The sequence below is a fragment of the Lipophrys pholis genome (assembly GCF_963383615.2).
Source record: "Lipophrys pholis genome assembly, chromosome: 7".
NCBI classification, from domain to species: domain Eukaryota; kingdom Metazoa; phylum Chordata; class Actinopteri; order Blenniiformes; family Blenniidae; genus Lipophrys; species Lipophrys pholis.
Window position 1 is genome coordinate 8,805,311 of NC_137638.1, and position 71,608 is coordinate 8,876,918.

Sequence of the window (71,608 nt, forward strand, 5' to 3'; positions counted from 1 at the left end):
CCTGCTGTCTCATCCCAATCTCTACAAATGTTATTGTACTCTGCAGAATGTATATTTTCATCAAGTTATGTGTTCTTAACTTATGACAGTAACTTTTAAAAAGACAAGAAAAGGCTTTGAATGACCACACGTGGTAATGTTCCTCATAAAGGCCTAAAGCAGAGCTGGAATAGATATCTGTGAAGTCTCACACCTGGGACTGTGGTTTCTTCGAATGCTGTTTTCAACAAATCGGTATGACACTACAACAGTCAATTACATTTGTGCCACCTCCAATAAATTTCTTCTAGCAGCACAATCTTTTGTCATTTGTCACTTTTCTGACCAGACTGTGAAAGCATGTTTTTTTTTTTAAATGTAATTTACATGCTTTCACCCTCTATCTATACAGGAGGTTTTGTTCTGATTCCCATTTTTTTTAATATATATATTTAACCACCCCGGCTGCAGGAATCCCACCCACCCCTCCACCCCCGCTGCTTTAATCAGAAATCACAGCCTTCTTATTTTTATTTTTTTTACTTTCCCCAGCCCTCCCAGTCACAAACGCTGAGAACACTGAGATCTGCCAACGCTCTGCCATGCAAATCCACTCCAGAGCCTGTGCAGATGATTTCTGCGATTTCTGTCTGATAGTGCCCTGATGACACCGACGCAGGACGTGATGCTTTGGTGTGTGAAATAAAAGCACTTTCTGTTGTGCAAACTTGACAGGACAGAAAAGATTCCCTCTCTCTCCCTCTCTCGCTCGCTCTCTTCCTCCTGCTCTTGTGATCATACGTGCTACGCGCTGCCGCTCTATACGGCCCGGTGAGATTAGTCATCGCGGGTCCCATCTGTTGCCTTCACGACTCATTTGTTTACTCTCTGGTTCACATCAGAGCTCGCGGCGACCAGGGGGGATTCCTTCGGCGTCGGGTTGGGTCTGGACTCCGAGGTCAACTGAGCTCAACGATTCGTCGCACTTCTTACTAATCACGCAGGTTCCTTTCATTTCTGAATGGAACAAATGGCGGCGGCGGCGACGGAGGAGGAACGTCACGCGAGAGCCAAACGGATGAAAAGACAGCGTTGAGACAATCAAGATTCAACAGTTTGGTCACGTCAACAAGCTAACGCCGCTGCGTCTGTGTTTTTTTTTTGGGGGGGGGGGGGGCGACGTTAACAAGTGCTTGTTTACAAGAGTTTGACACGCCGGACTGTTTGCTGTCTGCAGGGAAATAGCTGCTAACACGAGCACGGCTTGACAGGACAGGTGGCGATGTGAAGCAAGCCGGCGATAGTTTCACATTATGCAGATGACACAGCTGGAGACATTCACAGACAAATAAAAACTCCTCGGAAACCAAATGCTGTCCACCGTGATGCTTAAATGTACGCCAGATTGGAAATTAGCGATTTGGATGAGCAGATTTTTACAGTCTAATGATATCCACATCCATCCCCCACTAACTTTTATACTTAGTCCTGCTAATTCTGGATCACAGGGGAATTGTGATGTTCATATATTTTATTATACGACTGAGACATGAACTTATTTTACTGCAGTTGATAAAGAAGAGCTGAACTCCAAATTCGCATTCTTCAAACGTGTAAGAGTCAAACTCGCCCCGCTTCGGGCAGCAGTTGCTAATTTAGTCCTTGGCTTCTTCCACATGACTGAGAGTACCCAACACATGAATATATTATGTTATGGAAATGTACAAACAGCCTGGTGAGATGTACAGCAAGTGAGTAATTGTGGCTCCGTGCACTTTCGGGTTAGGCCACGGTGATCACACTCAGGGATGACCCGTTCCAGCGTGAGCTGGAGGCTCCACGTGACGGTGCGGTTCTAAAAGCAAGAAGCTGACATGTCCCGCATGAAGTCGTCCTCACCAGCGCGACCCCACCATCAAACGTCATCCATCACTTTTCATTTAGTTTTTTAGTTTTTATTTTATAAGGCCTTTTTATTTATGTCTGTAAATATTTGGTCAGTTTCTTATGTTATCTGTTTCTATAAAATTAAAAATTAAAAAAAAAAAACTCTCAAAGCAAAAGACTATATGAAGATGGATTCTGACAATAAGTTGTTAGTTTAGCTTTTTATGAAGAATTAGAGGCTGAAAATAGTTCGTCTTCGGTATTGATTCCTCGGCTCGGTCAACGAGGAGTTACTTTCCAATGCCTCTTCATATTTATTGTGGAGCATGTTTTCCAAATCACCTCTGAAACTCTCTCTAACTGCCTGCACACTGTAGAATCTAGATTTTTAGTAGTTCCAATTATCCAGCGACTGTTTTGTGGGATCTTCATTAATTAGCCGCGGCCAGGCAAAGTTTCTGGTTTGCTACTTAGCCGCTCTTCTGTAATTACCCCGGCTTCTCTGTGCACCTTCTTGTTAAGCGTTGCCAATTATTTTACAGGGAAATGTCAGGGTCTTGCGGAAAGCTAACAACCCTTACTCCTTGTTAGACTTTTGAGCCAAGTTCGCCTCAGATGCCGCTATAAAATATTGACAAGATGTCATGCAGCATTTTCGCTTCTTGCTGACTTGTACCGCGCTTGTCATTCTGACCGGCCATGTAGAAATGATCTTGTGATTATGGTGCAATGTCAAGAAACACAGTACTGTCTATTCTTGGAGGTCTCCTTTCTGTATCCCCCCCCCCCCCCCCCCCCCCCCCCCCCTTGCATCCCCTCTGTATTAAGCTATCGTTGCACCGAGGTCACAAAGAGTCTGAAACATCTCGGGCAACTTGTTGAATAATCCTCGGAGCTGCGAAAGCAGAAAACTAGTTTTTCTGCGTTGCTGTTAAAGTGAAATGGCAGCCAAAGGTCAGTCGGCAGGCAGGTAATGAGGGAGTACTGCGGCCATTACCGCCGTCGTACACAGGTGACCACTGATGGCCCCTCTGATTATCTGTGCTTCTGCCTGAAATGTTGGTGCGCGGAGAGGATCAATGGTTCGATCTACTTATCTTGGAAGTCAAAGTGGGGTCACTTTTCTTCAGAAAAGCCAGGTTGTATCGTTCCGTTGCTCTCAACAGTGAACGTCAGAAAACAACATAAGCAAGCCGATCTTATTGGCGCTTTCTGTCAATGAATTCAAATACGATTTCATTCGCAGCAATCTCTGTAAGGTAAACAAACAACCCTATAGTAAAGTCAAAATGTCATTAAACACTCTTAATACTTGCGTCTGAAAATGCACGATATCATTACCGTATTCTCTGGACTATCGCACCTGGGTAATAGTCTCATCTTTCAATAAAATGAAGAGCAAAAAAATTTCAATAAAAACACCAGTGGTGTATGAGTTTTTTAATTTTCCACAATTTATCACGGACGATACTAACTTGAAAATAACTGATTTCTTAAAATAATCTGTTAAGACTATTCACCTGGATAACAAACGATTTTGCAAGTGCTACATTGTTCACTTACCCCAAACTTGGATGATTACACAATAGCCTAATAGTTAAAACTATTTCTGCCTAAATATTTACTTGTTAATTTTTTTTGGGAGATAGGTGCTTAAACAAAAAAAAGCTCTCTGCCTTATACAGTCTTTAATAAATGTATGTTTTCTCTTAATGGAGTTAATTTATGATTTGTCTCATACACATTAAAAGTGAATTCAATTTTTTTTTTTAACATTTTCTTTGCTCAGAGGTACTGACTGCCTCTCTTCCTACTTTTTCCACTGTGAATTTATATCAGATCATCAAGACAAGTAAATAAAATATACACGCATTAAGAAAAAGAGTTTAGAAAGATTGGGTGGCGTGGCTTGGTTGGTAGAGCAGTCGTCTCCCAATCGGAAGGTTGCAGGTTTGCTTTCTATCTCTGCCTGTCAGCATGCTGAAGTGTCCTTAGGCAAGACACTGAACCCCAAACCGCTCCCATTGGAGTGACGGCGCCTTGCATGGCTGCGGCCTCCAGTGATGTGTGAATGGGCGAATGTGATGAGCTATGTAACACGCTTTGGGGCTGCTCACGCGGCCGAAAGGCGCCATACAAAGTATAGTCCATTTTTCCATTTGCATTCCATTTGTGACAAACTGTGAGAAAACTAAATATAAATGTGTGTGATTTCCCACTCTGAAATAAAGCCTCAGCTTCAGCTGCCTCAACATGTGATTAAAAAGGATTGGATTTATAACCCATACGAGGATACATGTATCCTTTGACCTATATTTTAACAGGCGGTTGTTTGAGATCAAATGATCTCTATAGCAAGCAAGGCATGGCAAAATATTATAGTAGTGTATTCATGTATTCAAATATGACTGTTCATTTGCTCATTATTCACAAAATCGATCACCATTACTGTTTGTGACAAAATGGTACATTTCTGCTGTGAGCAGGAAAGGGCCTCTTTGTTTACTCCGCCTCGGGCCTGGCCGCCACTGGTTCCACCAGTTCTTCCACTCCCGACGCGGCTTGTGGTCCGAAGTTCCCAGAACATCTGAAGCGCACAGTTAGCTTCACACAAATCCAACATTGTGCCGACTAGTGAGACTTCGCTCGGCCGTGATGAGTCATCCTCGTCCTGCATTTGCTAAAATTCACTCACCTTTCCTCAATTCTTCTGGATTGAACAACATTACCGATCATGCCACCACTGAGGGTGTAATTACAGCCTTTCCGCTGCAAGTGCTCAGACCCAGTTTCCTATTCTGTGCGCCGCGTGCCAGTAATCCCTCAGTTTGCCGTCAAAAGATAAAAAAATACATAATACTCCTGGGCGGCTCAAAGCCACCGAACGCCTCCCTGTCAGTTCATCTATTGGCACACAAACCCTGATTAGAGCTTAAGTGGCGGCTGGAATGCAGCGGCAAGCATATCCATCCATTGTGCTGCAGAAAATACCGAAATCCTTTCAAAAGTTTTATTCCTGAAAAATAGGGCTGTGCATTTATTCAGGTCCAGGCCTGTCACAGAGTGACGTGTAACCGCGCCGCACGGTTGTGCCGTTGCTTTTTGAAAATGGCTCGGCCACGGGCAGGGGAGGCCAACCAGAGGATGTGAAATCATGACGAGAGGCTCAGAGCAACTGGTTCCATATGCTCCCCCTTCTCATCTGGCATTACGCATTGTCAACATTCATTATGGGAAGCACATTACCTTGCGGTGGCTTTATTACGGTCCTGTGTGCTTTAAAGAGGGAGGAGCGTTAATGAGATAATGTGCCGGGTTCGTGCTGCTTTTGAAAGAACTCGTGGAGAAAATTTCGTCTCGGAAATCGACTGAATCTCACCAGGAAAAGAAGCTCCACCACCCCGTCAGAAGGGCTTTGTTAGCAAATGGATACCCAAAGGCTTCAGAAGTGGGCTTGATTCTTAATTAAACCGATAGAATACAGCGGCGGTGACGGCTCTGTGGCGCTTTGCCTCAGTGAAGAAAGCTCAACAGCCACTAAAGTTTCTTCTGAGTAATGATTTATGCATCCAATTTTCTGTGATCTATATTGAGCGTAGCATCATGGGTAATTAAATGATGGTTCTGCGGCGCTCCTGCTCTCGTAAAATGACAGGGCCATAACTATCATGAAGCTTGGTTACCCTCTGACTCAAATACTAATTGTCTATCAATAACCAAACAGAACGTGTTGCCAAATTAAACTCCCCCTGAAGCAAAGCGCTCGGAGCCACACAGCAACTCTGCCGCCGGTGTCGGCCCTGCGATTTGCACAGTTTGTGTTGATTTATTAAGCAACTCACAGATTTGACATATTTACACCACCAGATATCAGAATTGCACAATAACACACACACACATACACAAAATTAATAATCTCTAGCTTATTTATTATTCCCAATAAAGAAATAAAATAAACCCGACCAAGGTTTCAAGTGACATTCGCTCACTGAGCAGCAAATACACATTTTGTTTTTTTCCCCTTGTAACACCCCAATGACCAAGAATATGGCCTCTTCTGGTAAATACAATAACAAAGGCACTCTGAGAACAAGAGGGGTTTGCTGTGTGAACTCCCATCAGTCGCCCATTACACACACACAGATTTAAATCCGGCAGTACACAACTACACAGCCCCAAAAAAACATATAGCAGAACTAAATATGGAGTGTTGTTTTTCCCCACAATTTGAATCCGTCCTGTTATTTTTTTTTTTTGTATTATTTCTGCCTCTTATTCATGACAAATCGGGACAGTAAGGAAAAGGATGCCAACAAAAGTCTTGTTGACATTTCAGGGAGTCCTTTTGGGGCAGTAAAGATGTCCAATTGATGGATACCAGGCGCTCTATAGAAAACGGGAAGACAGAAATGAGGAATGCTTATGGATCCAGAGGCGGATAAGAGAAGATATAGAGAGAACACGAGGTTGAACACACAAACAGACGAAGCGGGGGGGGGGGGGGGAGGGAGGAGGAAAGTCGGCGAGAATGGAGAATAACAACAGCGGTGAGAGAGAAAAAAAGAATAGCATGAAGGAGCAGTCCATCAGCAAGAAAAATCCAGGACGAGTTTGGAAAAAAAAAAAAAAAAAAAAAGAACAGGACACATTCGAAAATGGGGAAAGATGGAACGGACAGCCACACAGCAGCCAAAAGAAAAAAGACAAACTACTTTGTTCTCTGTCTTCCCTGTCTTCTCCGCCGCTGTGTGTTCAGTATATTCAGTACACAGGTCTGTAGAGGAAGTCCCCGGTGGCAAGTCGGCGTTTCAGCTCCTTCCACAGCAGCTCCCTCTCTTTCTGGACACCCTTCATGAAGCCGCGGTTCTCCTGCGCCCGCCGAGACAGGTACGGCATGACCTCGTTCACCGGCCCGTACGGGACGTACTTGTAGACGGGGAAGCCCGCCTGGCCTGCCGGTCGAGACAACAGAAGAGCACGATGATGAGCGCTGCACCCACAGAAAACTCGAAATTGAATGGATCTCTTAGGCCCTGTTTACAGAACAGCGTATTCTAGTGAAGGATTGAAAAGTTTTGTTGTGTTATAGGTGTCCGTTTCCATGACAACGGCGCTCGGAGTCACTAAAAAATGCAACTTTTTTGAAAACGCTCCGACTGTCTCCACGTAGATGTGAGTCAATGCAATGTTATCTTTTTAAACACTGCGGCGGCATATGCGCATCAGGGAGTAAATAGCTCTCCTGCAGACGCACGGGGAGATGGACAATAACAACAATGGCGGCCTCCAGAGTGGCATGACTCTCAGTCCATGTGGTCGCCATTGTTAAATGTTTATAGCGTAACATAAAAACTCCTGGCCCAGCATTCTAACGCCATAGTTTCCAGAATTTCTGCCATTTCGGTGTGAATTAACATCGTTTTCTAAACATTGCTGTGTAAACATGAAACATTTCTGAAAAAAAGACGACGAAAAAAAATTCTAAACTATGGCCCCCATTCCAACGGAGCTATAATAGTTTAATGCATCTTAAAGGGGTCATATTATACTGTACAGCTTTTCAACACTTTCCCATGGATCTCATTGGTCCAAAAATGTCGTATTCAAAGTTTATTGCCCCAAATCCATCTTAGGCCCTGTTTACACAACAACGTTAAACGTGACAACGATGTAGTTAGTATGCCGGGCCACGGGAGGGCGCTGTTGCTTGTTCTAGTGATGAAACCGCAGAGAACAATACACTATAAACGTGAAAAAAATGCAGAGAATCCGACATTCATATGGACTGATGACGAATCAGATGCTGTCAGGCGTGAGTCGCAACTATTAAACTACTGATCTGGATGATAAAACTGGAATACGGATCGCAAGTCATACCACTACTGATTCGCTTGTTGGAGCACACTTTTGTTCTTTTTTTTTTTCTTTTCTTTTTTTTTTTTTAAATGAAACAAGCCAGGGAGAGAGATGACAGATTTTCTTCACTTCTCGGGTGTCATTCCCAGGTTTGGGAACCAATATTACCAATGAAAAACCATTCGAAAGTTAATTTAGCATAATATGACCCCTTTAATTGGTTCTTTAAACGGTAAAAGTAAATTCTGAAGTGCTGTCAGCACCATGTGCGTCAGTCTAATGTCTAAATCCCTCGATAAGTTAAACTGCAGTTAGTGGGAGGAAGATGCTCTATCATATCTAAAGAAACATTATTATGAACTAATGGCAATGAGAAGAAGCCATTTCTATTTTATTGGAGGAGGGATTAAATGCATCTCTGATTTGGAAAGTTGGAAGCTATAACACCAGCAGACTGAACAAAACCTTCACGTGTCTTTCAAAATGTCCTGTAAGGTGAAATATATCGTTATACAGCTGCAAAGATTCCTCGCAAGAAGTGTTGGAAGTTTATTCTAAACCTTAAATGGGCGAAAACCAGATCTTTATATAAAGCCTCCCTTGGTTGAGTTTCTGTCCTTCTCTGTGAACAGATTCGATTAGTAGTTATGATTGTTGTGTCCCTTTTTAATTGTGAATAAATCATTCCATCTTTTATTGAGAAAATAGAAATGTAGGCGAAACGGCGTACATTTACTGGATATATATGTTTTGCACCTCCCTTTCTACACCCTTCCAAACGTTTATGGGATTCTGGGTTTTAATTCACAATTGTGTTTTACCGATGACACATTAGAGGAAGACACGAGGGCTGTGTTTGTCCACAGAGTGACAGCTTCACTCGCTCTCATCCCCACAACATGTGCGCACACTTCCCCAGCAGCTGCGTCTCGATTTGAAGAGCTGCTGCAGTCAGCTGGTCGTGCTCACACAACCGTCTTACGCTGTTTTGCCGAGGCTTACTCCTCAGATTTGAAGGGAATAAACGTTGTTTCAACTCGTCGGCAACACCCAAACACGAAACAATAAAAACAAAGTCCCGAGGTGCAGACAATATCGAGGACAAAATCACAAAACAACTATATATACAGCGCATTCGGTGCAGTAAGTGAAAGACAAATAACCCAAATCTCTGCTCCGGGCTGACTTATTTCATAAAGCAACCTTTTTCTTTTTTTTTTTCTTTTTTTATTACTATTTTGGGGGATTCAAGCGCCCAGTTTCCCTCGAGAGCGCAACAAAAAAAACACACGTGTCTGTCTATTTACATCGATGCAGGTCAAGGCCATTTCAGCTTGAGCCTCACACTGACAGACAGCTGCCCGACACCGTGTCTCTCTCTGAATGACAGAGAAAGTGGTGGAAAGCGGCAGCGGGTCAATACCGGGACGTCTCGGGTTCATATGTCAGCGTCCCGGCGACACGTGTGGAGAAAAGTGAGCGTGAGGGACGCGTGTGTGAGGACGCGGCGGAGGCTCAACAGTCAACTGTCAAATGGTCTTTCTACGCGAGATGCGGCGAGAGACGCGGTTTGTTTTTCTCCTCACCCAGGGGGAAGCTGATTTGATCACACATGCCCAGGAGTTGACCGAAGAACACCTTGTTCTCTGTTGGTAAGAGGCCAAGCCGCTTCATCCTGAGTCGGAGGGACAGAAGGACGTCGCCACGTTAATTCGTCCACTTTAAACAAAAAGAAAACAACTCGGAACAAGTTTAATCAACTTCACCTGGTCAGTGTGTGTTTGACTGTGTCCTGGTTATGGGAAGCCACCATCACGTTGGCATTTCGGTTGAGGGCAATCTCCTCCAGGACGTAGTCCAGGCACCTTACACACACACACACACACACATGTTGTCATTCACTTTACGGCGTGATCTAAGCACGCCGGCCTCACGGTGCTCCAAAACGCTTACAGACGCGTCTCTCTCTCTCAGCAACATGTGAGATTTATCGCCCGTTGCTAGTAAACAGTACAAACACCCCCTAAGCACAGTGCATATATATACATCAAATCTACAGGAGATTATTTGTTTTAGAAGGAGAGTATTTGAAACGGCCGCTGCATGCCGTCCACCTTGTTACGGCGTTGTGCAGGCGTCTCACGCTGTGCTGACGCCTATTAGCAACAAGTTTGTCTCATGTTGTTCAGCTCTGAATCTTACTGATATTTAAATTAAAAAAAATTAAAAAAAAAGTTTTTCTAATAAGTTTAGCTCTTTTTATAGACTTTATGAGCTCAACATATATGTGAAAATGGCGCATACACTGAATCTACAATGTGCTTTTTGAATACAGCTCAGGTCAATGTGATAAAGCGGGCCCAAGGGTAAAAACAATAATATTTGAGCAAAACTGATTTGTTTTCTTCTGGCTTTGTACATGTTTCAATACAACAATACAATAATTTGTCATATTTACATTCTAAAATGAGTGTGTGTGGTTTTATTACAAATACAAACAGCACCGAAACATGCAAAACATGAAATTGCTAAAAAAAAAAATTTTTTACAGGAAACATTGTCATGTGAATTTGGCTTGAATTTAATTCAAAGTGTTTTAAAGTGAATCTAAAACAAGATAAGAAAGGAAAAACAACAGGTAATAAGAATGAAAACTGGGGGAAAACAAGATTTGAAAATGTATACTAAGGCTGTGAGGAATATTAATTAAAAAAAATAACCTTTATCTGCATGAGGGACTTCTAAATGAAATTAAGTTAAATGTTTTTATGTTTTATCTTATTGGTGTATCTATCTATCTTTCTAGCTATATATATAGATATATATATATCTATATATATAATTTTGTGCTGTCACACTATCTGACAGCAGATATTACTTGTATTTATGATTTTAATGCCTAATGCTATGTACATGCCAGCTCTATAATCATTTTTCAAACTTGGCTGTGTGGTTTTTAATCCAATCCGTGCTGTAACTGAGAACACCACTTTGTTCCTGCCTCACAGACCTCGCAGCGCTGTGGCGAGTCAGTCTGGAGCGGGAACATTTCTGTGCGGTTTCTCACAGGTGAACACAACAGGAGGGTTAACAAAGTGCTTTCTTTGAGCCGGCCTTAATCTCGATCTGTCAGAAAATTGCTACAGGACAGCCCCCCCTGGAGCTGACTGGTATTCTCCAAGCAGCGCGGAGAAAACTCGACAGGGTGGAAGCCTGCTGACACGGTGTTAAACTCCCCCCCCCCCCAAAAAAGTCCACATGAAGGTCCACTTTCCCTTGAAACTAAGAAAGAAATCCCTGTGCTGTCCATTACCGAACACTTCGACACAAAGTTTTAGAGTAAAAAAAAAAAAAAAAAAAAACTTTAACGGGTGCTCAGCGGTTCATAAACAAAGTACCGAGCCATGCGTCTCACCTGTGATACATCCAGTTGGTGGTCTCATAGTCGGGGTTAATGGGGTCCTCGTATCCAAACTCTTCGGCCCGGTCGCGCTCCTGATACATGTAGGCCCCGCGCACCAGCTTGGCCGCGAAGCGCCAGCCCTCCCGTCGAGAAAGTTCCACGTCCATCGTCACGTTGTCGTAAGCGTCCTGCGCGGGCGATGGAACAGAGACGCTCAGATCCAGCCGAGCGAGTGACAAACACACTGCCACCGCCATCGTTTATGTTTCACGGGCAGGCCGGCGGTGCCTCGGCTGGCCTGACCTTTAGGTAGCACTGATACGTGTTGAAGATGACGGGCTTCTCTCGGTTGTAGATTCTCTGCATTTCCAGCGTGAGCCTGCTGATGGCGGGCTGGAAATAGGTCTGCTCTGCATCCACCATCAGACGGACGCCGTTCTCCTGAGCAAGCTGGAGCACCAAGGAGTTAGTTTATCTAATGTACGAACGCAGTGTATTTCCGCACATTGTCGTCAAATCTGCTATTTAATTTATAGCTAACTAAAGTAAAAAAAAGAAATCGTAACAAAAATCTGCTTTTGAGGGACTGATGCAACCAGTAATGTAATACCTGCCAATGACGTAATGATTCTCGTCATTTTAATTGGAATGAAGCCAATAAATTGTCAATAAGAATAAAAAATACAGAATTGGATGACTGTGCAGCCACTATTCCCATTTTTATAAGAAAATTGGACACAAAAAAATGAAAGAAATATTTTATTCTCGAGGAGTTCAGCCCTATTATCACGTTATCGCCTGCAGTTATCCCATTTTCACAACTTTTTTAAAAATGCGACTTCAATAAAACATTTCATTATTATGAAATTGTTATTAAAGTATTGGCTCAATTAAGTTATTACATTATTCGCTTTACTACATTTAACAGACTCATACTTCTTACATTATTGGTCTTTGGAACTACTCCATTCCCTTTTGGTTATTCCTTTTGTTTAGTGATTCCCTGTTCATCGCTTTAAAACGAGCATCACATGATAAAAACGTAATCGTGAAACCGGAACGGCTAAAACAACCAGGAACGGCTCGACGGCCCCGGTCGTAAATCATGCAAAACCCTCATTGAAATGCTTCTGTTTGCATGTGAAGTCACTCCCGGTGTTACTCTTAGTAAATCACCGGTAAAATCCAAACTGAAAGCGCAATCTGTTCCAAGCTATTGTGCAACTCGGCAGGATCTTAGTGAACCAGGCCCACGGTGCTGGGGCGAAAGATTCCCCCGCTGCACATTACTCCACACATTTGTATTCCCTGAATGAAATCTATTTGTGTGTGTGTGTGTGTATGTGTGCTGGAGGATGATTAAAACATGATGTCCGCCATGACACTTTTACAGAATAGCCGATAAACAAACGCAGCCCCGCGGTTGCATGTTGGACCATAAACATGTCAGCAATGTTCACAAACACGCCGCATGTGGTTAGGCTCCAGTGTAAACACTTTCTTCAATGCAGATGAAAAGCCCCGTGCTGGCGGGTACACTCGGTCGATGTGAGGTTACCTTCGCCAGGACATCTACGCGCTGTAACACTCTCTTCATTTGTTCCTCGTCCTCCTCGGTGAACTTCTTCAGCAGAGGCTCCAGCTCACCGAGCTGGGGGAAAAAAAAACAAAAACAAAAAAACAACCCACCAACACGGCGGAGAGAACAGCATGAGATGCTCATTAACCAAATATCACGCAGCCTGACACCTATCGGAGCTTCCTGCTCGGCCCACCCGTCAGCTGTCTTGAGTTCAGGATCGACAGACACGTAGCCGCTCCCGAGCATCGGGGGCAGGCTGGAAGCTTATTCAATTGTGACACGAAGTTTTAATCAAAAAAATCTGCACGACGCGAAAACTTCATCATGTTCGGTGTTTCCGTGGGCAGCCCATCATTTTCATTTTCGGAAAAAGGAAGATGTCACTTGAAACGTTATCGTGTAAGCCTCCCTATAGAACTGACAAAGCAATTTAAATGCGACGAAGCAAAGCGCTCACTATAGGCAGTTTTAAATAAAATATCTACACTTTGAATCATAGGGACTGAACTCAAACAATCACCTTGAAGGCAAATAAAACCAGCATAACAGTAAGTGACATCCGCGTGTTTATGTTGAATATTTATTCCTTCTTGTGTATTATTTCAACTGTATTGGATTTCCCATTAATACTCTCTCCTCCATCGCCATGTAGCCACTGACCTCGGTGTTTGGAACGACGAGCAGATCCGGTATCTTTGTTCTGTCATCTATCAGGCTGTTCCAGTCGAGCACGTCAATGCATCTGTGAGGAGGGGAAAAAGGAAAGAAAGGTACTGAAGGAAGCGGCGTTGCTTTAAATCTCGCCCGGTGCAGCATCAGAGGGGAAACTTAAAGATGAACTTCTGAGGTTTTCCCTTCAATGTTTTTGACTTCAAAAGAAAAGCTCTGACAGCGATCTGCATTGTTATTGAGGTTATTCATGAGAAAAACGCTTAGAAGTGACTGCACAGGAGAAGTCAGTGTCTTTAAAATCAGTTTTTTTAATAAATTATTGTGATTGTTGCTCTATTAAATGGCGCCTAATAGTTGCTTACCCCGCAGATTCTTCACTCTTTCCGGTAAACCAGCCGCGGAAATCTCCTCTCCCGCCCAGTTTGGCCACAAACTCCTGAAATCAAGACGGAAATCCAAAATATTACACTGTTTACGCCGCGGCATGCCCGGGCTGCACGCGCCGTGTGAGTGCACAGATGGAGGTGATGTTTTGGATGACATATCGCTGTAATGAAACCCGAGCGGAATGAGAAGCAGAAGAGGAGAAAACAGGACCTGCAGTTGCGCGAGCTCCAGTCTCTGGCCTAAGGTCTCCGCGCCATCTTTCCCCTGCTGTGCTGCCAGGAAGGTGAAAAATCGCTGCCATTTCGCCAGCACCTCTGAGAACTGGAGCTTTCAAAAACATGACAAAAAAAAAAAAAACAAGAGAATTTTAGCTCACTTCACCTCTGCAGCAACGCCGTCAGATTAATTGGTACACCGACCGTTTAATCACCCATTAGTGCGTACCAGAAACTGAGGTCGTCCCAGCGCCGTCAGTTTGATGGCGGCGAAGCCGTCCGCTGAAGTCCCACCTGCAGGCCGCACACACTTTGGATATAGTCACATTATATTTATACGAAAGCATCATGTAGTGATCGTTGTGAAAAATACAACACGATTACGAGAATCATTTGTGCGCAAACTCCGGCGTTCCTCCACAATCTTCACATGTACGTTGGGTAAATATGAGAGTAACTTCTACTGTCAAAGTGCAGGGTTGTTGTTTTTTTTTTTACAAAACAGGAAGAACAAACACACATAAATCTCCATTTTTCAGCTCAATTGTTGATTGGTTTTTATTTGTTGAATATCTTTGTACGACTGTGAGATTTTATTCTTTTTAATTTATGCCATTATAGTAAAAGCACAGTGAGAGGGCCGCACAAGTGGTGTAGCGGTTTGAAATTAATTTCTGATGTGCTGTGTCAGGCTGACCACCCGCTGCAGGTCAGTCACAGCTGACCAGTTGTAACCGGTCACTAGGGGATGAGTCGGTTTAACTTGTTGAGGAAGTACAGTCTCTGATGGGACGAAGATGCTCAAAAGCCACAGTTTTGTTCAGGTCCTTTGTGTTTCACGATAAGGCAAAACGTTTTCGGTCAGTCAGCATGTGAACTTGTTTCCTTCAAAGCCCTGTTGTTTTAACATGCATGATTCTGAACCCATTTGTTACAACATGCAAATACTTGCAGAAAAGTTGAGTCGGCTTCACTGCGGCCCCGAGGCAACACAGGTTTTTTTCATTTATTTATTTTCATGGGTTTTTTGGAGACATTCCAAATCACCTCGGCCCATTTTAAACGCGCTCTCGTCTTTTGTAGCCACTGTTACAAGGTACCATCAAATTCAGAAAAGGCCACGTCGTACGATTGAATTTCATCCATTTTAACCAATATGTTCCGCTCATCTTCATAAACATTGATTTGAACTGACTCCCTCTAATTCTCCCTCCGTGAATTCTCCAGATTTTACGCAACAACTCAGTGTTTCTGGAGCTGACGGCGAACTTGTGGCCTTTGCACAGAGTGCCGAAACAGACAAGAGGGTTTTTTTTTTTTTTTGGGTGGGATTTAATGAGAGTTTTTGTTTACCAACCCGATGCTTTGATGCATTTGATAAAGGTTTCCATGTGCCGGTCACATTTGGCCTCGTCAGAGTGGAAGTACGTGCGAGCTGCAGACGCTCGGTCCCCGAATTGTTTGTGCACTTTCTGTTTTCCCTCTCCGTGGCTCACGCCTGGGGGTAAAAAACAAATTTGCATGCTTATTACTTCTAATTACATCATACACTGCGTCCGCAAATGAGATGAAACACGGCAGCTTACCTATGCTCTCGTTCTCTGCAGAGGATACACACGAGCTGAAACGGGAAGGAGGGGAGGGGAGGGGAGCAGAAGGATAATGTTAATTTGCCACATCAGAAATGGATGTTCAGCCACAGGTCAATGGAGGAACAAGTTCTTTTTTTTTTTTTTTAACAGTTTGGCCTCGTGGTCGCAGCACGATAGCGGCCCAACTGCCCCACCGTATCCCGCTGACCCTCCACACAGGGGAGCTGTAGCATCACTCCACAGTTGACCTATTCGCCGCTCTCATCGTAAGGCACGGGGGAATTCATGTAAGCAAACACACGACTGCACGGTGAGCATGCCGGACATCTGACTTTCTTTTTGACGTTTCCTCTCACAAAGTAGCAAGTTCACACGCTGATTAAATGTTAAACACAGTCCAAGTTACCAGTACGAGTTAAATGACACGCAGAGCACAAAAACATAGAATTCATTGCACTTCAAGTCTTTTGTGATGTGCCTATGACTAATTATATTGGGATTGTGATCAATTTGCATTATATCATGCAGCCCTATGAGCAATGCAATCGGACGCATGTAGAAATCGTCTGTAGCTTCAGAACCGTAGGTGCTTACACTGATATAAGGAATGGCTGACACAACAATAACTGAAGCGATTTCTCAACTAGTACTAACGGTAAACTCCCAGGAGCTGGAATGAGGGCCGCCTGAACACCGGTGACTCACTAAATTTACTCAATAAGTCAAATGGGATCATTAATGAACACAAGACTTTCGTCATGAAAAAGATCAGGATTATTAGTAATGTTTTTTTTGATTTGTTCAAGATTGGCTCTGGTCTGTTTGTATTTCTCATCCAGGTTACACCTCTCCAGGTTATGTCATTCGTTATGTATTCTGCTGTTGCGAGCGACTGACTAATGTTGTCGTTTGCTATCGTGGCACATCATCGGCGAGCGCGTCAAACCCTGCGGTGTCAGATGAGGCTGCCTTAACGCGCCCTGTCCTTCAGCCTTGACGGTTCGAAGGCGCACGCTTGCCAAACAAAAAAAAAAAACTTCCCGCCTCAGATTCGATATCCCGTTTGATGTCTTCCCTCTCCAAGACAGAGTGTATCAAAGCTGTGCCGTGACATCTTGTAACAAGTGATGGGCTGTTAAACACATACAGAGTTGAAGTGCAACAGAGGGGCCGTGGCAAAGGGCTCGCCCCGGAGCTTTATCACCTGACGGAGAGTGATAGCACGATGAAACAATAACGGGAGGGATTCTGTCTGCCCTGAGCTGACGGCGCCGTTGACTGTCGCTCAATGTCAGCACACATAACCACTCCAATAACCTGCGTAACGGCTTTGTGTGCTTGCTACTTCTGACCTTCAGGACGTCAGAGTTCAGACGTGCCAAAAGTTGTTTTGGACGGTTACGTTCAATGCAGAACAACTCCCGTCAAGCGTTCCGAGAATTAACAGACTGAGACGTGAAGCAGCTTTTAAAGGTGTCAAAAAGGACTTCTGTGGCGTCCGAACGACTAATAATGCATGAGGGCCGCAGCTCGAGTGACCCTGCTGCTGCTCAGAGAGACTGTTTGCACAAGGTTGACTCTTTCATTCCAAGTGTACATCGGCTCATGTATCAAACGATTTCTGCTGCTCATGTGACAGGGGGTGGGGGTGGGGAGGGGGCGGGAGCATGCGGACAAATCACGTTGTAAGAGAGGAGGTGACAATATGGGGTAAACTTATATTTAGCGCGGACCCGGAGGATAACACAAACATGTGCTGTGCTTGTTCCGACCACGGAGCAATATGTGTTGACTTCCATTTGACAGTCACTGTTAAATAAATAACCCCCCCCAAACACCCATCTATGATAACATAGCAGCGTTCATACTCCGTCTCTTTCTGCTCTGCTGTCTCCTCACTGATGTCCTCCTCCACGCTGTAGTCCAGGACGGAGCCCACACCGAACGCCCGGTTCTTCTGGATCAGTGGTTTGATGGTCCTGTGGTCTTCCCCGGCCACGAACTGGCCGTAAAATGTCATCTTCATGAACTGGTTGAAAGCTTTCTGGCCGAGGACCTTCTTTCCCAGATCCATTATCTGAACAGGGAGACCAAAAAGACACGAGACCATATATTACACGCATAATGCTCAGTCTATATGAGCTCCAGTGTCCTCTGCAGGGTATGTCGAGGAGCCCAGAGAGGGATCGGGTGTTACTTAACAGGCGAAAAGTACAGTATGTTATACTTGAGAAGAGGTATTTAGGATGGGGCCCACGCCCTCAGGCCACAACATACAAACTGCACCAACATTGCAGAACAAACTGAAAATATCTGCTCCCATAATAGATTGAAACTTTCGAAATCACATCAATGTTTTCCAGTGTCTCCGTCTACACTGTGTGATTGTACTTCGCATGAAAGACTGAACCTAGAGAAGCCTGTCCTATAATGTTAAGTAAGGTTGCATTGCACAACACAGTTTGCATGCTTGGCGGGGCAGACAAGTTGTAATCTGAGAGATGGGCGACGAACACTCCACAGAAAGCCTGGGGTGTAAACAGGTCTTCAGAAAACAACCCGATGGCTTTTCAACTTGACTTCTGTTCACTTTGAGCAAGGCGTCTGTGTCAGACTCGATAGAGCTTGTTGTTTTATAGTAAATTGTCAGGCTGAATTAAACAAACAAAAAAAACGAGTACAAGATAATCCATGCTACTGTTAAAGTGATACTAACACCTCTAACTAACTTACCTCTTTATTCTTGTCAACCAGGAAGTCATAGGAACAGAGTTTGAAAACCACCAAACTTCTGAGCAGCTCTAAGGAGTCTTTGCTCTTGTACGCCTCCTGGGTCTGCTCGAAGTCCACGGAGATCTCATTAGTGGTGCTGGCGGTGTCGGTGCCCCGGTGCCCGTGAGGCTGTGTCCGCCCCGACGACCCCCAAGCCCCGCCGCGGCTTCCCCCATCGTCCTGCCGCTCCGTCCCGGTCGTCGCCGGTGAGGCGGAGGTCGAGCGGAGCCTCCGGGTGGAGAGCAGCCGTCTCAGGTGGATGTCCGCCCCTGAACGGGTCAGGGCCATGAGCGGGAGGTGAGCGGTGAAGCTGCGGTCCGGAGGTGAGTGAGTGAGGAGCGGCGGTAGGAGCGGCAACAGGTCCTGGTGGAGCGAGCTGCGGCGCGCGGAGGGTAAACAAGCATGGGGCCACGCGCACGCGGCATCACTGCAGTGACGCACAACCCGCGCAGGTTTCCGCATTCTCGGAAGCGTTGAACCAGGTAGGCAAATATCTTGGAAGGGATCAAACTAGATCGTTTGACCTGTGTACGTAATAAACTAAACTAAAACAGGAAGGATTTCTTTAATTTTTATTTATCTCCCTTTTTATTTTTTTATTTGTTTTACTGCATTTCCTATTTCTGTGGTCGGCAGTCACATTGGGGCTCTCTCAGAGGTGATGGGGGTCAAAGGTCTTGCTCAGGGGCCCATAGGGGGTGGCCTGTCCACTGTGGGAATTAAATCTGCCCCATCAAAGACGGTTGCCCCAGCCTCTAGGCCACCACTGCCTTGGGAGCAGTTCGGAGTTCAATATCCTGCTCAAGGACACTTTGACATGTGGACAGGGGGAGATGAGGAATCGAACCTGCAATATTCCGATTGCTAACTGAGCCACATGCAATAATACATAGGCCTGCATTTCTTGGAACTAGAAGCCTTTTTTTTTTTTCAGGTTTGCTTGTGAAGAATAGATATACTGGATGTGGTAGTCATCATATTCATTCACTGAGGATACAACACGATATCTCTCTTTTATAATTGTATGACATTATTGAAAATTGATCATGCTATTGGCTTTATTACATTCAGAATGGCCAAAATTACCACGTTATTACCTATGAAATTCGAATGATCATTTTATTTAAACAACAGGCACATTTTTAAAAGTATTTGTTAGTTTTTTTTTCCTCCTCCTGGTTAAAAATAAAAATAAAATTACAAAATATTCTTAAATAAGATATAGGTTTAATACATCTAGTTTAAAGTATACACATTTGAAAATAGTGCTATCCTCCTTTTAATGGTTAAGCATGATTTGTGGCTTTAGATCAATTTTATTTAGTATAAATGGACAAAAATGGCTCTTTTGGTCATAAAGATGGCAGACCATTGGCCTATATCAATAACAGTATGATGGAAGCTCTTTATTGAGGTACTGTCTACAACAACAACAATGAATGAATGAATGATTGAATGAATGGTAAATGGATGTTTCACTTTTCCACCGTGTGAGCAGCCCCCAAAGCTCTTTACACTGTTCATCACATTCACCCATTCACACACACATTCAGACGCCAATGGAGGAGGCTACCATACAAAGCATTCAGATAATCCACTGGGAGCATTTTGGGGTTCAGTGTCTTGCGTGAGTGAATGAAAACCTTAGTAGCACAACGAACGTTTTCCATTTTCACTCGGAATGTTGTCGTGTAAAGGAGACTTTGGACTCACACCCAGTTTATTGAGTCACAAATTAACCTAACAAGAAAGTGTGCAACATGTGTAAAGAAGCCTGAGAACCACAAAGTGAACACGCGAAGGCTCAGGAAGAGCGTGTAAACTACAAAGAAAGACTATTTTTTGGCCAGCAGGTTCAAATCTAAACTATTCAACCACACTTTATCCATTATCGGTAATATGCTCCTGAGTTCAGGAGAAAATGACAAAAAAAAAACAAGACTTGTATGAAACCACTCTCTGCCTTTTGTTTTAATTTGCAAGTCAAATAATCTCATGAGATATTTTATATACAATTCAACATATGAACATTGTTTTCAGGCATTGCACTGGGACAAAAATAGCTGTATTGATTCTTTGTGGCTCTAGAGAATGCATGATAGTGTCCACAGAGCACACTTCTGGTTCTTTCTGTATGAAGAAGTCAGAGTGGCTGGAAAGGTTGATGGGAAGATGGTGCATGAGGACATGCGAGACAGCGGCGAGGTGTTCAGTCACAGTGACAAAAGTGTTCACGGTACAGGGGTGGGATTACATATTGATCAACCCCTTCTCATTTGCAATGCATGGTGATGGACAGGACGACAGACGAGGTCACGAGGGAGCCTCGGTGTACCATGAAGTGTGTAGACGACGTTGTAATGTGTGGTGAGAGTAGAGAGCAGGTGGAGGTAGATGTCTATATTGAATGGAAGAACAATGAAGGTCAGTGGAGACAAGACGGAATGCTCGTGTTTAGATAGGAGAGATTGGTGAAAATGGATGAGTTTGAGTGCCTGCGGTCAAACATCAGACCTGAGAGATTTTTCATGGATGCACTGAAAAGAGGACATGCTGATTGGTGTACCAGTGAAGGAGATAGGGCATAGGGTGACATGGAGGAAGACGATGACCACCAATGACAAGCAAAACATTGACATAAATAACTCAATCAAAAGATCTTTTCCGTGTGCTTGCATTTTAAACTGTCACCAGGAGCCGTCACTCACTGTAACTTGGAGGTATGATATATATTTACAACAGTTATTTACGAGAGAAAAATCCGATGGGATCAGAGTGTTTCTGTGAGTGCTGATATTCAATAGAGCACCTCCAGGACACAACACATCTGTGTTAATGGTCTTTAAAAAACACTACAACATCCATGTGATGTATGTTTTTTTTCATTGATTACCATTAATAAATGTGCATGAACAGGAATATAGAGACGCAAAACAATTTGTAGCTGAGTGGTGGCACCATTGTTGTTGCAACTGACTAATTTATGATTAAAGAAATATTAATTGATATCCTTTTTACTGTCAACTACTTCTACTAGTTTAATTGATATATAAAATAATATATAACCAATATATCATCAGAGGTCACAAATGAAAGTAACATCGTGTCTATGGCGGAATCAGACCGCAAGGTATTTATTATAATGACCTCTGTTGTTAATTTCCTTCATCAAAAGTAATTTCATGTGACCTTGTTCACGGGAAATGTCGCATTTTGAACAAGTGGGCAGGAGATCGTCCATTATATTTGGTCTAAAATGCAAGAAAAAGAATGTATTGGTTCCTCAGTGATCTTGTAGCCTTGTGGTCAGGGTTCGAGTCCCGCCAGTGTTGCGTTGTGGCGCATATCCAGCGCAAAGCTCGCGCCAAGTCAAAAAGGGACCCTGGAAGGCAGCAGCCGTATGATCATTATCTGTGTGTACAGGGCTCCTGCTTCACGGCATTAAAAGCTGTTTGGCGTCTTGTGTCCGCATCACTTCGTTGGTGCAAACAGATGGGGGAGCTATTGTCTCACATGTGGGCTTTTACACAGCTGGACATTTCGGCCCCGTACAAAGGGATTCCACATTCTTTCAATTAATTACAAAACACAATCAATTGATTTTTTATTTTTTTTTAAATGAAGTTTACATTAAAAAAACCAACAACCTGAAACTGTAATAAATATTGACAAATCCAAGATACTTCAAACTGCTAAACATTTAAGATTTTTGTTTGTTTGTTTTACATAGGTATATATTTGTATGTATTAAAAAGCAGTGCTTTTTTTTTCTTCTTTTAATACATATATAGTTGTGTAGATTCTTTTGAAAATAAAAAAAAATGGCCACACACATTTCCTTACTTTTAGAACTTTTTAACCCCGTCCTTTCCAGCAGACCCTGTTGCGCACAGGCCTATGCAAATGCGGTGGCGCACGCATGGCGCACTAAGCCAAAGATAGAGTAACAAATCAGGAATTTCCCTCTTGCCACTCCTGAGAGCGCTCGAGAGGACCAAAGTTCCACAATAACCGCTTCTCTTCGGGGAGGAAAAGAAGCAACACGGAGATATTAACCTGCGTTCTTTCATTTCATTCTGAAGAGTTCCTGACGCGTTACGGACTTTTTTTTTTCTTTTTTCTTTTTTAATTTTGGCTCCAGTCACTTAGTTTTAATTCATTACGAGTGCATAGACATTAGTGTTATGGGCTCTGATGGAGCTTTTCATGGAGTAAACAGCGCACTACAGGAAAACAACCATCATCTGTGATTTGCAAGTTTGGGGTTTTATTACGTCTTCTTTTCTTTTTCTTTTTTTTTTCTTTTTTACAGGCGTGTGGTCGGGATCTGCGTCTCTGGTCAGTTTGTCTGCTGCGTTTCTCGATGGCGTAGGTGGTGGCAGGACTTCTTTTTTTTTTTTTTTTTCTTTTAAGGAAAACAAAACCAAGGAAGAAGGATTTAACAGCCTGTTTACAGAGCACATGCGTCTGGATTATGTGCGTGGATGAATTTGGAGTGCGTAAAGTTGAGTGAGACCCCCACCACCGTTACTTGTGGAGACGGTAAATGCGGAGTAAATACGGCGCCTAGAAGGATGCTGCTGCTTGTACAATGGAAGTGAAGAACTCTTTTGCTGTGGTCGCCGTGGTTTGTGTCTTCTTTTGCTCCGTTTTCAGTCAAGAACTCAACCCCAAAGGAAGAAATGTGTGCAAAACACTCGGGTAAGCACGAGTGCTCAGGGAAGAACCTCAGAAATGAGGATTTGTAACTTTTCTTTCTTGCAGTCCCTGTCTCATTCAGCATGAGGATTTCTTTTAAAATGCCCGATGTGTACGGCTCCCTTGTGGTAAACGTGTTCAAACTGAACAAGAGCCTTTCATAACTTAATTGGACTGACTTTTTTTGTTTTAGTGTGCACAAACTGCGGTTCTCACTATTATGGGAAAACGTTTGTAAATCGTCCTGCTCTCCATTAATTTCACATCGAGTGTCAGGAATCCCGGTGACATTATTTTTGATGTATTTCTCCTTAATCATCTTTTTGTCTAAATGCATATTACGCGTTCCCTGTGGTTGGAGCAGGAGGAGAGAGGAGGAGCCCATTGAAAAGAAAGCAGCCATACAGATGTGTACATCTGGAACAGGAGTGCCGTCCTTGTCCCGCAGGGGGCGCTCTCTCTGACTTTTACAGCAGTCGTGGCACCGTTTGATAACACTCAACCAGCTGAGAAAGCACTTTTTAAAAAGATAAAGTGTCGGAAAGTGTGCACAATGTGTAAACAAACTGAATTTGGTAAATAGCTTAACAGATTCTAGCAAAAGCACACACGAATCTGCACTTTTAAAGACGTCAGCAGCCTGTGGATGTTTTGGAAAAGTAAAACCATCCAAGTCTAGAATTGATGACTGCTACAACCAGTTGAACTGCCTATGAAGCTGTAGCAGGCGCAGAAAACAGCAAATATAGGGCAGCAGTCCCGTTCCAATATCATCTCAACAAGGGGTTTGAACATCCATCACACCTCTTTGTCTCGCAATAATCTTTTTTTTTTTCTTTCTTTTTTCCATTGGATGGTAGATTTGCTCATGTTTCTGATTAATAACTATTCTCATGTAACTGGGACACATTCAAGTTGATCAACCCCATTTTTTAATACATATTTAGTTCGCAATATTCATAAATGTTTTTGGTTTGTTTTTGCACTGAGCCTTAACTTATTTCATCATCTTATAAGGTCTTGAAGTTACACTCATAATGAATTAGAAAATTCTGAGTTAAGGTATTTAGACTGTAAACAACATGTTGGGATGACTCCTTCCCCTGACCTACACATTTTTCTGCTGTTGTCCCATTAAAGTTGAAGTATAGTTCTTTCTACACATAAAGACCTTCTTAGCTGAATTTTGGAAGGATTTGAATACTGAGCTAAAAGTGAATACTTCCTGTGTGGTAAATGTTCTCAGCGCAAACTAAAAATATCTAATCTGAACAGCCACATGCTGTATTTTCCTGTGCTTTCAGAGTGAATATAATGAGGACCTACTCTACAAAAGCTGTATTTGTGCTGCCATCTCATAGATTTCTCTTTGCTTCACAGCGCAACACAATGTCATCTACCAGAAAAAGACGAAAACCTCATTTTCCGCATTATTTTAGTGCATTGTGAGCTTTTCCGTGTGCTTTAAATACACAGCACTGGCCTGCACAGCTGTACAAGTTTCACTTTTTGCCCTTCTTGCAGCGTTCATGGCAATGAACTCTGTACTCCTTGTTTTTCCCTTTATGACCATTATGGTTTTTATATTCTTGGTGTTGAATGAAATGAATAGAGGGAAGTGGCATGGCATTCATCACCGCTTGTCAGCATTTCCAATATGTGTCCTCACATTTACGAAATCAGCCACTGAATCTGGATGGAAATGGATTGAAACTCAACTGTTTGATGATGTATTTCGGGCTTATTGTTTTGTTTTTTTTTACTTATACCAAAGGTTTATAAAATGTTTGGTAATAAAACAAAATGTTGCACAGATGCAGAAAATATATATTGGGATGAGAAATACATTCTTAATGTGACAGTACAAAGGCACATGGAACCAAAATACAGATTTCAGCTCAACACAGTTCAAATCATTTAAAACCTTTTTCGAACCGAGGATAGTAGAAATTAAAACATAATTGCCGAAACCACTTTGTTGATAATCATTTATTAGCAATACTCTGGAAGCAATTAAAACTGCAAGAGACGATCTGCTTTGGTCTTAAACATATCAAGCCATAATGTTCTCCCATTTTCAGCTGGGTAACAGTCCAAACTCTCTCTGTTATATTTTATTATACGTCAAATGTGCTCGGTTTTTATTTGTGTTGACTGCAAATGGGTCAGTTTAGCACCTGGACTTTGTTTTACCGCCGGGTGTTGCTAGTTGAATACGTGCACAGTTTGCGTGCAGTGCATGGCACCATGCCACCTGCATTCATACAATGTCTTTACATTTTAAGCTTGCAAAAAGTATACTTTACTTAAAGCATATTTAATCAAGAGTCTTCAACAAAAATGTGAACCCAATCAACTTTTACCAACGAAAGAGTCGGTCCATGTTCTTGACGTTGTCCGAGTACATGTGGTATATAGGACCACGTAAAACTTTCTGTCATCAATTCACCTCAAATGGATTTATGTGGAAACTGGAGTACACACTCAGAACATGGAAAAGCTTAAACCCATGACCACTATGAGGCGTAAGCGCTAAACACTGCACCACCATGTGGCACAATTTCATCCAATTTTAAATTGTATTTACATGTTTATGATTGTCCAATCTAAACCTTTAGAAAAACAAGAAAAGAAAAAGTCCAACATCATTTCCCTCTCATACTCTGTCAAATAACGCAGCGTTTCGACCTGTGATCTCGACCACGCGCCGGTTCTGACTGGATAAAAAACAGCGCAGCTCCCTTCATGATAACTGAAAGCGAACTGCCACCATCAAACAATTTAGGGGAAGCCGACGTGTTGCAGGGGCCCCACAGAGGTCACATGCTTGGGAGGAAGAGTCGACTCATTCCTCGTTTCCTGTCAGGCCTCAAACTTGTCTGCAAAACGTTGTCTCTGAATAATCTCTCTCCCCAAAGGCAGGGGGAAAGCTGAAGAATCCGATACGCTACATAGATTCTGGGGTTTAGGGCTTTTCAGTGCATGCATTGCACACAGATCGGAACGAGCCACATTGAGATAATTGTACAACAATGTGCTGAGCGTGTGCGTCATGTACAATGCCCCCGTGTACGTTTACAGTATTTGGCATCAGCCACATCATTGGGCTCGGCGAGATCAAAGAGACATACGTTGGGTGTGAATGCTGCTCCTTTGATACGTGTTTGTTTTGCATTATTCCAGTTAAGACATTTATTTTTCTTCTCTAATTCTGTGATTCCTTTTTTTTTTTCTTCCCAGATCATCAGGATTGGTGTGCTGCAGTGGATGGGGGCAGCTAGGGGATGAATGCCTGACACGTACGGATACCGCACAAAGCGCCATCGTTTGTCATAACACGTCGTGCGGCTCATTGTGCCTGCCGGTTGAATAATGTGGCCTATTCTTTCCCACCCCAGCTCTCTGTGAAGGAAACTTCACCTGCAAGGAAAATGAGGTGTGTGTCAGGCCAAACGAATGCCGCTGCCGCCATGGATACTTCGGAGCGAGCTGTGACACAAGTAAGGCCCTTTAAGAAGCTTCCTGAGTTCAGCATTTCTACATTTTCCTCCGTGACGGCGAAGGTCAAATAAGCGGAAACCGTAAAACTACAAGTACATCCTAAAAGTGTACATATCTAATGTACTTCCTACTAAAGCTGTTACGAACGACATGACATTTAGTCTTTAGCATGCACGTTTACATGAACTCACCCTCATGGTATGGCATTTATGTCAATTCTGTTTGGCTATGCTGCTTAAATAGCTAACTACCATCAGTCACAATTATCCATACACATGTCAACGCACACGCAAACGTCAATTTGGCAGCCATTGGAAATAGTTTGGTATTTACTGTCTTACCCAAGGACACTTATGGTTAGAATGGTGGCAGGCTATACCAACTAGGAAATAGGCAGCCCATTCCACAGTTTTCCCAGTAGATCCAGCTGTCTCCAATAGTAGGGTCGTCTACATATCCACACGCTGGTACATTTCCTATTATGACTTCCACTGACACGCTGCTCTTGCACAGACATGGTGTGACCCTCAAGCAGCTTCCTGTTCACTTTCCCCCCGACATGTTCCTACTGCAAATATTGGAGCAAATCTCATTCTACCAGTGTTGATTTAATAAAACCATAAATTCCACAAATTCTTGATTCTGACTGGACGGTCTTTTCACAGAGTGTCCAGCCCAGTTCTGGGGCCCTGACTGCAAAGGAAAATGCAATTGCTACCCCAATGGCCAGTGCGACGACTTGACTGGCAAGTGTACCTGCAACCACAATCGCTGGGGACCGAACTGTGAGAATGCATGCCTGTGCCAAAAGGGCAAGTGTGACCAGGACAGCGGGAAATGCACGTGCCACCCCGGCGTCTGGGGTCCGCAGTGCAACAACAACTGCTACTGCAGCATCAACTCCATCTGCGATGCCATGACGGGGCGATGTCTGTGCAATCCGGGCTGGACGGGGAGAAACTGTGCAATCCAGTGTAACTGTAACAATTCCCCGTGCGACCAGTTCACCGGACGCTGCCAGTGCCGGGACAGGCTCTGGGGTCCGCGGTGCGAGCGGTACTGCCAGTGCGTGCACGGCAAGTGCAACCAGGCCGACGGGTCGTGTACCTGCACGCCAGGCTACCGTGGGAAGTTCTGCAGGGAACCATGTCCTGCCGGATTTTACGGTCAAAACTGCAGGAACAGGTGGGAGGGAAAACTTGGCAGAGAGTAAATATACCATTTCAAACACACAGGAACTGCGCAGATTTACAGATGGCAAATGTTCAGTTGGCTTGTTTGATCCATAATGTAGTGCTATTTTGTGGTTTTGATAGGAAATAAGATTTGATATATGCTGCAGCTGATAACCCTTAAAATAATCTTAACATGGACTAAATGGAGCCATGATGAAGTGAGATTGGAGAATTGGTATTCGCATTATCCTATAATCGTCAACCAACATGTAAAAGCAATTCAGGTTAAGTGTTTTACCTTCCACAGACTGCGCTGTTCTCACAAGATACTGTTGCCATGAACCAAAAGGAAACTCGACTGACTTCTGAGTTAACCCTCTTTCTTAAACGATTGTAGACTACTACAGGGGTGACATTTTTTTAGCAACCTCGCAAAAAAAAAACAACTCCACTCTTATCAACTCATTGGTCAGAAAGTTAATTCTAAACGTGCACAAGTGAAACACAAGCTGTTTTAAAGGCAGTGTTGTGACTTCTTGGTGTGATTACTCACCTCTGTGGTGTTGTTTGTCTTCCTGTTAGCAACTACCATTTAAATGACACATAAAACTTTGACAAACAACTAAAATACATTCACCGATGATTTCATAGTGTAGAAAAGAAACCTACGTCTGAGGTAAGCACAAACCATATTAGAGGAATTTCGTTCTGGGTGTCTGCTTATATGACAACGGTGCTCAGAGTCACCGAAAATGCAACTTTTTAAGAACAACTTTGAAGGTGGAACCTTTTGAAAACGCTCCAGGGGGAAAAGCAACTTTAAAAAAAAAAAAAGCTTTGACTCTGTCTCCGTATAAACTGGGGAAATCCACGGCCGTAGTAAATAGTTCTTCCTCACATGCGCGAGTAGATAGACAATAACAACGTTTGCCTCCAGAGTGTCACGACTCCTCGTCCATATTCCCCTGTGACTTGGTGTCATCGTAATAGCAATCCAACTGTCCGTACAAATGTCCCTGTACTTGCCAATGCCAATATATATAAAGTGTACTGTTCTCGGCACAAATGTGTGTGTGTATGGTTCTATTCCAATAATCAACCATGCCAACTCGTGGCCCAACATGCTAATGTCATCGTTTTCAGCAGTGTATCTGTGTAAACGTGAAATCTATTTAAAGTGAAACACCTGAAACGCTGTGGTGTAAATGGGCCCGAACTGAATTTTGTCAGCGCACTTCTTTTTAATCCACAAAAAATATTTGACAGGGGTTTTGATCCTCAGTAGATCTTTGTCAGAAAATGATTGAAATAAGTACATAAATCAGTGTGAAGCACCAATTAAAATTAAAAAATTCATGAACACTTTCCTTTAGTTTGGCCCGTTGCATTTAACTTAGAAGGACAAAGTTCTTGTGAGAACAATATAAACAAACCACAGTAGTGAGCCTGTTTTTCTTTTTTTCTTTTTTTTTGTCTTGGCCACAAACACCAGGTGTGGCCACTGCAAAGGCCAACAGCCCTGTAAGGTGACGGAGGGACGCTGCGTCACCTGCGACCGGGGCTGGAACGGGACTCGGTGCGATCAGCTCTGCTCAAAGGGCTTCTTTGGGGAGAACTGCCAGGAAGTTTGTCCCACCTGTCGAGATGGCCACCACTGTGACCCCATCCATGGCAAATGCTCGCACTGCAACCCCGGCTGGATTGGGGACAGGTAAGAAAACACACTCGCTCTATGAGAGAATGCTGCTCCTGACCTCTTGCCTAAACTTCAACATTAGAATCATGGGTCTCACGACCAAGCTCTGCGCATTTAATCGTGCTTTACTTTTTTTTTTTTTTTTTTTATCTTTCCGAAAACCAAACATTTCCCAGTCCACCTGAATTCAGCTCCCGGGCATAGCGATCATACCGATGCAGCAGACGCGTCAGACAACAAACCCCCATGTGTAAAGTGGTTAAGAGCTGTAGCAGACTAACGAATGTGATGCAAGAAACAGATGAGGGCGGCTTTCTTGGCCCGGTGGATGGAAAGTTCAATATTTAAAAACAGTGACACCGAAGTTTGGATCAGAGCAAGAAAAATATGGAAGAAAAGAAGTGACATACTAACAAAGCAGCAACCCCAACTCCTTTGGGTAACATGGTATATTTCAACGATAAAACAGACTTGACTTGTACGGGAAATTGTCAAAGTGAATTCAAAGAATTTCTTCTTGAGATGCAATCAGATATGCTGACATGTGATGAAATGTGATTATTGAAATGAATGAATGACACGGCAACGAATTATGTCACATTAACATTGCATTGACATTCCTTAGTTTCCTGGTAACTCAGTCACTCCCAGGTCCTCTCATCATCGTCCACGTGAAAAATGTCTTCGCCGAAACATTTGATTGTGTTTCACACACACACACACACACACACACACACACACACACACACACACACACACACACACACATAAACATGTTTTTATACCGTCTGGGCGCATCGCATTCATTTACATTCATTTATCTTCAGACTCAAAACCACTAAAATACTCATTTTAACCTTTACTAAATATTAAGTTGACAATAGCGGACTAATATTATTGTAACCTTAAAACATGTCTTAACCTTAAAACGGTTGTCCAAATGGCAAAAACATGTGACAAAAGGGCATAATATAAGCATTTTAACAAGTTCAGGAAATAATACAAACCAACATGGAGGTATTTTGTTGTTCAGTCAGTCCCTTTTGTTGTTTCTTCAAAACAGACCTTTAAAATAAAGTCGCCGTATCTTTAACTCGTAGCTCCTACAATGTAATTTCCCCCCCTCTGTGATAATGCCCGTGACTCATGCGGCTGGAGCCTGAAGATGACAGTAATCGGGGCATTTCTTCTGTGTGCATTAGGTGTGAGGTGCGATGCCCCAACGGCACATACGGGGAGAACTGCGAGAACAACTGCAGTCACTGTTTCAACGGCATCTGTCATGTTGTCACCGGAGAGTGCCTCTGTGACCCGGGGTTTTACGGCACCTAGTAAGTCATGAGACACCTCATAGCCTAGAAGAATTCATGTTTATGCTCTCCACTTTATTCGATACCTTACCAAGTGAAAAGGTTTGATGGCTTTCATATTGCACTTGTCACATTCTTTTATATTTTGGGAGACGAAGCTTTGGGGCTTTTGGGTATTTTTTTATTTTTTATTATTTAATCTAACAAAACACACTCTTGGAAAAGAGTAATTCTTGGTAACTTTCATCCATCAGAGGAAAATGCTCAGAACAAAGAACAAATCCCACATCTCTACTTTTTCTCCTCCACCTTTTTTTTTTTTTTTTGCCCTATTTTACGCATCTGTCACTTGGAATCAACATATAACAGATGTTGTTTTTGTCTCCGCTCTGCACTCAAGCTGCAACATGACCTGCCAACCTGGCCAGTATGGAGTCAACTGCAACCAAACCTGCTCTTGCCATGACAAGAACTGTGATCCCGTCTCGGGCGCCTGCCATCTCCGTAAGAAAAAAAAAAAAAAAAAAACCTTCCTTTTGTTTAAGAGCAACCACATGCTTTGCGGTCAGTTACCAGTCCAAAAACGCATGTTTTTCCTAATAATGTGCCTTTTCCTGAGACTAAACAGATATTTCTTACAGCACAAACCAGAATTCTTACACTCCGGACTGTTTATCCAGACTTCAGATGCCTGTTATTTGCTGCCTGTGTATTAAATGTCCTAATAGCTGGCTGTACACATGGAGCAGCAACAAACGCGTCTATTCAGGTCAATGCGTGTAGTGGGAGACGTCGGGGCCTTGATAGCATTTCCAGACCTAGACTGGTGTCCTTTTTATGGCTGTTTTTGTTTGCTCGGTTCCCGTCCAGTCGGAGAGAGGGAGAGAGAGAGAGAGAGCGAGAGAGAGAGAGGGAGGGAGGAAAGAAGTCTTAAAAGAAAGTGATGAACAAAGAGGGAAAACGAAAAGTTGGAATGAAGACACAAACTAAAGAAACAGCAGGCATGGACAGCATCACTCTGCAACACACAGAGATAGCAGGGATTTTCTGCCAGGAAGACATAACGGGTGGTGGCATGTTGGTCAGTGATATCACAAGACCATGTCGTTTTTTTTTATCTCAGCAGAAATGACAGCATGCCACACCCAGGCTGGCCAACAATTCATCTCAGTCTTATGTGACAGGTTGAAGGCCTGCTAGTTATCCCTTTACTGATAATTTGCTTCTCTTTTGGTGTCGTCTGTCCTCACAGCTGCCAAATGCCGTCCGCACAGCGCTCACGCAACACAGCACTTATTATCTTTGGGGTGTATCCCACTTAAAAAGGGAGGGGCGCCAGTAAATCAGCAGTGATTTATAGTGAGGGCTGCGCAGTAGAAATGTGGTTAGAGGAGGAAATTGATTGTGGGAGATCAACGCTGAAATTGTAATTTGTCCTGTTTTGTTTTAAGTGAGGTCGTTTTAGCTATGAATTATGAATTTCAGTCCGTCGCAGTGTGAGATACTTTACATGTCAAGCAGCTCGTTGAAAATTCAGTTGTGGAGAAAGATTCAGTGCTCAAGAAAAAAAGCTTCACAACAGCAATGGAAAAACACTCCATTACAAGTAAAAGTATTTTTTTGCTACTGGTTGAATTCTTCACATTCTGACATTTTCATGCAATCAGCAAAAATTGATGGCCCTTTATCATTCTGTGGTATTTTATTCGTATCATGTTTTATTCTCTCTTGTGCCGCGAACGGCTGTTAAGTAGCTAAATATAGGTTGTTGTAAAGTGATTAGTGAAAAAAAAAAAATTTAGTTGTCATGCATAAAGCTGTGTGCAATTTGCAAATGCAAGTTTAACTGTAATGTTTGATTTTTAGGGAGATTTATGGTCTTTTAAAAATTTTTTGGCACTGCTGGTGTTGTTGTCAAGGCCACCGGAACTGAGACTGAGTCAAGACCGAGACCAGAGTCTCCCAAGACAAAGACCAGACCAAAACTTTAGGGGGACGGCGGGGGGAGATCAAGTCAAGATCAAGTTCTTGAAAATCTCGAGTACTAAACACTTGACGTCTGAAATGTAAACCTGAAAGTACATGGATATCTGTTTGGCATCGGAACCAATAATGTTACAAGCCATTGGCTAAATCTTCACCTCTATTTGTTTTGCAAAATGTTTATTTGAATGGTTTCTAAAATAAATCAATAAAATATATTGAAAGGATAAGGTGGCACAAATGGAATGTCAATACATCAAAATGGTATTTAAGCATGAGTCAACCCAGAAACTAGCCCCAGTTTTCTCAAAAGCAGAATTTAGGTTTTGGTTTTATCACAGAAAATAGGCTATGTGGGGACAAAACCTTATTAGAATTATTGGAAAAGTTAATAAGCAGCGTTTCAACACCTTTTTAATTTTTTTTTAGGTTGAAAAATTCAATTGGCCTCAACAAAGACAAACTTCTGTCATTTATGATGCATGCTTTACACTCACTATACAGAGTGATTCAACCAACGTTAACTCGTCTCATTAGTTAGGTCTTTCTCGATTCTGCATTAAGAGCCATTCAAATCCTTTAATTGAATCCTTCAGCTTTGAAATGCTCCTCAAGTACGACGCAGTGCTCTATTATTTGTCATCCTGACTCAATACATTAACATAGCAAAGTCTTTGAATCTTCTACGGCTGTGTAGCGGCTGATGTTGGGAGTTAATTGCTGAGTCAATATCAAACTAGCTTCAGCAGCAGTCTGTCGGTGCAGGTTCATGTATAGTATATGCGACCTTCATCCTCTGAACATCCTCACAAACCGCTGATTTTAGCAAAACAATATTTCCTCATTTCCAAGATCGCTGTCCTAAAATAGCTCTTTACCTTGATGCTGTTGTGTGGAGATGGACATCTGTCACTGTAAATCTGATTGGTGGCCTGAACAATAAAACACTGGCTGACGAAGGTCTCATTTAGTTTTGAAAACTGAAAACCGAGTGTCTGTTTACACGATAACGGTGCTCAAAACCACAGAAAATGTACCTGTCTGAAAACGGCTTTAGAGGTGGCGCTTTTTGAAAACACTCCCTTTCTGTCTACGTGGAAATGGGGGAAGACGCAACATTTGGAAAACGCCCCGACTCTGTCTCTGTGGAAACTTTTTGAAACTTTCTCAGAATGATACACACATTTTCTTTTACGAAAACGCGAAGACAATGCATTTTCACTTGCGTTTCACGGCACTGATGTAAAAACAGGGTCTAATATTCCTGCTTGTAATCGTTTGGCAGAGCGCTTATCTTTTGTAATTGGAAGGTAGTATTTTTTTTTTTTAATGAAAGCGTAATGATTTAATTCGATACTATAATTTTTTAGATATTTACTGGCGGTGTTCAAAGCTGCTCCAATGTGTGTATGTTTGTCTTCTAGAACCAAACCAACGGATGGGTGTGATTGCAGCTGGGACGCTGGTCTCCTTCTTGCTGATCGTCCTCCTCTCGCTGCTGTGCTGCTGCTGCCTCTGTCGACACAAAGACGACCACAAGTGAGTGACAGCTGGCTGTCTTAACATCAGCGCTCCACACCGGCTGCGAGGGGGGGGGTTCAGGTTTCTCATCGGCGGCTTGTGGTGGTTAGCAAAATAAATGGGAATATTTTCTTTTCACGTTTTCTCACAGGTACCGGGTTGTTAAATAAATAAATGCACATAAATTGTATTTTAGGCACGTTTATGTATTGACATTACAGCGTAAGTAGCAATGTGAGCGGCCCCGGAGAGCCCTCAGAAGAGGCAGGCGGCCAGCTTTTAAAATGCCTGTTGTTTTTTTTTAAATGATTCATTTGGATTTCCATGGCGTCACCGCTTTTCAGTCCTAACCAAGACGTTCTCTGCCGACAGCAAAAAAGCCAAGCGGATCCTGTGTGGACGATTCAGCCGAATCAGCACTAAACTTCCCCGTATTCCACTGAGGCGACAGAAACTGCCCAAAGTAGTCGGTAAGCTCCAAAACCGTTTCTCATATCCGTCCGCAGTGCTGCCACAGTATCCGTCTGAGTTCGAAGCTGCGGAGGGATTAGGACAGACATCACACCGGCGATGTCAGGGAGTTTAAAACCCGTCCGAGAGTTATTGTTGTTTCTCGGTGCGTACAGTGTGGCACTGTGGAGACGGCGATGGAAGTGAATGGCAGCGAGTGTGAGCGGTGTGTTCTCCTTCATTGCTACCTTCAGTCTTGGATGATGAATAGGGTTGAAAAGTGTACGGTGGCTGCCAGGCGAGTGTGGGGTTTCATTTGAAAGGAATGCGCTGGTTTTAGAGCCCATTATTATTCTTGGCACTCTAAAATGCCATGTGTTCATATTATTACAACCCTAAACTCTGGCTTCACGTTTTCTTTACTCCTTTCCATCGTCTTCTTCCCCAAGAAAATGTTTCTGGTGCTGAGGAGGGGGCTGTGTTATTAAAAGAAAAGGCCGGTGGTGTTAGAGGGGGGGGGCCCCCGTCTGGTGGTGAGTGACGCGCTATCAAAGGCCGCACTGTTTGGGTGGACGCTGCAGCCCGCCTGCGCCATGCGGAGGTCTCGTGGTGTGTGACAGATCTGTCTGTGACCCCGGTCTCTCTCTTTATTTTTTTCCAAACTATTGACAGAGGAGATGCAGGTTTCACAGGTTTACTTTGCTTTCCTTCCCAAGTCCAAAGACATGTGTGGATGTGTGTGTGAGACTGTTTGTCCTGTGATGAACTGGTTGCTTGTGTAGGGATGAGATAAGCTCCAGCTTAATGTTAGAGCCTGGATGTTTTCTTTGATGTTCAGTGTCTTCATAATCTTGGTTCATCATGTTTCGTTTCTTGTTTATGTCTTGTCCTTGTCCTGATTCAGGATACACCCGAGTCTTGGATTCCTCTGCGTGGAGAGGGACTTTTTCAATTTACAAAATGTTTTGACTAAATCCCACCAAGAAATATGTCTGTGCTAAACCAGACCAAAGATAACAATCGTGAGAGAATCGTGGCGATATCTTACCTACGCCACACCGTGAGACCGGTTCAAAGACGACTGCTGTCATGGCTGCAGCCAAAGACAATCTGTAACATGCCACGACTTACGTGACCAATAGAAACCAACAGAAATGCATTATGAAATGACGGCGTGATCGGTCCTGCTCACTCCTCGTTGACTCCTGCTCCGCTGTAAACCCATTCATAATTAATCACTCGTCACTATTGAGTCCTTTGGACATTGCTTTTGTCATAATTTCTGTCCCCGAATTGCTTTCTGCACCTTTTATCCTTTTCCGTACGTTCCAAAAAACCTACATTAAATAACAAAGCGACTGAAGAAGGATGGACGCCTCAATCATTGGGAGGAGTTTTCTAGTGTAGTCAACCCATCTAGAAATACCAACTAATGCAACTTGAAGGAGCTTTCTATTCACTAGTCACTCACGCTAATGGTTTAGTTAGTTTAAGCCGTCTTTGTTTCTCACCACTCACATCATAACTTTGTAGTTTTGTGGAGTTTCTCCACACCGAGCAAAAACATACGCAAACCTTCATTGTTGGCAGCAAAATGAGTCTTTCCACATTGAGGCAAACGATACTTTTCTGAGACTTTAAAAGGTGTGGTCGGAAACTCTGAGACTTTAGTTGACCAACTTCTGAACTTTGTCATATGGAGCTGCGAGATTGTAGGCCCCTTGAACAGATGCAGCCCAACAAAGTTGAAACGAATAATAATAATAAGGGAGAAAAATGTCTTTTCACACATTATGTTGACAGAGCTTCAAGGAGCCTCTACAACACAACTAAAGAGCCAGGGCCGCCTGTTGCACATGATTCTCTGTGTCATAAAAATTACAATAAAATCCGGAACCATTCAGTTAAAACTTTAGTTGGTCTATAACACACACTTGCTCCTTACACAGCAGGCTTGATGGACAGTAAAATGTCCGTTTCAACTGTCTGAAACGTTTATTTTGAAAAGTCCCCCATACTGGTTGTGTCTGCTTTGTGCCTCGCGTGCGACAGTCTCCTTATCTGAGTTGACAGCGGCAGGGTTTCGGCATTGAAAAGCTCGTGATCTCAATGAGATCTCTTAAAGTTTGTGTGTCACAGACGGAGTTAAAACACGATGACCTGCTTTCTTCTCCATGCATGAGCAGCATGTGCTTTTTCGGTTGTGCGGCTGATTATTCAGGCCGCAGTCCGTCTCCATTAGACCCCAGGTCATGATGCCACACGGGGACAGAGCTGCCTTTGTCATCATCTTGGTGTGGGGCATTGCTGCTTGTTTGTCGAGGGCCTCCTCGAACCGTTTACTGTATCTCGCATTAGGATGCGAGAATGTGTTCGGTCTGGAAGGAAAGCTACAAAACTGACGTTTTAAGTTGTTTAATATTTCAACATGCTCGGACAAAAGAAAGAAAAAAAAAAAAAAAGAAAAACGACAGGGACGTGCAACCAGCTATAAATGGTCAAAGTCTTTCCTCTTTTTTCCTGGTTTCGCTCATTCAAATTTTAACCCTCACACTAACTCTGCTTTCTTTGGGGCTACCCACACAATTGTGGTCTGCCAACGTTTAGAAACTCTAACTGTGATGAGAGCCACACACACACACACACACACACACACACACACACACACACACACACACACACACACACACACACACACACACACACACACACACACACACACACACACACACACATTCCAGAGGGGCCCGATGGGGCTGGAAACAGGAAGTGGTCAAATTTACCCCAGCTAGTGTCAGAACTGTGATTTATCCACGCCGGGGTCACAGTGGCAGCAGATGTGGCAAGACAAAGGCAAGAGGGAGACAGTTGACAGAAGGCAGCATTGTAAGCCCTTAGAGAAATAACCACATAAACACACTTTCACCTCTTCCCCTCTTGGTCAAACTTGTGTGTTTGTTTGTAGTTGAGCAATCCTTCCTGAGCGTATTTACTGTACGCCCTCTGCGTCTTGTGAGGAATCCCCCCCCAATCTTCTGCCCAAGTGCTTGAGAACTGAGAGTAACTCCACCTGCTTTTTTCATCTTTATCCAAAGGGAGTTGGCTGGGTTTGCGAACGTGTAAGTCGCTAAACTTACAATGCAGTCATGAGCCGCCTCATAAAATGGCCAGAAAAAAGTTTCTCACAGCGTAAAGCCGCTCAGAATGTGCATCATCTGCTGATGGAAAACAGCAGCTCCCACTTTTAATGGCATGAGCCAATCTGTGTAAAGCTGCAGTTAAGTATATTTGGTAATAAAAATGCTCCAGCAGTGACCCACATGCTGTAAGCTGGATGACATTCAGTGTTCTATATTTGTAAGCTTTGCTCAACATATTACCATACGATGGGAAGAAAAAAAACAACTCTTGCTTGAACTCATTTTACTAAGATAGATAACCTTAGAAGCATTTCTGCTCGAGCATATCTGTGCTCGACAAATAAGGTAATATAGTCTGAGATAAAGTAACGTATCATGTTACTGCATGATCAGTTATGAGCAGTAGAGGTATGATGAAGTATCAATAGTATTGTAGTACAGGATAACAGCTGAAGAGCTGCTGTCTCTCCATCTCCTGTTTGATGAGTTGACTTTAGTATTATTCAAAGTTTATTATTGCACTAAACATTTGTCTACGGGAAAAGAAGTGCCTCATTCATGCTTAATTAATTCAGTCCTATATAAAGTCAGACTGTATGCAGCATTGTTTTGTTATGCATCTTTTCATAATCACTTCATGAACCCATTACTCTCAAGACACAGTAACATGCACATTTTAGAGCATCGTCTTCCGTCGAACCAATGTAGCTTCAGCTAAACTAATAAATCCTCGCAACATTACAATAATGCAGCTATATGAGGATATGAACAGTGGAACACAAATTACATTTATTACTTATGCTTGCAAATGAGTAACGAGCACAATTTGTTTTCCCACTTTGATCCTTCGAGGACTTGGAGAATATTATTGTTGATCTGTTGCATTATTTTATTGTGCAGTCTTTTGAAGAATGATGACGCTCTTTTACTTGTTTTATCTAAAAGAGGCTCTGAGGCCCTGCGTACACGGCAGCGTTTCAAGTGAAAAACACTTCATTTTCGTGTTTTTGTTTCAAATAACGTTTTGCATTTGCATTGAAAATACTCAAATCTATGAAGTTTGCATGCCAGGCCACATTGTTGCAACATCTTAAGTTTATCGAGTTCCATTTCAGATCTGAGTTAAACTACTGTGGTGATTGTGATGGTATAGGTATGTCTGAGCTTTGCAAAATACTTGAACTCGCTGCTTTCTTGTTCTTGAGACGACCAATGCCCCACCAAGCAACTGTGGCGGTGGAGCTGTGCAGCTGTGACGTGTCAATAATGCCCTGTTGTGTGTTGGCCCCTGCATCGGGGGGGTGGGGTGGGGGGGGGGGGGGGGATCACAGTGGCGTCATGTCTGCAGCGCAATCTGCCCCACTAGACCAGCAACAGTCTGGAGGAAGCAGCTTTCAAGGGCAGCAGTTGTTCATCACTGCGCACAAGTAATCTCGCAAAATGCCCATGTGTTATCTTGTTGACTAACATGACAGAGGTCTTTGCATAGGTCGGCTGCTCTGCATTCCTCAGTCCCTCGTAGTCTCGGACTGCATTGCTCTGCATCGGGACACAAGTGTGAAGGCAGCGCACACCGGGCCTGATTTACTGAGATCCTGCTTAAACCGTGCTCCATTGCACGCTCGCCCAAATAGCTTTCAGTTTGCATGTGTTCTGAGGGCAATTTAATCATGGGAGTGACATAACCTGCAAACTCGTTCTGAAGTCAGGGTTTTGCATGCTTTAGGCTCCATTTAAAAAAGAAGGATCTGCTGGAAATGGTGTCGCTTCTATGTTCATTCAATTGTTTTTACCTTGCGGTGAGCTAGAGGAGCGGTCGGTGAGCAAGATGGCGGCAGGAACTTTTATTCCAGATAGTTTGCTTATAACGTACTCCCTACAATCCATAAAAGAAGACTTATCGGTCGGATTCAGTGAGCGGGGGTGTTGAAACAAGAAGTAAGGAGAAAAGTAACATTAAGGAAGAAATAAATTCAAACTCAACGAATAAGAATAATAAGGACTGCGAGCATCGAGCTAATGCTAACCCGCTAATCGAGAAGATGCGCCAATGTCTTGGTGCAAAAGGTAAAAAGATACATGACCTCAAAACCCAGATGAGGGTTAATGGAGGGAAGAGCAGAAAGAAATATTAATGTTGGAGAAAGATTTTAAATAAATTGAAACTTTATTGCAAATATATCTGAATTTGGAAATAAATAAATAAATGATCAGTCAAGACGAAGTGGAGGTACAACACAGAAAATTGGATTTAATAAAGTCCACAAACAGCGGACAAAATGCGTCTCATCACAATAACAGCAGCATCTCTGCTGGAGGCTGAGCCAGTTTGCACCTCCATTTCAAACATGATAGAAATAACCACAACATCATGTTTGCCTCGATTTTTATACTATATATATATATATATATATATATATATATATATATATATATATATATATATATATATAACCATATATTAGTAGATCGAACCCACTGTGTCCAATCTTTTCTCTCCCTTTTTTTTTTTTTCAAAAAGTTAGGATGGATTAGGATTTACCTGGAAACTAAAGCACTGATTTGTAAAATAAATAGTCATATTATTCTATCAGCTGCTTGTTTAGAACAATAAGATGAAAGTCAGAGAGAGAGACCTCCATTCATGCTAAACAGTATTAACAGGTGTGATCCAGATGATGTGCTTTTGTTTCAGTGAAGGTCTTGCTGACTTCAGCAGTACCAAGGTGACCCAATATTTGTACATATTCCAGCGAGATGGCTTTGCCATGATAACGCTGGCGCGTTAAACTATCCCATCCTGTCTGGAGTCTGGACATGTCATCCTTTAGAAACATTTCTCACATTGGCGGTCCACTCATTTGGAATCTGATAATTGCATAAAGTTAGATAAGCAGATGAATTGACAGTGTCCCATCATTTCGGCTACTAGGGTTATATTTGTTTGTACGTTTGAGGATAAATTGCTCGAATAGTCCATTGGGGTTGAAGAGAGTGTGGTTTGTGCAAGTTTGCCTTTGGGGTTGCGTCAGTTCTGTCGAGTTCTTCTGGTACACCTTTGGCTCACACCTCAACGACTTTCGCAGAACACTCGCAAGTCACCTGAGGGAAGTTTGTAAACTGCATTTCTTGACATTGTGATCAAGGAAGCATGAAATAGGAATAGCATTCAGTGGTGGCCTTCTCTCTGTGGTTTCGAGTGACGTGCTGGGCATTTATACAGCCGTTTTAGCACCAGAAGGAAATAGGAGCTAAATAGTCTAACAAAGTTTCTCCAGACATGGAAACTACAGCATAAATATTGACATTTCAACTTGAGAACTGATCTAAATAAAGATGTACAATGAGAAGAACCAACAATTCGGTCACAATCTTACACAAATTTCTGATTTTAATGATTACCTCGTAAATCATTTCCTATATACATTATCTATGTCATGCTTCATAAACCGCTTTAGTCGCTATAACCAGGGGTTATGATTTTTTCCCCTCTCTGGTGATGAAAGTGATGCATAGTGATACATAGAGACAGAGGGAAACTCCCAGTCTCCACAGCAAAATGACCCCTGAATATGCCACACATGGATTTCACTTCATTCAGTTATCAGTTATTGCAATCAAGTTGGTAATGCTTCAAGTTGAAGCAACATCAGTCTCACACTCACTGTAGACAGAGTAGGTTGGTAGCTTTGGGGTAAACAGGATATCCTCCAGTGAACACATTAGTGGGTGTCCGAGGAAGGAAGTCCCCTCCATATTTCAAAACATTTGTTATTTCTGCTGCGTTGCGACCCGTTTACACACATCTGGGTTTGCTTAGACATGTTGCACCTGTGTTGACATTATCTGCTCTCTGAGTGCCAGCGAAACGATAGACTGCTCCACTCAAAACATGGAATTCAGATGATTTGACATAGATTAACATAATCTTAACAATTACACTTCAAGACAGATCCTACCAGTCAGACAAAGACTTTTTCCTATCCTGCGTCCCGGGTACAGTTCGGAGGGAGGGGTGTTCCTTCCATAGAGAGTTTATCGGAGAGCTAAACAAACGGATGGACCCATATGTCATCGGGCATGTAAACAGAAGCATCTGATGTGGTCGGTCATGTCGAGTTAACGCCCAGCACAGTTTAACCCACAACTGTGCTCTTCACGCCAGATGGGAAGATTAAAGCCAAGTATCCCTCGGAAAAGCGCAGCTGTCCTGAGAGTGAAGGGTCAACAGAGCGCTGCAGCGTCTGGAGGGGAGGAAGGAAGACAGAGCAGAGAGAGAGAGGGAGAGAGAGGGAGAGAGAGAGAGAGAGAGAGAGAGAGAGAGAGAGAGAGAGAGAGAGAGAGAGAGAGAGAGAGAGAGAGAGAGAGAGAGGAACATGATTTGACCTACATATTGTTGTGAGGGATGATTCACTGGAAGGTGATGAAAGAAGCCACTTGGGGCTCATTTAGCTGAGAATCACAACAGAACAAAAGAGCAATAGCGACGAACGTCACATAAAACTCATCCTTCAATTCAAGGTCCAGCTCATTAGTCGTCTGTTAAAAAATGTTTTTCTAGTCATAGACTTTAGCTATGTGTGCTAATACTGGGATCAATGCCCAGCTTGACTTCCTCTCTCACTTCTTCTCCAGCAGAAATGGCTGAGGTTAGTTTACAACACTGTCACCTAGTGGTCAAAGTGGCTAATGTTTTTTTCTTTGATAAGAAAAATCAGTTGCTTTCCTTTAGAGATCCACTAAAAATTATACTGGTGGATGTGTCTTGTGAAACAAAAATTTACATTTTATCATTTCTAATTCATGATTTTTTTTTTTTAAAGAAAATTGCAAAAGTATGAGAGTATATTTTCTTTTACTTCAGATCTGTCCAAGGGTATACATTGATTATCAATGAGTAAATTGCGAAATGACACTTGTCCCTCTGCACATATTTATCAAATTTCCAGCTCAGCTCAACTCAACTTTATTTCTACAGCACTTTAAAAACAACCGCAGCTAAAACAAAGTGCTGTCCATAAATATTCCCCAAAAACAACATAGAGCTAAAAACAAATTGCTTCACAATAATGATCATAAAAAAGAAAGAAACACCGACTCAGAGTCATGCTGGGTCGAAAGCCAAAGATTAAAAATGTCTTTAAAGAGGAGTTTTAAAAGTACTTTAATCAAGAAAATCCTGACTTCCCCAACCATTAGTACATTTCTGCATCCCTCTATAGTTATTTTGTTCTCAGGTACCTGTTTTCCTTGTTTTTCATATCTAAAATAATTTGGTCCTTTCATTTTAACAAGACAAATACAAGAGACGACACAGCTGCAGGCACACCAAAGTAATATTGTGTTTATTTTGTTTCTTTGTCACATACATGCCTTAAAATGTCTTGAATTGAATGGAACTGGGAAAAAACTAAACCGAATAAACACTCGACATGGGGAATATACTGAAAACAATATTCATATTCACATCTAATAATCTGTGACAGTGAGGTGCTTCTCAGCATGTAAAACCAATACAATTTAGATTTTTCTCCAGACTCACTTAAACCATTGCTTTCTAAAACCATGTCAGTCAGGCTGAATGAGAGCAGACTGTTGATCTTGTAACACAGTACAATACCCCCAGACTGACCTTTTGGCTTCTGCATTTGTTTTCTGTTCTCAGTAGCTCACCACGACCCAGAAAACACCTTCAACTGCAGCTTCATCGAGCCGCCCTCCGTAGCCGAGCAGCCCTCCCCCACCTCCTGGTCGTCCCAGGAGTCCTTCTCTTCCTTCGAGAGCGGAGACGAGGGACCCGTTTACTGCGTTCCTCATGAAGGTGAGTCATTATACGAATAAACAAACAGTTTAGTTACCTACAATGACGCTCGTAAATCTACAATTTGTCTTCGGCTAACCGGCCTTCACACACACACACACACACACACACACACACACACACACACACACACACACACACACACACACACACACACACACACACACACACACACACACACACACACACACACACACACACACACACACACACACGCACACACACACACACAAATGGACGACATGTGACTATGATTCACGCACTTCTGCAAATCTTATTATGGAGACAGTTTTAATCTTGTGCCATCTAGGTCCAGGTTTTCCTTTGGGAACAGGGAGAGTATAAACAGGAAATGGAACGGTCATGTCAGCATGTGGCGCAAATCCAAACAGTGACTAACTCCTTGAAGTTTGGTGGAAAACACCCGTTCCATCAGTTTCTATTCTGGAAGTATGACACTGCAAATTAGACTTTAAGTGCTTTTGCGTGCTTGTTTGATTGATGGATTTTTACCGCTCACGTAGCGCAGTTGTTTGGGTTTAGTTCATTTTCTCCCCTTGAGCAGTTCAAGGGCTGCACAACAATGGATTCTGAGTGAAAAGGCGCAGGCACATAATGATATCTGTAAACAATGAGAGCGTTTTGTGTTTTTTTTTATTTAGAGCCTCACAGACACAGTCTGCTACACTGAAGTCACTCCAGCCCACACAATAAAAATACAACAACAACAAAATTTAAATAACTGACGTGTAAGTGCTTTCCTGTTGAGGAATGAAATCTAGAAAAGTGGCTTCCTTACAGAGAAAACAATTAAACGCTATCAGTGAAGGTCACTGATTTCCGGATGCACATACATTCTCATACATGCAAATTCTTACATACTGAAGCAGACACTGGCAAACTAACTCAGTCCAGTCATGTGGACAATTAAGAACACCCTGAGGAAATTGTTGGTGGTGTTTCTGTTTTACATCATCAATCATTCTTTAAAAGTGGTTTTTAATCAGGATACCATCAATGTATTACATACAGGAGACTTTGAATTCATTTTCATTTTTTATATCTAGTTTGAATTTTATAGCACAGACCTCCATTTATTACGTTACTATATCTTACAAATGAATAAATAATCTAAAAAATACGAAGTGAATTCAGAAGTAACTGTTTGAAGTGTGTTTTTTCACCTTTAAGTGAAATCAGCCTCACAGGTGATTTTTTGATATGTCCGAGAGCTTAAAAATTATCTGAATCTGCAGATCTTTAGGTGATGGTTTTAATGTTGACATGTTTGCATTCTGAAACAGATTGCACAATTTTGACCAATATAAGAGGTATGTTTGCTGCCTCAGGAATAACATTGAAGACAAACAGTGCAGTACCTTGTAGCCCACAGGATATGGATTCCATTAGTCAGATGATGTAATTAGAACAACAAAATCTGCTGCCTTTCAGCCCACATACTTATTCTCAACACAGTGTCTTACTAAAACTATGTAAAGTTGTATACACCAAATACCAAAAGATAAGACACCATAAGCAGTGGTTTTGACTAATATCATGTAATCTTCTTATGGTCCACAGAATCTGTGAGTGAAAGCAAAGAGAAGCGGACCCCCAGTCCCCCCACAGAGAAGCCAGAACCTGTCCCTAATGAAGAGGATGCAGGGGAGTACACGTCCCTCAAAGACACAAGTGTCACCAAACCAGAAGGTAGCGAGCAGCCCCTACTCAAGTCCTCCGACAGCGAAGGCTCCACCAGCGGCTCCGAGTCCACCACGGCCGCCCTCTACGCCCGCATTGCTCGCCTCTCCAAGCAGTCCAAAGAGGACGAGAGCAGCGGCAAGGATGGAGACGGCACGCCTACACCAGAGGCCAAGCGGAATGGTAAGCCCCCACCATCACCTGGCAAGCTTAAACCACGCCCACCGGACCCTTCCACCAAGCCCAAGGTGTCATGGATTCACGGAAATACCACGGGGTCTCCCCTGCCAGAGCAGCCGGGGGGGATCAAGGCTCTTGCAGTGCCGAAGAAGAGGAGTTCCAGCGATGGCTCGTCTAAAAGCGAAGAACAACAGAAAATGAAGGAAAAAGTGAAGGAGGCTGATGCCAATGGGTCACCCAGCAAACACAAGCCTCTGCGAGGTAAAAAGTCTGGGGATGAGCACAGCAGTCCAAGTCACATGGAGCACATCAATGGTGTTGTTCAGAATGCTCTAAAGAAGATTAGTAACTTCCACAGCTCCTCGTCTGAGAAGAAGAGCGCTGACAGTCCAAAGCAGACCATTAAGGAGCCACCTAAAAGCCCCAAAGTCATCCATCCTCATATGAACTCGGAGGCTGCCACGCTGCTGGCAGCTCAGCTAAAGGAGAAAACCCAAAGCATCAACAGGAATGAGGGGACAGGACTGATGAAGACCAACGGTCTCTCCACCCCCAAGTCGAACCGAGAGAAGCCCACCCCTCCGCAGAAAGCCAAGAGGACCGCCTCTGGTGGATTGAGCCAGCAAGGCTCCACTAAACCTCTACTGCCCACCTCGAGCAGTCTCCAGAAGATGGTGGCGCCTGTCGCCACCAACCTCGGGACCCCTGAATCCAAGAGCCCGGAGAAGCAGGACTTGAACGGCTCCAGGGTGGGGGACTCGTCAGATCCAACGCCAAAGAAGACTCCAATGAAAAAGCCACCGAGGAAGAAAGGCAAGGAGGGTACATTGGATACGCCTGAAAGTAAGACCCCCCAGCAAAAGACAGCCATCATGCCACCGCAGGTTGTGAAATAAGTGTTTTTATTAACACATCGCACAAAGATTGAAATGGATTTTGAGAAGAAGAAAAAAATGTTGGACAGCAATATCGGTTTCCAATCAAGGAGTTTAATCTTTTTGTGCAATTGTGCTCTGACACAAGAACACGTCAAGATTGAGAATCACTTCCAAATCTGAGGGTGGATTTGAGTTGTACTGGAGAGGTGTACTATATAAACCTCTATACACCGTTATATCACATTTCAAGAATACGACAAACATGTATCAGCCTCACACCACAGCCTGTGGCCAAGCTTGCTACAACCATTAGGACAGTGGCACGAAGATCTGATCCAAAGTTCATTCATCTCTATTTTTCTGCAGTACGTCCACCACTATATTTATGTATGGATCGCTTAACTGTAATTTTTTTTCAAATAGAAAAACAAGCAAACAGCTATTTTTATGTATGTACTTCACAGGTACAAAAGGTACAAATGTAATAACTTTTAGAATTTGCAAGCTTTCTTCATTGGTTTTCTCATTAGGCCAAATGAAGAATTATAGTTCTACACCTAAGCCAGATAAAGAGCTACGTTTTCAAGGTCAACGATCTGCTTTGCATGTCAAAATATACAAGTATTACAGTTTCATTGACATATACTGGAGTACTTGGCCCTTCAATCAGGAAAGTTATCCAAAAATAGACTCAGCTTGATGTCTATTTTTGATGTCCGGAGGTATACAAGTATTATTTTCAGTTCATGGATATCTTTTTATTTTTCACATAGCGCAATTGTTGCTTTTTCGTTTGTCAAAACAACATGTTAAATCTCCTTGATCTTTTGACCAAAAAACTCCTACCTTAAACGCATTTCATGCATTTGCTAATACCCGATCACCAGAATGTGCTTGTAATTCTACGTATTATGGCGAACCACTAAACCAAAGATGAAACCCAAAGCCATCGCTTACAGGATCATATCCTCCTTGTGCAATCAATCATTTTGTCAAAATATTTGCATTGATCAGCATCCTCACCCGAGTGGAAAGAGTCTGCCATGTGTCTTTGTGTTCTTTTAGTTTCATGAAGAAACTAGGTCGATATTACCATTTGAGCTATTCGTGTTTCATGTGAGTTTGTCTATGCCGTCGGGGTACTTCATGCAAAATGAAAGTCAAAGGATGTTTCGTTCCTTTGAGGATCGTGTTGTCTTAAGCACGCCGAAGGAAAAACGGCGCTTTGACTTCATTGTTGTGGGCTGAGACTCTTGGACTAAATGGTACTCTGTACTACAGTGTTAACAATGTGCCTCAACTGTGGATCAGTTTAAGCAAAAAGTGATGTTTGCCTTACGCTGTTGTGAATGTGGAGCTCAGATGTTTGATCCAAATTAAGTAAAACCAGAAAAATTCAGTATTTTGAACCGTTATATTTTCAACAAATGGAAAGTTTTGGGCTAAAGACTCTTTTACATTTACAGCTCGTTTGCAGGAATAAAAAAAAAAAGTCTTTGTATTTTGTGTTTTTGATAAAGGTACAACTTATTTCTTTGGTAACTTTTTTTTTTTTCTACTTTTTACTTGTATACATTGTGTACTTTTTATTATCTTTGTAAGCTGTGCTTATATGACCTGTTTAGGTTCTTCTGTTTTTCTCGGTGTGAATTAACTGGCTTTCATGTTGCTTCTCTTTTGTGTTGCTCTTCAGTCGGGAGGGTTGTTCCGAAACGGACCTGCAGTATGAGTACTTTCCTTCTGTAAAGTTTACATTGGCTTGGTAATTGTTCTCTGTTGATGTTATTGTTTGTGTAACACTTAACTGCATGACGCAGAGTGTAATTATATGGCATTAATAGCTGCTGAGGAAATCAGTAACCTTCTTGTTCCTTCCATTTGTTATTATTGCCTCCTATAAAAAAACAAAAGAAAACTTGTACAGAAAGGATTGTACAATACTACTATAATACCACTGTTGAAATAATTGCATACTCCTGAAGTCATAATATTGTGTAATTTTGAAGTGGCAATTTCTTTCTTTTTTTTCTCTCTCTCTCTCTGTCTCCGACTGGCCCATGCCTGTTTTTATAGGCATACAGTGCAGTTTTGTAAAGAAAGGGCCTGAAAAGCTGCAAAAAACATTACCAACTGTAAAGGAATATTTTGTCTTTTTGTGGTTTGTTTATAGCAACTTTCATTGTGTATTAAGTGGGTGTTTCTTCATTTACTTCTATGGAATAATAATAATAAAAAAAAAAAAAAAAGACTCCACTATATGTGACTACAGTCATACCAGAATTCTAAAAAAAAAGGACCCTCATTGAATCAGTTTACAGTGACAGCCATCATCTGCTGCCCCCGTCCGTTCCCAGGGGGTCGTGAACTCTCCACGGCTTCTCCTCTCCAGCATCCAGTCCACTAAAACAACAGTAAGGTGGCAAAGTGTACACGCCACATAAATCCTCTATTGTGTCCTCAAAAGAGCTTAATTTGCTGATTGATATTTGAGCCTTTCCTGCCACTCGGTGCTACCGGGCCGCAGGAGTCCTGCCGGGTTGTTCAGTCAGAGCGGTTCTTCAAAGAGCCCGGGGGAAACCAGGGGACTGTTGATTTGACTCCTTCAGGATGAGGTGGAGTGGGGTTGGGTATGGGGGGGGGGACACAAGAGCTCCTTTCATGGGGAAAAAAACAGTGGAAACTCTGTGCTGAGGAGTTAATCACGCGCTGCATATGTGTCCTCTTTCGGAGGAGCGAAACGAGGGATATGGCTAAGACTGGGGCCACAAGGCAGTGAAGGAGGATGAATGGATGCAATATAAGCATGGATGGACAGGTCATGTGATGGGTAATTGGAACCAGAAGGCAAAACGGCTTTGTTTTCTCCCTTGACATGGTGTGTTACGGAACTCTACACATGTGTGCAATGCATATAAAAAGTGCTGAGCTGTAGTTCCACGGTTGTAAAACCTGAGACTCATTTACAATCCACTTTTTGAACCATCGGGGGGGAAAAGCTATCTCGATCAACGTTTCTCTTGACACCAAGTACAAGTAGATGTTGAACTGACCTTTGTGGATCACTCGGAAAAAGATGCTCTGGCTTTTCTTGCCTAAAGCCTTATGAATACTGCTTGTTTTTTGTTTTAGCCACAATAGAGACAACATTCAATGTTCTGTTACATAAATAGTGTCTATGACAATCCTGGTCTTTCTTAGCTCGAGAATATTTGAATGCATCATTACCAAGCCTCTGTAAAGCCTGCTGACTCAGCTTCATGAAGATTCTGAACTAGACGGTGGCACTTTACTACAGCTCTGCGTTGAATAATTACAAAAAAAACAAATATATATAAATATATATGGAAAATTGTTCAACAATTTAGATCTATAATATTTAAAGTTTTAATCTCATGTGACCCAAATTAACCATAAAAACTTCAAGAAAGGGGGTTTGCTTTCTTCTGGTTTGTTTTCCACAACATTACGCAACAGGAACATCAGGAATGCCTTCATCAACCATACTACTTCCGACAAGGTGATTAGTTCAACTGTGTGTGATGACAGTCATAAAACTTTCAGAGGCTTCCTGCACACTTGAAAAGAAACTCTAAAGGTCGGTACAATTTATTGAAAAAAAAAAAAAACATCACACAGGACATGTGAGGAGCTTCAGGCTGAGCTGGAGCAACGTGGAGTGCTGCGTTCAGCATTTAGACTAATCCAAGTAGTGCTACATGGTCGAAGCCAAGAAACCCGTCACGACCAATTAAATGACACAAAAAGGCAAAACACTTTTCTAGAATCTGTCACAGATCAGCAACCGTCTTTTGGGATCACATTCCATATCTTTGCTGGCAACAAAAATGATACCAATAAAGAATAGTATAGCCTCTCCAGTGGAAAACATGGTGGAGGTACCATCATGCTCGGTGACTGTTTTTCTAAAAGTTCAGGACATCTAAAGATCACAGAGGAATTTTAGAGAGACAAATGTGTTATGTTAGCCAGGGTCATGAAGCCTGGTTTGAGCCAAAGCACACATCCAGCGTCACCAAAAATGGAGGTTAGATAAACTCTTTTGAGGCAGCTCGCAATGAGTTCTGACCTACTTGCTGTTTGGAGAGAGGTACAATCCAATACTGATGGGTAAGCTTTGCAAGGGAGGTGTCAGAAACTGACAAAACAGAAGATGTGCAAAGAGGCTAATCTTGATTTGGAAAAATATTATTATTATTATTATTATTATTATTATTATTATTATTATTATTATTATTATAAAAAAAAAAAGCAGCCTCTGGGTATATTATGGCCACATGCTGCCATTAGTTGTCCCTGACTGGTCCTAAGAGGACAACTAAAGATATAATTTTAGCTTATTTACCTTCACTTTATGTTCATAATGATCTGTTCTTGGTATAGTTTGGAGTTTTTTGTTAATTTGATGGAATATTGAAATAATATTTAAAGGGTTGTGCACAGGGACAACACACAACAAACCCAATCTGGATTCAATGTGGGACATTTTCTCGATGCGGCTAGGGTGTTAACCAACGCCGCACCAGCCTTTTGTATCTGGTTTTCATTCAGTTCAGTAAGACAAACCTCGATTTCCCAAAGCAATTTTAATTTGACATCCTCGTCAAGGTTGGTGGCCAAAGCTCATAACAAAATGAATTCCGGCCCCGAACCTCCAAATCAAGGGACAGCGGCTCATAGTGAGATTTATTACTAGAATGGAGAGGAATGTTGACACAACTGCCTCCATCTGCCCATCCTTAGCTCGCAGATGGAGCAGGTTCTCAGCTGAGCATACCACCACATGGCTTCTCATCCCCGACATGTTGTGGGAAAGTCACAGATTGGAGAGGCACATCGCATGGCACCACTGCACAGCAGTTCAGGATAAGCTGTGTTGCCTGAGCATTTGTACAAGTCTTGATGGATTCCCAGCGCCTGCCACTCTTGAATGGACTCGGAGGGGGAGAGGCTTATGATAGTGACTATGAAACTTGGTCTTTTCATGTCCCCTGTGCAGCTCGCTAAGGGTAGTTGGTGCTGCAATTACAAAAGATACACAAGTGCGACACTACAGAACTGTGTAAGAGTGGTGAAAAAGTCAAAAGATAAGACCGGGAATGGGCGATTGATCGTTGTTCAGGCCACAATGTGTGTGTGTGTGTGTGTGTGTGTGTGTGTGTGTGTGTGTGTGTGTGTGTGTGTGTGTGTGTGTGTGTGTGTGTGTGTGTGTGTGTGTGTGTGTGTGTGTGTGTGTGTGTGTTCGTTAAGTGGCTGACAGTCTAAACACTGAGCTGGAGTTGGGGCGCCCTCAATGTCCCATGTCTACAGAAACAGTGAGGCTTTAAAACTTGGGCTCTATGAGTCAGCCAAAAAACTCTGGACTCACAAGAAAAAAAGAGAAAAAAATCTACAGCAGTCCCCGAGTTTCCATGGAAACAAGAACAGATTGGAACCACATCTGGTAACCATTTCAGTCTTTGCAAGCAGAGGAAGAAAGAAATTTATGAGCAAGGGGGAAAAAGACAAATATTTTCTGCGATGCAAAGCAGAAAGAAAGCGGAGTCAGGTTACACTTGAAAGTGGGTGAAAATATTAATTTTATGGCGGGCCAAGTCAAGAGTTTTTCAGCGTTAGCTTGGGCGGGTGGATTAAGCTTGCAGAGAATCACTGGCTCGGGAGTTATGTACATTAGCCACATGGATAAACTGGCTCCAGAAACGAAGACGAGCCAGCTGTGCAGCCACAGAGAGAGAGTTTTTTTTCTCTCTCCAATCTATTGCAGTGTCCACAAATCTACACATAGGTTCCTGTCAAAGACCGTGTGAGGTTTGATGTTTCTTAAACGAAAAGCAGCTTTTTGGATCACTGTTTGATATCGGCACTTGTCTGTTTGCGGCACGGTTTCTGAAAATGCCTTCCAGTTTTATTCTTCCAAAGTGGCCAGGGGAGATCCAAAGGAAAAGAAAGGTTTCTGCGTCTCTTCACCCTGCCGGCTCGCTGTCTGTGAGAAACGCTGTCTAATTGCAGTCCTTCTTACACATTAAACGTTGTTTCTCAGCCCTGTGGAAATGCAGTAACTATGAAATGACATTTACTGGAAATGGAGCTGGTGCCTCGCTTGAGCCAAAACCACTGAGAACTGAGGTCAGCCTGCAACCGGAATGGAAGAGCGAGCGAGGGAGAAAAAGAGGGTTAAGTAGTGGAGTTGGGGCAGCACCAGCATCAAATGTGCATTTATAGATTTCCAGTGACATCTACACACTCTGCGATTTAAGGCTGTCATTATAAGAGACCTGCAGACTTCCCTCTGTGTTGGCACTGAGCTAGAATAGACCCCCTCTTCATAATGCACAGATCAAGACCAACCGCACAACAAGCCGCCCTCCCAAATAGATGCTCAGACAAGCTGCTGAGAAGCTGAAACTGGGTCAGAAGAGCAGAAACGCAAGCTGTCCCAGTTCGAGATGAATGGAAACATAGGGCCAAGTCTGAAGGGGTTCACAGGGTCCATGACCCGCCAAAGCTAAAGCTGGGGCTGCAAAACCACTAAAATGAAACACAAGGGGAGATTTTCCTTGAAGGGGACTGAAATGAAAAAAAAAAAAAACCCTGTTTGCTGGGGACAGCTTCTGTTGTGTGGTGCCCGCCCCACACTATGCAACTCCCAGTGATTGACAGGTTTAGTGATTGTACCACACTTGGACTCTCTTTATGTTAACCAGGTAGCATCAGTCTTATTTCTCCAGTTAAATTTAGCTCGTACCAGTGAAATAAGGGAAATAGTGAACAAGTTGCATGGCACTGCCAGTCGAGATTTGTTTGTTGTGGTCTGTCTCTGTCCTGTTGAGCTTGGAGGCCTTTCAGTGTGGAATGGATAGATAGATAGATAGATAGATAGATAGATAGATAGATAGATAGATAGATAGATAGATAGATAGATAGATAGATAGATAGATAGATAGATAGATAGATGGGCTGGCGACTTTTTCCAGGATGGAGCCTATCTTTGCCCCTGGTCAGCCGGGATTGACTCCAGGACATCACAACACTGAGTTGACAAAGAGCAAGAGGTGAATGGATGGATGTCTCTGTCCTGTCTTTTTGTGTCTCACTATCCTCTAAGCTCACAAGGTAGTACAGGAAATTTGCAGCTCGGTTCTGTTGAAGTCGTGTGTCTGCACTGTCGTCGATGCTTGCTCATGTGGGATTCTAGGGTCTTTCTCTGCAAAAGTGCCATGAGATGGCTAAGCTGTAATTGGCACTGTTTGTATAGCCTGCCAGCCTGCCAATCAAAAACTTTATTCATATGGCACCCACACAAGCAAAATATCTTTGCCCCAACAAAATACCCTATGATCAACCCTCCCTCACCTCACACCCCACAAAAAAAACCCTAATTGGGTTGAATTGACCGTCTTTTGAGATCTGACTGAATTACATTGCTGCCAGGTGGTAGATAGATGTTTATATTCATAGTACCCATAGAGTGCCTATCAGAAAGACTACAGACCCCCCCTCTCAAAGATCTGATTCGCCACAACATTACAGTGAAGCCAAATGCAGGTGGGGAGATTCCAAAACAATGACACATTTTGCAGCTCTTTCTATCCATTCAGGAAAGTCGCTTAAATTCATCAAAATGTCAAACAATAGAGTTAAATCAAAGGAAAGAAGGAACGATGGGTGACTCTAATCATGCACCTTTTTCCACAAACACACCACTGTTGACCTGAATTTGGTGCCAGTGGATGGACATAACAGCTTGGTGCTTTGATGCACAAGACAGAAAACTCCCACTTCAACCTTCCAACTCACTGCACCGTGGCGGCCTGTATTGTTATTGTAGCCGTGTTAAAGGACGAGGCCGAGTTTTCTTCATGACTACTTCTGTAAATATGGTGATACAAATGAGCAGGGTTTGCCAAAAATGTGAATAAACCATAACCCTTTTTTTTTTTTTCTCCATCCAGATGGAGTTTTTTTTCTTTCTTTCTCTTCCCCCTCACATGCAGGGGTGTGCAAACAGTTGTCTGGGACTTTAAATTGGCCTGGATTTTTCCCCCTTTGTCAGCATAATTTCAAGGAATGAGTGTATTAGCGGAGAAGATTTGGATGGCTAATAGAAAGCAGATCAGTCACATGTTTTCTTTTCTTTTTCTTTCTTTCTCTCTTTTCTTTTCAAATCGTCTCTCTCCATTTGTCTCGCAGCCTATTTTTTTTGTCTGCCCCCCCCCTTTACTCCTCCTTCTGTCCTTTATTTCCTCGCTCACCCATCCATCCACTATCTGTGCAGCAAAGTGGGACTACGGGCTTCATAATGTGGTTCGAGGTTTCAGCTTACATATAATTCCACAAACTGACCCAAAGTGTCCCCCCCCCCCTTGCTCCATCCTGGAAGAAAGTGAAGTGGAAATACTGGGATGGAAAATGATCACAAGTCCTGATGTGTCAGCCCTAAACTCAAAGGAAAATAAGTTATGTCTTTTACACGGTGAGTACCTGTCTGCTACCGAACAACTGGAGCTTACAGGAGCTTTGTTGTTTGAGGTACAAACCGTAACTACAGTTTTGTGTTTTCTTTTACTAAAACTGCTCACATGAACAACTGTAAGTTATCTGACATTAGTACTTGATTATGTCACATTGAGTCACATTACAAATGACTGAAAACATCATTAACTGTCTCTTTCAAGTAGGATGTACACTTAGCTGTGTTATTGTAGTGTTGCAGTGGCACATAAGCCGATTCAGTGCCTTGTTAGTATAGTCTAATGTTTAATTCGGCTTCAGATACATTAATTGGAGGCAGATGCTCTAAAACCGTATTCATTCTTGAAAGAAACCATGAAGTAATGACAACGAGAAGCAGCAGCAATGAAAAAGCTGAGATAAACTACTAACAGACTGCAGCAGGCACATTTGTTAATTCATTCTGCTGGTGCTAAAACTGCTGTGCATTTAATAGTTTGACTGTACTTATAGTCAGAGCTTTTTTCATGTTCAGAAAGACAGAGTTTGTTCAGAAATACAAAAAGGAATTCTCAGGTAAACGGGAGTATAATTAAAGCTAACAATTGCCAAATTTTATGAAAAGGAAGCAGCAACAAGATAGCTGAGGTGCAGTTGCTACGGACTACCGTTTGCACAAAGTGAAATGGAAAGCTTTGGTTGCGTTTCGGGTTTCTATTTAACCTGCAACAGTGTTGGGAGCCACTGGAAATGCTGAAAATGCTCCAACTCCGTGAAAATAGAAAAAAACCCGACTCGATTTCATTACAAATACAACCAACAGTGCCAACTTGTGGCCCGGCACGCTAACTGCGTACATCGTTTCATTATTTGTGCCATTTCTATGTGAACAGATATTGTTTTCAACACAATGCAGTGTAAATGCAAAATGTTATTGTGTAAAGGGGCCCAAAGTTCTCCTACTCAAGCATAAAAGTGTTAACTAGTCACATAACTGTGTTTTAATGGAGACCACAGGTTCAGGTAACGCTGATGCTAATGCTAGCTGTCAGCTAAGTGAGCAAGTCTGCTTCTTTAACTGTCACTGATAAAAACAGTGAAAGCGTAGTTTCGTCAGATGAGCTGTATTGTAATTTTGCAAGTCAGGGTCGAGTTTAGAATTGTCAACACTTTCTTATCTGCAGCATCTTTAAATATACAATTCTATGGATGCTTGTAGGTGAATGTATGACCGGTACTTTATGTTGTTGTGGTGCCTCTATATACGAGGACCTGTTAGACACTTTCCCTCATAGTGAATGTGAGCGCCTCATGCCATATATATATATATATATATATATATATATATATATATATATATATATATATATATATATATATATATTGCGCATGACCCTCACAGCCTCCTTCTACTCCACAGGACACAACAGTGGAGTCATTATGGGGAGCCATGTGTTTCTGATTACCCCGGGTGCGGATTAGAAGGAGGGGAGCAGTGCGAGCTGTCTGCTTGTCCATTGGCTTCTCTGATGTGGCCAGAAACTGGACATCCATCAGTGCAAATCCCCTCCACAGTTCTTACCCCGTGGTGCCACCTCCACGGCAACGCTTTGCAGCAAGGCTGTTGACACCTCTCACCTTGTCGTCATATAGAACTGTCAATTCCAAAGAGTGAGTATATGAGTATGTATATATATATATGTTGGAAACCTATTGTGTGCCAAACGTTTGCATGAATATGACTCCAAACCCAGAACAACTGGGACCTATTGTAAAAAGTAAATGAAAGCAGAATTCAGTTACTTCAACCCTGGATTTATTAGTAATCTTTTATATGTTTGTATGTGAATAAAAACACATTCTATAGAAAATGTTGAAGAAAAATGAACTAAATAGAGAAGACTATTCTGAAGCTGATGCCAGTAGCCTGTTTCAAAAAAGTCAGTACAGGGAATCATGTGCAAAACTAAGTCGTTTCTCTATAAACAAACCTTGTTTTCAAAATGTTGTGCAAACGCAAACTTTTTCTGAAACAAAAATAAAAAAAACAAAAATTGTTTTCACTTGAAATATTATCACGTATCTTATCTGGTCGATGTCTCAGCTATTCTGTAAACTAGTGCTTCAGCAATGTGATACTTAAATTGTTCCCCCTTTGATAAGTCAGGTAAGACGTCAGAATCAGTTGTGAAATTGATTGTTTTTGCAGATCACAACCAGTAAACACCCTGTAAAGAACTCAGTGTTTAGACTGGCAGCCACTTAACACACACACACACACACACACACACACACACACACACACACACACACACACACACACACACACACACACACACACACACACACACACACGCACACACACACACACACACACACACACACACACACACACACACACACACACACACACACACACACACACCACAAAGCCAATCTCAAAGAGACAGAAGCGATAATCCATGAAATTCTACTTCTGACAGCTAATTCTTCAGACTGTGTTTCTGGCAGTGCTGTTTGTTTACTGTCAGTGCATTTCCTCATTTTTTTTTTAATAGATCTTTACTTTTGTTGCTAATCCAGGCAGGATTTTTTTTGCTTTTTTTTTTTTTTTTTTTACAAGCATCCTCCAAAAAATACCAGATGCATTTAAGAACAGCAAATGTCAAATGCAAAACATTTTTCCTTGAGGATACAAACTTAATCAAGGTACTTTTGATACTTACAAATCCAGAACTCCAATCAAGCCTGAAATTAGCGAAAATATAAATAAAAGCAGCTAAACAGAACATGAGCTGCTGGGGTTTGTTATGTTTACAATTTTTGGAAGAAGGACGGTCGGAGGGGTTTGAAGTTAAAATCGGAGCAAAACCTACCAGGAATACAGCACTTGGTCAGTTTTCTGGTGTGTAACAAGCTGTCCCAACTGGAGTATTAATTGTGGCTGAAGGTCCCATGGTGGTAGGGGATCCACACATACGTTTCTCCCAGATTTGATCACCAGATCTCTTAATGGTTCATGCTTATAGCTTTAGGGATTCATGAACACTTAAAAGCATTTCCAACATAAATACAGATGTATAAATAGCCTACAGCTGTCCTATTTGCAGTACAGCTTCTGTTAAAATGGAGATATATCTCCAATACATTAAACAACAAAACACTGTTCTATGTGTGGGTTCATACAAACTTTCCCCTAAACTTTCTTTTTTATCATGCTTTATTCTTAGAAACATTGCCCACTGTGAGTGTTTTTCTGTTTGTTTCAGTACATTTTCTGTTAGCCTGGATTTGTTGCTGTTCTTTACCCCTGGCTTGGATGAACGACGTGGAAACGATGTCGTTATGATTGAACAGGAAATCAATAATTCAAATTTAAATGTAATTTAATTAGCTAAAGAAAAAGAAGTTACTATGGTCCCATTTACATGACCCAAGACCCGAGGCCTAGTTTTCAAATGAAAATGTAAAGCTTATATTGCATTCTGGTTGTCTGTTTATACGACAGTGGTGCTCGGAGCCACGGCGAATACAACTTTTTGAAAATGCTGCGACTGTGCATGCGCACCACGGATCAAGTAAATGGTTCTTCTGCACATGCACATGCTGATGACTGTATTTTGATTATTCATCCTTACACTGTTTCGAATCGAGTGTCCACTATAAATGAATGTCCTTTTAAAAATAAGTCTATTTGCATTGATAGATTATAATCATTTCTGGTTAGTAAAAGAAGAAAAAAAAAAAAACATATTTCAAATTATTTACCCTCCAGTGAGCTGTTTCTCTTTGGCTGCTGCTTCTCTTCATCGTCTAAATCTGTTTCATCTAACTCGGGACCTATTTGCACTGCAAGGTTTTCAAGTGAAATCAGAAAACTTGTTTTGTTTTGCTGGTGTCCGTTTACACAACAACTGTGCTCAGAGCCACTGGAAACGCAACTTTCCGGAAACGTTTCAACTCCATATCCGTGTTAACAGGGGAAAGCCCAACTCTGAAACTGATATTGTTTTCAAAACACTGCAGTTCAAAATGATACTTTTCTGAAACGAAAACATAAATACGATGCATTTTCCCTTGAAACGTCGTGTAAACGGGTCGTAGAAACAAGCAGGAACTTTCGGTAAGTCTCACTGCCTTGGGTACGACGAGCGCTGTGGGGGGGAAGTGACATCGTCAAAGGAAGAAACATGAATTAATCATAGATTTTCAGAAACTTTATTTAGTGTATTGACAAGGTATATCAGTATATTAGTCTTAACTGTAGCTCTTAGATTTTGCAAATGCAACACAGGATACAGATTGGGTATTTTTTATTTTTTATTGTTTTTGTTTTTTTAATCTGTTTTTTTTAAAGGAAATCTTTATATAAAACTTAATGTGCCTATGTTGTGATTATTCTGAAGGTGGCTTGAGACAGATTTTAATGTGTTGCAAAGTGGCACAGAGAGGACGCCGATCTCCGGCTTTAGACCACTTGTAACGTAGAAAGTCCTGAATATGTCACTTGTGCTCCTTCTCTCCTCTTTATGAGCACAGCAGGCAGACAGGCTGCAGGCTTCCAACCCCCAGTTACCCCGAGGCTGCAGACAGTCACAGATAAAGCTGATGACTGGGACCGCATTTTCATCCATCATCCTGAAAACACGTAAACATCAGCATCCGACCGGCAGAGTGTCGTCCTGCTGGCCGACGGGAAGCATCCGGCGCTTTGGAGAGACAGGAAGCGAGTGTGTCCCTATAACAAGCCCTGTGAAGGAGGCAGCGAGGTGTTTTTCACCGTTTGATCTTTTGCCAGCTGCAAGCGCTGCAATTTACACAGCTCCTACTGGAAAAAGTGGCGGCGAGTGTTTTCATCATCCCCGCCTCGGCTGCACAGCCCCATGGTTAGAGACGACCGACTTTCCCCTTTGTCAGCACATTATTAATAACAACATCGCCCCCCCCCCCTTTTATTTTTTGGCACTCTCCTCGTGATGTAAGCCGAAACACGCTGATCGTGAACACATATGGCACGCACATATAGAGCGAAGGACCCCACCCCCACTCCTCTCATAACAGCAACTCAGCTTTTTTTTTTTTTTCCCTTCTTTCCTGCAGCTTAAGTCTGTGAGAAAACAGGACGACAACTACAAGATGCAAGAGAAGCCTGCAATTTTACTGCCTGTTAAAAGAGAGGGGGCAGTTTTTTAACTGCCATTTGACACATAATCTCTACCAGCGCAGGCGGGCCGTCGGCAAAACACACAGACAACAAGATGGTTCAGCTTCAGCCTTCCAGGCAGGGATGGTTTATTTTGGTTGGAAACATAATTGTCTGTGGCGAGGATTTCGGGATGACATTTTTTTTTTTTTTTTTAACCCGCCAAACTGCTCGGGAAGTGTGCGTGTGTGCCCTCTTGTGGTGACCTGGTGAAATTTTCTTCTTGCAGGGTCTTGACACAGCGGACGCAAACGCTGCTTCTAACACGATGCAGAGGTGCAGAAAGCGAGTAAGAGGAGGGGAAAGTGAAGAGAAAAATAAAAGATATTTAAACCAGAGGGATATACAATAAAGCAATGCCTCTTCCAAGCTTTCCAAGACCAAGACATTTTATTCACAAATTGCTAGGGTAGGAGAGCTACTGTATTTTAGCTGTAACCTTAAACATTACGGTGAAGTCTAACACTGTTGGAGCCACACATTCTCATGAACATACAAGAGCAGAGCCTTAAAAAAAAATCTGTGGGTCGTTTCTCATGTCTGCTTTGTGTCTTATTTCAGCATGTGCAGATCTAATAATGGCATCCTCTGATCCCTGAATGACTGAGACCATGGGTAGGGAACCACTAGCGGAAAACTGGATTATGGAAGAAAAGGGAACAATAAGTAGGAACCAAAGCAAAAATAAAAACAAAGGCAAGAAAAAGTAAAGCTTACCACAAAGAAATAACATGACTTGAATACTGTGTCGATCCCAGAGGAAATTCGTTCAATATGTTGCGAAAAGAAAATGGATATAAACTCTCACACCAATCCGATCGCTTTGCCTAGTGTTCATGTGAACGGGATTATCTGATCCCACAATAGGAACTCATTCAACTACATTGGAATAAAATTTTGTCAGATTTGACACTGAAATAAAAGACGGCTTTACTTTTTGACATTTGGCTGACGATCTGGGTCAATCTGGTGTGAGAAAGAAATTCCATCGAGTTGTACTGCAGCAGCAGGACAAATGAACTTCCTCTGTCTGCATAGAATCGGATTCCTTCTGTCTTAAGCACGCAGACAAGACTTTGAGTTCAAGATTGTGTTTGCACAGGTGGTATGGGGATCACCTTTTCTTTCTTATTACATGGGGGGAAAAAAAGTATTTTTTCCAAAAGTATTTAGCAAACGCTAACGTTTGCCTGTTGAATCGACCTCGTCTGAGTTTTTGTCTGATGAGAGAACGCTGGACTCATGAGCCACAATCGGCCACCTGCGAGCGTTCTGCATGGGAAAAAGCGATAAGGGCGCAGATGTGCTGGGACTTCTGTTGACCCCCAACAGCATCCGATGTGGAAGAAACTATAAACCATGAAGCCAGGGGGGGGGGGCCTCTTGAAGGACCTCTGAAATATCAAACATAACCCAACAACCAAGTGCGATGGAAGACCGATGTGGTGAACCAGTGACCCGGTTCTCCGATTGTGAAGAACCAATGAGGCAAAGGAGGCGACAGAGAGAGAAGGGCACTCCGGCTCAGGTGGGGCACTGCTCCCCTTTGTCGTAACGCGTCATGGTCTTGCCCACCTCAAGAAGCCGTCTGATGGACCGAAAGGTTATACATTGATGGTTAGAGTTTAGGAAAACACACAAAGTCATGAACATGCGGGCCTTCTTGGTGCTCACGCTAGCTTTGATTGCCCAGGCGTCCGAGACGAACAACGACACAGCGAACGAAGAGAAGCCTGTGATATCCAGAGCGAAAATACTGGTAAGTACCCAGTGGATCCCTACAAAAAGGTCTAATAATAAACTCACTCGTGACCAGGGTGTTTTTTTTTTTTTTTACCAGCCTGTTTGTGGGACGACTGGATAAGTCAGGTGCTGTTATGTCAGTTTGCATTCTGCTGAGATATGAAAGCTATTTCTGGAAGCTTTGATCACGCAGAGAACGGCGCTGCTCGTCATGCTGTTTTAACAACTGTCTGTCGTCGTCCCTGCAGGCTCCCAGTGTGGTCGGATGAGGCATAAAGAAAATGCCCGAGCTCCATCATTTCCTCATGGAGCGATCGGCTTTATAGTATCCTTCTGCTCCGTTTCGTCGCGCTCTTTGTTTCTTCAGAGACGTGACCTTTGAACATATTTTTTTCCTCTAAACAAACATCTGTGATTTTTTTTCTCATGACCTCTGTCTTTATAAGCAAAAACAGAGCATCCAGCCAAGCTGACATGTTTGGTGCCAGCCTCTGTGAGCGTTCCAAAAACTCTCAACTCCTGCTAAGTGCGTCTAAAAATAGCGAAAGCAGACGGAGGCGCCTTCTTCTCCTCCAACCTACCTGTTGTTTCCCCCTTGATCGGCTTTTTCTCCCGCGCAGCCACAACTTGGAGTACGACTCATCCGAGGAGAAGAATCCCCGTCTGATCTTCTATAATGAAAAAGACGAGGTTGTAAAGGTGAGACGTGCACTCGAGGGGGAGGATGTTTTTACTCCTCCGCTCTCTGATGGAGTTTATCTACAGAGTGCCAGAACGTGGAAGACAGACTCGGTCGGGGAAGTTTTAAGACTGCTCGATCTGATATCCAGATCTTCTGTCGGATACCGAGACGTGCCGAGGGGGCGCGCTTGAAAGAGCGAGACAGTAAAAACAGATAAAAAAGCACATAAATTGGGCTTTCTGAAAGATGAGCAATACTTTTTTTTTTCTTTTTTTTTTTTTTGCAGTGAAGTGAGATATTTGATATGAATGATGTTATGAATTTGAATGTAAAGCTTCCAAGCCTTTCCCACAGATGGATTTTTGTCATTGTGTTCCAGTTATTGTGTTAGTATGAGGCACTAAATCACCCGTCCCCCCCCCCAACTTGGAAATAATATTGATAAATTGCCTCTGCGCCAGCCTGATTTAAAGTTTGAGTCCTTTCATGCATTACAGTCGCTTTTATGGTTTTTATCCTATATTTTCTGCACTCAATCTTTTGTGGGAGTTCTCCCTCAGTCAGACTCGGGGTTAGAATGTTTGTTGTGCTTTTACAACGTGTGTTGCCCCAAGAGGCTGTAAATTTGGCTTTAAATGGATAAAGGCTGAGTTAGTGAAGAAATTAATGTGCAGGAGTTTCTGCAGCAGAAGCTGCTGCATGATTTAGCTATAAAAATAAAACCCCCAAAAGGAAAAAAAAGTTTTCAGTACAACACATCATGCAAACTCAGAAAGAAACCTGCAAATGTACATATCATTTACACAACATTGCTTCTTTTAGGTCTTTAACCACATGCCCTCGTGTAAATATGGCTGTCGTGCGCACGTGTGTGTGTGTGTGTGTGTGTGTGTGTGTGTGTGTGTGTGTGTGTGTGTGTGTGTGTGTGTGTGTCTCAGACAGTTCCAGTGAAGAAAATGAAGGCAGACGAGATCAGCAGCCTACTGGAGTCTCTGGGCTTCTACAAGAGGTCCAAGAAAGGGGAAGAGGTACCAGAGGAGTTCCAGAACTTCCCCCTCAGAGCCCCCAGGGACGAGCTGTGATGACCCCTGGTGGCCACACTCTGCCTCTGCACCCGGGACGCATCCATGACGAGTGGGGCCTCAAGGCCGGGAACCACAAGGCCAGGCTGCACTCTGAAGACCCGCATGTTCGGGGGGCAGGGAGTGGAGGAGGAGGAGGGGTGGTCGTCACTACTGTGTTCGTAATCTGTTTGATAAACTTGATTAATTAAAAACAAACAAATTCTAAAATCAGTGCATTCAATGTTTCTGGCTAATGAGAGTTGCTCTTTTTATTTTCCATCCCCCTTTTTCTTTTGCAAAAAATAAAAAAAAAGTCAATATCCTGTCAGGGTGAAATTTAAGTGGCAACTTAGCTCTCAATAAAATGTAACTGAAGAAAAAAAATTAAATAAAGATATATATCGATGGATGAACGGATGGACAGATAGATCACACTTCCCGACAACAAACTAACTTGCTCGCATTTTTTTTTCAGTTTCCATGGGAGTTCTTAATTTTTTGTTCAACCCAGATTATTAAGGTCAAATGAGGACAAATATCCCTGCAATTTAAAATGTATGTAGGCTAATGTATATAAATGAATCATGAACAAATTTGCCATAATGCCAAAATTTGCCATATAAAAAAGATAAATGTAAGCTGTTTTCAAATTCAATGGCAGAAACAAGAAAATACAAAAAAATCTGGGTGACTTGCTTTCTGTCTTTCATTCATCGGGTCTGTTTTGGGCTGGAAAAAAAAAAGAAGAAAAAATGTAATGTACAATTAAAAAAAGGGAGGAAAGCATGAACAGTTTTTTTTTACTTTTTATTGTTATTATTCCTTGATGTTGCATTTCAGTTGTGGTATAGTAGTGGGGTGTTTTCTCTCTCTCTCTTATTTTTTATTTATACCTTGCATTTATATACAGTTTATACCAACTTTATCCAAGTTAGTGTCACATATGATTCAACTTATTACCAGCTACAATGGGAAAAAGCACAGAGCACATTGTGGACATTTGTCCTCCATAATTATTGTTGGGCAAAGAGAAAGAATGGATGTTTCGGGATATTGAATCACAGAAATAATATTGACTTGTAGACAATTAGGGAAAATGTTTGTGAGTCAGTGCCATGCAGTGTTTTCAGCTCACTCCGGCTTCCCCTCACAATCCAAAAACATTTGTTTGAGATTAATTAGTGACCCTAAATTGCAAGTCGGTGTGAATGTGAGTGTGTGGTTGTCTGTCTCTCAGTATTTGCCCTGTGTTTGGCCTACCGGCCTGTCCAAAGTGTACCCTGTCTAGTCCCATAGAAATTTGCGACCACGAGTTGGATAAAGCTGAATCACGGATGGGTGGACAGATGAACTGAGAGTCATTCCACTGGCTGCTGTTCTTCACACCACTTTCTTAGTGTTTTGTTTCCTTTCTCCCAAACCTGTTAAGATGTGCACATTTTCTTACTCAGTTAAATTTAAATTTAGATTGTGGGCCGCAGCAGGTCAACACATTACTTGTGTGTGCCCCACCTATCAAGTCTTAACAGAGCTGCAAGAGTTCCATAATTGGATGAACCAAATTCAGTGAGCACCATAGATGGCCACTAAGTAAGTGACAAACTGCCATGCCGCTCGTTCAGCCTAATCCTCCGCCCGCCTCCTGCACAATAATCTGATTAGCAGGAGTGTCTGCCAGCACGCGTCCATTTGTGCCTGCAACTCGCCGTTTGTGTGACTTTAAACAATGGGGATTAGACGGGGACGCTGAACCACGGACACAGTTCCGGACCGCCGCACTTCCCAGCTTCTCGGCTCGGCCGTCAGCTCTTTTTCCCACAATGCCTGTGTTCTACTCGCCGGTCCCTGAGAACCTGCAGATGGGCCTGGCCTACATGGGAGGCTCTGTGTTCACCAACAACAGGACAGCAGACAGTGACTTCACGCGGGAGCAGAAGGACGCCTCTGGTTAGTTTCTGGCCTCAGCGGCGGTTTGTGAAGTAAATGCAATGAAGATCTGAAGCGTTCGTTGGAATTTAAAGCAACATACACTAGCTAAGCATGTAAAAAGGGAGACACACCAGTACGTAATGACAGGGTTCAGACCAAAATGAGAAGAACACACCTACACTGTATTTTCTCAAGTAAATCAACAAAGTGCATAAAAAGATCACCTTAACAAGGACTTGTTTGTATCAAATGATGTATTTCTGCAACTTTGAAATAAATACTGTGCTCAGAAAAGAAGGTTTTAACTTGTGATTTGTATTGTTTTATGTCAAAGAAGCTTCTCATATAGCTCCATTTTGTTCTGTTTGTCTCTGACCTTCTGAAAGTGCTACTTGGTGCTTGATTACTGTGATTGAAGCTTCCAAGGCCGATGTTAGGAGGACGCACGGTTCCCAGTCGTCTCCATGTGGGGGTTTCCACGAGAGTCACCATCACCTTCTTAAAATTGTTATCTACCGTTTTTATAATATATCCATATCATGGTGGAGCTTAAACAATCAAGCATTCTAAGTAATTGTTTGGAAAAAGTCTTTTATATTCATCCCTTTTCTTTGATGTAAGACGTCTTGAACTTTTCAACCTCTAAAACAAAATTGTCCTGTTTCAGTGGTCAACCAGCTGGTTTCCCACCTTCCTCTTCAAATGCTCCTCTACTTCAACATGTTTTACTTCCCCTGTTGGTGGTTCTCCGCCGTCTTCATGCTGGAAGTAAAGGTAAGCTGAAGCGCCGCATGGTGCACCAAACAATACAGCAGAAGAAGAAAAAATACTGATTTTAAAATCATAGACGTGATAAAGTAAGCGTCGAATTAATAGACACAGGTGAGAAGCCTCAATCAGCAAATTGGGAAATATAAGATTTTTGTGTTTATCATCCTTGTTTCCATTAAACACACCTCCATAGATGCTAATGTGATTTTTTTTGTTTTACAGTGAATTCGATAAGTAACTGTGTTTCTCTCAATGTCATTTTTGCTGATCTCTGTGACTCAGATGGGAGAGCTGGCTGTCTCTCAATCCCATGGTTGATGGTTCAATCCTCCATCTTGCCCCGCCCATATTTTGAAGCCCGATACTGAGGCTCAGTCCTCTTTTATGGTGCGTGAATTAATGAATGTGAATAAAAACAAAGAGTGCTTTCAAACTGCTGAAGCTGAAAGTGAAGTGATAAAAACAGATTAACATTAACAGCAGTTATTTTACTGTGTTCATGTAGTCATTTTTGAAATGTGTGAGGCCATCCAATGGGCCAAATTAGATCCCGTGGGACTCCATTTCTGGTCTTGGGGCTTTATGTTTCACACCCCTGCTTTAGATTGCATGTTTTCTGGTCAGGTTTTACATTTTTCAATCTGTGAGGAATTTCATGTCACTTTGTCACGTGAGACTTGCAGCCCGTTCATGGTGCACAATGCTTCGTATGCATGCGTATAATACATCATAAGAATTGACTTACGTTGATCTCAAACAACTTCAAACATGCAGTATCATGAACTATCTTGTGCATGAAAAAAGAAGAAGGAGCCCTGATTTGATAGTTTGACCTCCACAGAGGGCTGTATTTCAACATCATGTCATCGAGATTGCATAAAGTGACAGATGGATTTAAGCTTACTGAATTCCATCTAAGAGTTATTCTCAATTCTCAAAGATTATTGCAAGTAACCTCCCAGTACAGTTCCTAAAGTTTTTTTCAAGTCAAGATAATATTCCTAAGCACAATTTTAATAATGCTGCACAGTGGTGTTGCACTTAACAGTCTCGTCCCAGAGCGAGAGTGTCCCAGTCCCAGTGTCCCGGGACTTTAAAGCCGTTCTGTGTAAAGTAGAAATGTTCTCCCTGTGTATGCATGGGTTTCCTTCCTGTACTCTGATTTAATCCCATATGCATTTGAGGTTAACAGGTAATTGTAAATCAGCCTGTAGCTATGAGAGTGTGATTGTCCTTGATTGTGACCCGTTCAGGGTGTTTCCAGGCTCTAGACATTATCAGCCGAGTTGGATCAATCTGTAAAGAAATATATCATACATCAACATTAAAGGCACGCACGCACGCACGCACGCAGATACACTCACACACAGAAAGAGAAACAGGTCTGGTGAATTTTCACTCAATTCATTCAATTCATGAAAACCCTCTACCTTCAAACATTGTAACTTTGGCACCGCCTTGTGGTTAAAGACAAAAAATATCCTGCGGTAATCGTTCAAGGTTCAACTGCCCAAATCTCGTTTCTTTTGCTGAGAGTGACTTCAAGGAAAAATCTACACATAAAGGCCGTTTAAACAAATAGTTTCACATATATAAAACACAATCAGATTATATCTCTCCTTTGTTTTCACAAAGTAAATCTGATGTTTTTAGTCATATTAAATGGTCAACCTTCTTCTCTGTTTCCAGTACTCTTATCTTCCAGGGTACTACCAGGCTCTGCTCATCACTGGGATGGTTCTCCTCACATTCATTGAAGTAATCCGGCTTTATTTGGGCTACATAGGCAACCTTAATGAAAAGGTAACTCAAATCCACATCTGCTCATGCAAAGCTCCTTTATGGACAGAGGACAGGAAAGAGCCGCTTCAGTATTCTACCTGCTTGAGTAAACACTGTCAAGAGTGTGTTTGTGTGTATGTGTGTGTGTGTATGTGTGTGTGTGTGTGTGTGTGTGTGTGTGTGTGTGTGTGTGTGTGTGTGTGTGTGTGTGTGTGTGTGTGTGTGTACTAGATGGCTGAGTTCTCTATCTTTGCATCGCTTCTGTGCACTAAGCCAGACTCTCCCGCCGTCCTCCTCTCCCTGTCATCAGGTGCCAGAGCTGGCCGCCTTCTGGATCCTGTCTTTCATGTTCCAGCTGCCAGTGCTGCTGTTCTTCCTGACCGACGAAGGAATTATCATCCTGCCCCTGGAGAGAGCCGTCCATTCCCTCTACCTCCTCTTTCTGCTCGCCCAGATCCTGGCCTCCTTCCTGGCACTCAGGACCATGACCCGAAAGCTCACTCTGCTCTTCTATCTGCGGCAGTTTGGCACAAGGCAGCATTTCCACCACACGGGGATGAGTTCTGTCTACGGGCTCCCCCACCAACGCAGCGTGCTGCCTCTGTCGCCCATTCAACATATATACCATTGATGCGAGAATTCACCCTCTTTTCTTTGGACCTTTTGACTTGCCATTAACACTTTCAAGGTTCGCCTATACAAACATTTTCTTTTAAAGTTGGCGGCCATTTCAAAATTGGGTATTTTGCAGCATTTGGAAGTCTCAAGGCCTATCGAGACCGAAGCCTCTTGCATTGTATTGGCTCCACTGACTGGTGTTGTAACCTCTTGTTGCTACATATTGGCCTTTCTGCTCTGAGTTTGCGCGTGTTTATTTGGTACTTTGTTTTTATATGCCTTTTTATCTTATATACTCAATTGATCCCTTCAGGGGAAATTCCTACCTAGTTCTAGAAGTGATGGGCTGCCACAGTGCAGCAGGCTCAAGGCTGTAGATCAGGTAGCCATAGCGGAGACCTGTTCGCTGTGGGATTTGAACACGCAAACTTTCAATCCAAAGTCTCTCTAACCTCTAGGTCACCATTGCATCACATTCCCAAACTCTAGAACTTGTCACAAACAGCTGCATTAACAATCATTAAACATAGTAAAATACGTTTTATGAAGTTCAAGTTCAAACCGACTGACCAACACAATAAAATGTATGTTTTTTTCTTGTATGAGTGGCATGGAGGATAAAGTAAATCCATGTTCTAAACAAACGGACCCACTTAGGATAACTTCCCAAAACAGCCACAACTTTATTGAGTTCCATCCAAACTACACTGGCCTAAGCCTTAGAGCAGAGACTATATGGAAAATAGTCGACCATTAATATGAACTTACGACCTTAGGCCCTAAGGACATACGTTCATATTGATTGTCGACTATTTTCCAAGCATGGTGTATTATAAATGCAATGTATTTCAAATCATATAGGACCCACCGTAAGAACCAATAATGAAATAATGCTAACATTGTTTAAAGGTTACTAACCACTCCTAATATCATTACCAACAGAACAAACGCACACATAATAGAATCAACACATCTTCATGAGATTAAACAGTTCTGTGCGTAGCATCATGTTTAACTAATCATCTCGTATATTGCCTAGTGCTTACTACGTCCTTAATGTCTTTGAACAAGGAGTGTGGTTCTTGTAGCAGGCCGAGCTAAGAGGCTGGGCTGCTTGGAGCAGCCTGCTTCCTTCGAATATCCACAGGGCAAGAGAGGGAGAGAGTGGAGGCTCCCAAGGCTTTTTGATAAGGATGGAGCATTCAACTGGCTGAGAGGCCATGGGGGGGGGGGGGGGGGGGGGGGGGGGGGGTGGGAGTCAGCCTTCCCTGAGAGAGGAAGGAGAGAGCATTTGATGCATGGGGGATGCAGTGTTTTTCTGTGGTCTGCTGAGACCCCAACCCCGGTCATGAGATTTAAAGTGTGATGTTTTGTGAAAGCGTCCATCCTGTCTATCTATCCCAAGTCAGAGTCTGTTGACATTTCGCATCCACAGGATTAAGCCATCAAATATTTCAAAAGATGAAATTTCCCCTGAACTCATAGTAAAAACAGGTCCCATCTTTCTATTGTATTCTGATGTTTTGAGACCACTTGTGTAGAATGATGAGTCCAATGTCTTCCTATGTGACATCTGATTTCTGCTATAAAGTGACAGGTACCTAAAACAAAACAAACAAACAAAAAAAACTCGTACAAGCGCTGATGCTTCACGCTGGCATATTCTGTCAATGTTTTAAAAAGATGAAAGCCACTATTTTAGTCTCCTCTTTAAATGTCAAAATCTGACACCTCCCCAGCCAAACTGTCACGGAGTGACACAAGTTAACAGGGGGGAATATGGGAAAGTACGCTATCAAGCACTGAAATGGGATCAGGAAGTCACGGCAGCGCGTTGCCTCTGGCTGCTTTCATCAAACACTGTTAAAGTGTTTCCTTTATTTTTCATCTCCTAATGATGATGGATGGCGGAATAGGATTGTTTCACCAAGATAGATCAATTTCTTTCTGTGCCCACAAGACATGATTATCATCTCAGTGGTTGAAAGCAACATATTCTAACAGTTCTGGATGAAAGTAATGTGAGACTTCAATGAAACATTTTGAATTCATTTTGAAGTCATCGCTACGGTTTGTGATATTTCCCTGGTGTCTTGATAAATGACAGGCAGGCTTTTTTGTTTCTTCTCCTGTCTTTTTTCCAATTTTCATTTTTTTTTCTTGTTTTGATACACCTCAGTTTCACAACTCATCAGAATTATCTCGTGTCAACATGTGTCACTGTTACCTTAACAGCCCTCTCTAGTTAAACATTGTAGGATCATTGTTGTCACGTTATTATAGAAGTAAGACCACTTGTTGTTCTTTGTGCAAACTGACATTCGTGGTCAAACATAGAACCAGAAATGCTATTGACCTATTCCTGACAATTGGCTGTGTATCTTTTTGCTTGTCAGAGTCCATACCTTTTGGTTTGCACTGGGTGCTCTCAACTATACATCCTTCTTAATACTCTCTAATAATGTAGCAATGCCCAGTGATTACTAACATGCAATTACATGACTAGGATATTATGTGGTTTGACAAAGGCACGTCTGCAAGTCTTGACTGAGGGCATTCAAATCACAAGGTTTAATGTTCAAGATGGAACAAGGGTAAAAGGCTGAATTTTGCATTTACTGCTCCTTAGAGGCTTTTACAGATGCTTATAGGCATTTGCGGGCCCTTATAAGCATTTACAGTTCTTTCAAGGCCATTGCAGGTGCTTTTCAGAATCAATAGGCCATTAAAGGCCTCTACATGTATTTAGAGGCGATTGTTGGTGCCTATAGAGGCATAGAGGTGCTTTTAAGCAATTACAGGCATTTGCAATTATTTATAGGGATTTACAGGCCATTACAGTCACTTACAGGCACCTATAGGCATGTACAGGTCCTGAAAGGCATGGGCCCTTTTAGGCATTTACGGGACTTTGAATACAATTGCATCAGCTTAAAAGCATTCAAGTG

General features: G+C 42.5%; 4 protein-coding genes across 4 annotated transcripts; 3 read left to right on the top strand and 1 right to left on the bottom strand.

Annotated features, from left to right (window-relative positions):
- Positions 1-5,598: 5,598 nt before the first annotated feature.
- On the bottom strand, positions 5,599-18,799 carry prodhb (proline dehydrogenase (oxidase) 1b). The gene is made up of 14 exons (XM_080467923.1): positions 18,307-18,799; positions 17,442-17,650; positions 15,568-15,602; positions 15,339-15,479; positions 14,211-14,275; positions 13,977-14,093; positions 13,742-13,815; positions 13,368-13,449; positions 12,684-12,776; positions 11,429-11,575; positions 11,138-11,313; positions 9,489-9,587; positions 9,309-9,397; positions 5,599-6,818 (listed from the first exon to the last, which is right to left on the bottom strand). The coding sequence occupies exons 1-14, from the start codon at positions 18,631-18,633 to the stop codon at positions 6,628-6,630; spliced, it is 1,845 nt and encodes a 614-aa protein (XP_080324049.1). The 5' UTR covers positions 18,634-18,799; the 3' UTR covers positions 5,599-6,627.
- Positions 18,800-22,227: 3,428 nt separating this feature from the next.
- scarf2 (scavenger receptor class F, member 2) lies at positions 22,228-48,617 on the top strand. The gene is made up of 11 exons (XM_080467993.1): positions 22,228-23,046; positions 26,284-26,342; positions 26,442-26,543; positions 27,210-27,729; positions 29,212-29,430; positions 30,618-30,746; positions 31,126-31,229; positions 34,133-34,247; positions 34,602-34,699; positions 43,485-43,640; positions 45,222-48,617. The coding sequence occupies exons 1-11, from the start codon at positions 22,937-22,939 to the stop codon at positions 46,415-46,417; spliced, it is 2,808 nt and encodes a 935-aa protein (XP_080324119.1). The 5' UTR covers positions 22,228-22,936; the 3' UTR covers positions 46,418-48,617.
- A 13,083-nt stretch (positions 48,618-61,700) lies between these two features.
- Positions 61,701-64,293, top strand: selenoe (selenoprotein e). Its single transcript, XM_080468060.1, has 4 exons — positions 61,701-61,830; positions 62,063-62,139; positions 62,435-62,513; positions 63,435-64,293. The coding sequence occupies exons 1-4, from the start codon at positions 61,717-61,719 to the stop codon at positions 63,576-63,578; spliced, it is 414 nt and encodes a 137-aa protein (XP_080324186.1). The 5' UTR covers positions 61,701-61,716; the 3' UTR covers positions 63,579-64,293.
- A 988-nt stretch (positions 64,294-65,281) lies between these two features.
- LOC308112500 (transmembrane protein 17A) lies at positions 65,282-70,263 on the top strand. The gene is made up of 4 exons (XM_080468061.1): positions 65,282-65,507; positions 66,157-66,263; positions 67,950-68,063; positions 68,353-70,263. Exons 1-4 carry the CDS (start codon positions 65,381-65,383, stop codon positions 68,671-68,673), a joined length of 669 nt encoding a protein of 222 aa, XP_080324187.1. The 5' UTR covers positions 65,282-65,380; the 3' UTR covers positions 68,674-70,263.
- The last annotated feature ends 1,345 nt before the right edge of the window (positions 70,264-71,608 follow it).

Bases quoted from the DNA above. Each gene is read 5' to 3' on its own strand.
- prodhb (XM_080467923.1), bottom strand. From the start codon at position 18,633: ATGGCCCTGACCCGTTCAGGGGCGGACATCCACCTGAGACGGCTGCTC. The intron at 15,480-15,567 runs GTAAGCTGCCGT...TTTTACCCCCAG, and splicing joins TGCAGAGAACGAGAGCATAG to GCGTGAGCCACGGAGAGGGA. The intron at 13,450-13,741 runs GTAAGCAACTAT...CCCTCCTCACAG, and splicing joins AAGAGTGAAGAATCTGCGGG to ATGCATTGACGTGCTCGACT.
- scarf2 (XM_080467993.1), top strand. From the start codon at position 22,937: ATGGAAGTGAAGAACTCTTTTGCTGTGGTCGCCGTGGTTTGTGTCTTC. The intron at 27,730-29,211 runs GTGGGAGGGAAA...CACAAACACCAG, and splicing joins GGTCAAAACTGCAGGAACAG to GTGTGGCCACTGCAAAGGCC. The intron at 30,747-31,125 runs GTAAGTCATGAG...TCTGCACTCAAG, and splicing joins CCGGGGTTTTACGGCACCTA to CTGCAACATGACCTGCCAAC.
- LOC308112500 (XM_080468061.1), top strand. From the start codon at position 65,381: ATGCCTGTGTTCTACTCGCCGGTCCCTGAGAACCTGCAGATGGGCCTG. The intron at 65,508-66,156 runs GTTAGTTTCTGG...GTCCTGTTTCAG, and splicing joins GGAGCAGAAGGACGCCTCTG to TGGTCAACCAGCTGGTTTCC. The intron at 68,064-68,352 runs GTAACTCAAATC...CCCTGTCATCAG, and splicing joins TAGGCAACCTTAATGAAAAG to GTGCCAGAGCTGGCCGCCTT.